The 60,948-nt window shown below is 44.5% G+C and overlaps 1 protein-coding gene, 1 long non-coding RNA gene and 4 pseudogenes across 5 annotated transcripts in view; 2 read left to right on the top strand and 4 right to left on the bottom strand.

The window, feature by feature from the left end:
* Positions 1–1,383: 1,383 nt before the first annotated feature.
* LOC123442670 lies at positions 1,384–4,425 on the bottom strand (annotated as a pseudogene).
* Positions 4,426–6,048: 1,623 nt separating this feature from the next.
* Positions 6,049–7,507, top strand: LOC123441398 (annotated as a pseudogene).
* Positions 7,508–14,243: 6,736 nt separating this feature from the next.
* LOC123442667 lies at positions 14,244–17,860 on the bottom strand (annotated as a pseudogene).
* A 2,173-nt stretch (positions 17,861–20,033) lies between these two features.
* LOC123442668 lies at positions 20,034–22,197 on the bottom strand. Its single transcript, XM_045118774.1, has 2 exons — positions 21,924–22,197; positions 20,034–20,445 (listed from the first exon to the last, which is right to left on the bottom strand). Exons 1-2 carry the CDS (start codon positions 22,040–22,042, stop codon positions 20,307–20,309), a joined length of 258 nt encoding a protein of 85 aa, XP_044974709.1. The 5' UTR covers positions 22,043–22,197; the 3' UTR covers positions 20,034–20,306.
* Positions 22,198–45,338: 23,141 nt separating this feature from the next.
* LOC123442666 lies at positions 45,339–53,319 on the top strand. 3 transcript variants are annotated; one of them, XR_006630513.1, is made up of 3 exons: positions 45,339–45,906; positions 52,729–52,822; positions 53,022–53,319. It is a non-coding gene; the product is annotated as an uncharacterized LOC123442666 (long non-coding RNA). The 3 variants fall into 3 exon arrangements; XR_006630514.1 differs by lacking the exon at positions 45,339–45,906 and adding an exon at positions 50,540–52,582; XR_006630512.1 differs by lacking the exon at positions 45,339–45,906 and having other exon boundaries at positions 50,535–52,822.
* Positions 53,320–58,392: 5,073 nt separating this feature from the next.
* LOC123442665 overlaps positions 58,393–60,948 on the bottom strand; it is an 8,155-nt pseudogene continuing 5,599 nt past the window's right edge. The window contains exons 13-18 of the transcript XR_006630511.1: positions 60,678–60,679; positions 60,435–60,461; positions 60,077–60,248; positions 59,769–60,002; positions 59,297–59,383; positions 58,393–59,085 (exon numbers count right to left, since the gene is read on the bottom strand). The product of XR_006630511.1 is annotated as an uncharacterized LOC123442665 (transcript). The remainder of the gene's footprint in view (positions 59,086–59,296; positions 59,384–59,768; positions 60,003–60,076; positions 60,249–60,434; positions 60,462–60,677; positions 60,680–60,948) is intronic.

Genomic DNA, 60,948 nt, shown 5'->3' with positions numbered 1-60,948 from the left:
GTCGTCCTAACGTCCACGGTTTCCTTCACCAGGTCACACTCACATACACAGGTTTGGCGATACAGGTTACACAATTTCCGTGTGGCAAACCGTCGGACCCCAATTCTATTCAAAGAACAAAATCATGCATGCCAAAACGAAAACCATCAGTCACAACCAAAGAAGGAAACCGTGTCTCACACAGATACTGTGCCGTAAAGAATGGAATCCATTGCTTACATCCAAAGATTAATGAAACCGTCTCACACAGATACAGCGAAGCTCTCTGTCTCTAGTTCAGGAAAGAAAAAGAAAAACGGAATTCGACACATCGCTGATTGCACTGGCCCAAAGAAAAACAGGACATTTCCTTCAAAAGCTCCCTACATCATCCAGGTACTTGCATTTCCTCAACTTAGTACGTCTCGCGCCCCTTTGCACGTTGAAGTGAACCGCGCCATGACTCGTCAGCATTAGGCTGCCACCAACTTGTCAAACATATAACGTGAATTAGGGAACAAAATCATAGTAATTAACAACTATCTAAGACAAGCACATAAGACCCAAGGCATCCACTACAAGTAATGTGTTCCTCGGTTAATCAAAGCAAATGGTCAAATAACAAACCTATAGCTGGGTGCACTGTGTCAGTCAGATACAATCATACAATACAGGGGAACTGTTTGTCTCAAAATTTCAGTGAAACCGAGATCAAGAACTCAATTATTGTTACTCCTAGAGGTGCAAAAGTCGAGTCTTTTTTTTTCTTATTTGTTTTCCTCGAAAAGGAGGCTGAAACCTCCAGTCTCTACATCATTATGGTGCACGTACAAAACTATTTTTATCAAGTTGATGCATGACAATGAGGACTAAATCATGAAGAAGAGGAGTGCAAAGCATAGCCATCTACACAGACCCATTACAAAATATGAATTTAGCACATGCGACCAAGTCAGAACCATTACAATTATGAATTTAACAATACTTAGTGTGTACTTGCACATACATGTAGATACATGTGGAACAAATAACAGGTTTACATACTGATGTTATCAACTCTTAGAACATAAGCAACAGTATAAGTTTCCAATGCTTGCTAGTTTAAAGATGGAACACATAAGCAACTTAGAGCAATATTATAGCACAATGACTCATGCGCCTGTGATCTGCTACCATGGGCACCCACTACAGCTCTTTTGCAATATACACAAGCACATTAGATTTAAGAAATATGGTTGCATTACATACAATTAACTAGAAAGGTTGCAATTTATATGTCCACTGAGTAAAAAAAAAAAGTGTTGTTTGAATATGAATTTCTCATATAAATTATGGCTCCAAGAATCAAAGGCATAAAACTTAATGTCCAACTAGTATATATGCAATGTTCATACCTTGTGCCATCTAACTGCTAAACATTGTGTAAACATCCAAGTCTTCGCCATGAAGCCGTTGGTGTTGCTTTTGAAGCCCATGCACCCAACAACGGGAGATCTCTTCCATATCCACGCCCAGCCACAATTGCCGCAAACTGTCTAACCCATCCACATGGCGTAAGTTCGGACAACCATTTACACGAAGCTCTGACACCTGAGGGAGATTAGAGAGTCTCTCCAGGCCTTCACATCTATTAATAATAAGGAGCTCAGAGAGCAGTGGGAGGTCATCCACAGCCTTCAAGTTGTTTGTTTCAATAAGTTCAAGGTGCTTTAATCCAGCAGTGTCCAATCCAAGCTGTAGCGGAAGAGCCCTCAACTTTGGGCAACCATCAAGTTTTAACTTCACCAAACGAGGCAGCAGTCGTACCCTTGCAGATGGGGCATTCACTTTCTGAATCTCAGCAGGTCCATCCTCTCCCCTTCCGTTAGCAGCAACTTCTATTTCTTCTTCAAAAAAAGACCACTCCTCCCAGTTGGGCATATCCCTGATGATCAACCATTCAAGTTTAGGGAAAGCAACCAACTGACTGCATACAAGATCGCCCTTTGTGCAACCAACGAATTCAGGACCAACCTTGGTAACTGCATATGATTCCTCGATCCTCAGATATTTCAAGTTGGGTAGCTGGCCAATAGGTGGAAGACCCACACATCGTAGATTTCTGAGGATAACGTGTACAAGTGAAGACAAACAGGTGCTACCAAACCAGCTGGGATAGCGCCGACCAAAGAATCCAACAATATACAAGGTTTCCAAGTTGACTGGAGGTATTAGCTGCTCAAACACCTTCTCAGTATTTCTAACATCTTCTGAATATGATGTCCACTCTAGTACTAGTGCTTTTAGATGCTTTTTGTCCATCAACATTGTATTTGTACTACAACATGCTGCTCTTTCCAATTTAACCAATGTAAGATACCTCAGCAGTGACGCGGATGACAACTCTTCCAACCCCCATCCATCTTGTACATCAGCATTATTACTTCCTTCTCCAACTGGAAATCCTCGCACATCAGTGAGGAACTTCAATTTTCCTATCCCTTTTGGAACCTGATTTATTTTTGTATCAAGAAGACTAAGACATCTTAAACTATATAACTGGGACATCGCTGAAGGAAGACTGTGCAGAACATCACAATAATTCAAGCTCAAAATTTGAAGGTTCTTCAGGGAGCCGATAGATTCCGGAAGACAGGATATGCCAGTATAATCAAAATCAAGTAGCCGTAGATGTATCAGTTTTCCTATATGATGTGGAATGCTCTGTACAAGTGAGTAATTTAGTACCAGAACACGAAGAAGCAGAAATTTCTTGAACAATGTATCCTCAATGCTCCGTGGACCAAGAACAGTAAAGAACGTCCTCACCTTGGCTTCCACCTTATTAATTCTAGGTAACACTAATTTATCTTTCTTACTCACAACAGTAACTCGTCGTAGTTTTGACATATTCACACCCCTTAATGTTTCAATATCTCCAATAAAACATTCTTCTTTTGATATGTTTAAAGCAAACTGTCTTAAGAGGTCATGCATTTTGCATTCAGCCTGGTCAAATGATTTGTTATCTGGTTGGAGGAGATTTCGATGGATGAGCTCATAGTAGTACTCTTCTGCTGTGTCTTCTAGTAGTTGGTCTTGTCGCTCCTCAACAAAGCCTTCGGCAATCCATAACCTGGTAATTACACGACGGAGAATGGCATAATCTTCAACATACAATGCACAATAAAGGAAGCATTGCTTCAAACGATAAGGTAACTCATTGTAGCTTAGATACAAAGCTCCTTCCATTTCATCAGAAAGCATGCTCTGTGAGCATGCATATTTGCTCAAAATCTTTTTCCACTCATTTTCCGTTTGATCTCTGCTTGCCAAAACACTAGCGGTAACCTTGATTGCAAGAGGGAGGCAACCACATTTACGGACAAACTCAATCCCTATGTTTCTTAAATTATGCACTTCTTTCTCTTCGTCAATATTCATGCTCTTCCAAAGTAGCTCCCATCCCACCTCTACTGACATAAGATCAACACGATGGATATATTGCGTACCTATTGTCATTGCAATTTGAACATCTCGTGTTGTTACCAATATTACTGCAGTTGTTGTTGCATGTAATGGAATTCTTAGTAAATCCGTCCATATATTGGACTGCCACACATCATCTAGAACGAGAAAGAAACTCTTGCCATTAATTGTTTCTGCAAGCTTACTCTGCAGCTCTCATATGGTTTCTCCTTGTTCATGATGGACACCAATATTGCGGAGAACTTCTTTGAGAAGAGTAACTTCATTGTAGTCTCGCGAAACGCAAATCCATGCATGTATCTTGAAGCTTCCTTTTATTTTTTGGTCATTGTATATTTTCTGAGCTAGTGTTGTCTTACCGACTCCTCCGGTTCCAACAATAGTGAGCTTGTAAGACTTTTTTTCCTTGTTTGCAAGCATCATGTCCACCAACTTCCTGCTAGAATGTATGATTTCCTTTCCCACAAGATTGGGCTCAATAAGGTTGGAGCTTCTTATCAGTTTAGATGTTGAATCACTTCCAGTAGATTGTGTACTACTGTCGAATGTTAAGAATATGTTGTCCTTGGAAATGTTCCCTATTTTCATGTTGAGTCTTCTAATCCGAACAGCAACATCACGACGTGAACCGATGTTACAGAAGCAAGAGAAAACTGAATGGCCATTACATGCAGCGTATTTATTTGATGACCATGAAGGATGGTTAGGCAGTAGCTTGCTTCCTTTGCATCTAGCCACGTCTAGGATTTCATCAACATCATATATAACATCCCTCAATTGGCCAAGCCAATTGTTTACTGCTAGCTCTTTTGCCCTCCTTTTCTCAGCATCATATATACAACACTGAATTAGTTCAACTCGTCGCAGCAGTTCTGCGAGCTCTTCTTCCACCCCTAAGATTAGTATGGCCTCATTGGTAATGATATCTTGCAACTTAAGGGCACTTGATCGAAGCAGAGCTTCTAGTATGGTCGCCATGGATGAGGCAAACTCAGTGCTAGAGATCCACCAAAGAACACCAGGGTCAGGGTGACTTGTTTGATTTGGGAATGGCAAAACCAAAGTCTGAAAATTAATACAACAGGTATCTTAACATGCTCTGATCTGAGACAAGTCTCGCTGAAGTTATATTAACACAAAGGATGTGAACAGATATCACTACTGAGTTGTTGTTAACATTTTGAAAAATATTAGCATAATGAAGCTATGCAATGTACATACAGATATAGTACCCTGACTAGGGCCAGGTATTGAGGTCTAAATTCCTGAGTTAGCACTCTGTAGTTTAATTTGTTTTCTGCTTCAGTGAAGTATATTAAATTGCTTTTCTCAGCTCAAGGATCTTAAATGGCAGCAGCTGCATAGAAGCATACATGAAGAACCACAGAAATAAAATGTTGCATTGAGTTACAATGTGTACAGATATTAATCTACAGCTATATATTTGTTTGTCTGATCCATTCTACCCTTGATTGGTTTCCCATATGCTAGACTAGGAATGATGACAATCTATTCCATTGTAGTAATATATATGAAAGTACGACAGCAATTTTTTACCTTACAAACCATTCCTCCAACAAGCGAAAAACTGTCAATGAATAGAATCAACGGTAATCGTGTGGAACGCACGGTTTGCCCCGATGGTCAGCCAATTGCTACTTTCAAGATCTGGCAAGGCTGAGCGCAAGCTAGAAGAAAAACAGAGAATAGAAGATCATCGGAGCACTCTTCTGGCCCATATGAATCGGTGGTGTAAACCGATCAGTGTGCTGCAAGGAAACCAATAGGTAATTAAGGAAGGAATAACAGGATTCGAATGGAACGAACAGAATCCACAAGTTTCCTGATGCCTTACCAGATCCAGTTAATAGCTGCTAGAGCCCCCCTCTGCTGGCTTAAGAAACTGTGGGCTAGATAGCAGAATCCACGGAGACGAAGGATGCCATTAGATGGGAAGGTGAGAAAGAGATTGGCGAGGTGCCCATTAGCTGCTTTGCCCATATGTCTGCGTATTGTCAACACTCACTGCTTAATTAACTTGCAAGTAGCATTGCCAAATGAATAGATTAAGGTAATCTGCAAAGAGATTCCACAAGGCCATGTCAAACGTGCAATGACAAGGACCTTCCAGATCCAGTCTCCTTCCATTATTAATTGACAGGGATTTTTTTTTCCTTTTCGCTTTCGCAACGAATTTTTGTCCAAAAAGACCACTAGCCGAATGTTATTGTTAAAAAAGACCACATGCGGTGTGAAATGCGAAAAAAGACCTCTATTTTTCGTGGCGGCAGGCACGCCAAGTGACGCGTGGCACCTGCCGCCACGGACCGAGGCGGCTGTGCCTCGCCGCCACCCGGCCAGGCGGCCAGCCGGGCAGGTGGCACCTGCCGCCACCACTCCAGGATTTCAGTAATGTTTTGAAAGGAAAGTTATGTTTTGGAAGGAATCGGTTGGTTTTACCTTTGGAAAGAAAAAAACCCGGATTTCTAGCAATCACATAAATAGAGACGATTCTTGTTGGCGTGCATCACGTTGAAGAACCGGCCGTCGTTTCTGCACGCGATCGATTTTCCCTCCGTCTCGATCGATCGAAAGCAAGCGATGGAAGTGACGCCGTCCTGCTCCGGTGGCCTGGCAGCGCTCGCCGCCAGCCTCGCAAGTCGCCTCGCCGTCACGGTGAAGAACCGATCGCCGTTTCTCTACGCGATTATCTCTCCGCCTCCAAAGCAAGAGATGGAAGCGACGGGGGACACGAGTCACACGACGACGCAGTCCTGCTCCGGTGGCCTGGCGGCGCTCGCCGCCAGCCTCGCAAGTCGCCTCGCCGACAACGACGACGCGGGCAGCAACCTGGTGCTATCGCCACTGTCCATCTACGCGGCGCTGGCGCTCCTGGCCGCCGGCGCCCGGGGCGCCACCCAGGACGAGATACTCGGCGTGCTCGGCGCGCCGTCTCGCGCCGCGCTCGACGAGTTCCTCTCCGGCGTGGCGGAGGACGCGCTCAAGGACCACTCCGACTCCGGCGGGCCGCGCGTCGCGTTCGCGTCCGGCGTGTGGACCGACCTCACGTGCCCGCTGAAGCCAGCCTACCGCCACGCCGCCATGAGCAAGCACAAGGCGGATGCCAGCACCGTCGACTTCCGCAACAGTCCGGAGGCGGCACGGCGTCAGATCAACGCGTGGGTCACGGAGGTCACCGGGAACCTGATCGGCTCCGTCCTCGGTCCGGGATCCATCACGGAGCTCACCCGCGTCGTGCTCGGCAACGCTATATACTTCAAGGGCTAGTGGGAGGATCCGTTCGACAAGGAGGCCACCGTCAACAAACCGTTCCACCGGCTCGACGGCCGCACCGTCGACGACGTGCCCTTCATGCGGAGCTGGAGTTCCCAGTTCATCGCCGTGCACCAAGGGTTCAAGGTGCTCAAACTTCGATACCAAATGGCTCAGGCACAAGGTAATCCATCACGTCCGACCAGCCTCGATCCTTTTAATCGTACGTAGGTAATCCATTGACATCTTTCTCACCTCAGTGACAGACCGGCATGCTGATTGTAACGAGCGTGCACAGTTTTGTATGTGCATCTTCCTCCCTGATGCCTTGGACGGCTTGCCGAGGCTAGTCGATATGATGGCATCCCAACCTGGCTTCCTGGACAAGTACCTACCAAAGAAGAGGATCCGCATTAGGCAGTTCAGGATGCCCAAGTTCAAGTTGTCCTTCCAAAGCAGCATTGTCACCATTCTTAAGAAGCTGGGGCTTCAGTTGTCGTTCAGTGATCAAGCCGATCTGTCTGACATGGTGGAGCGTGATGAATCTAGCTTGCCATTGGTCCTCAGCGACGTCATCCACAAGGCGGTCATCGAGGTAAACGAAGAGGGCACCATAGCTGTTGCCGTCACCATGATGGATGTCATAGGATGTAATACCACACGGCGGCCGCCACCTCCTCAAGTGGATTTCGTAGCCGACCATCCGTTTGCGTACTTCATAGTGGAGGAGGCGTCCGGCGCAGTTCTGTTTGCAGGGCATGTTCTCGACCCGTCTAACGAGGACTAGGTTATCTCAGCGACCCAACCTTTTGATTTTTGTTCTCGCGAATGATGATTTTGCTTTGACTTGGACGTGGATCCCGGTTGGCGTAATAATAATGATGTGGTTTGATGTTATTTTTCCTATATGATTATGTGAGTGTACTTTGGTGCCTTTTGTTTTATTTGATTCTGACGAAACGAACTGTGTGCGTGGTAGTAATTCAATGAAATTCAAACCGTTTAGTTCCATCATGTTACATACTTGTTTTCTATATAATACTCCTTGTGTCCCAAAATAAAGTTCGCAAATTTATAACTAAATTGGTATAAATTTTATACTAAATCAGCGACACTTATTTTGAGACGGAGGGAGTATAATATAATATATGGACAGAGCCCAGATAAACACATCAATTTGCATAGAAACTGCACCACACAAACAGAAGAGAACGACGTGGCTTCAGCTCTGATTACAGACACACACAGAGGAGAACCACCTCTCTTCGCTTCTGATTATCTAAAACAGTTAAGATAACGGCTTCACCTAGAACTTACTTGAGCGCATTTTTCATTATTTCCTTTAACCATTCGACGAAGCTCCAGAGCTCTGGCACAGGGTACCTCTTCCGGTTTCCGCCGCCGCACAACCACACAACATTGCACACATCGTTGTCATGGTGTTCAGTCTTCAGCTGTGTCAGTTTGACATCATCTTCATAGTCCGTCGCTCCCTGCAACAACCATCACACATATATATAGCCGCATTTCACACCTTGATCATGCATCGCATATTCGTATTGCACTAATTAAGTTCAGAACAAATAGTACTCTACCGAGGAGCATTGCATTGCTATGTTTTAAACCTTAATTTGCTTTGGCAAGACGATGGTATAACCGCATTTTCTACAGTGTCCTTGGATCTTGTTTCAGCTCCGCTACAGGGAACAGCGACCAGCCTTCATACTTGACGCTTCGCACACAGATGCCTAATACTACTACATAGTACCTGCTTCCAAATACAGTTGAGCCATTGAGCGCCTCTGCCATGGTCGCGTTTCCCCGTTCGTTCAGGTTCCCCAAAGCTCCTGCCTCGGTTGTTGGCTTTTGAACGTGCGTATGCAGCTGTACAGGCGTGTCTATGCGATTCTTGTTTCGATCGGCTATTTGACGAAACTTGCGTAACTAGCGACACAAATAAAACTGATCGATGGATTTGATGGCTAAAGGCCCATGTCGAGCCTTTGCTTTGTATTGTTTTTCGCTTTTCTGGTGTTACAATCAACACCCCTAGGGTGTGTTTTATACACGTCCACAAGGGACTATGGAAATAGACTAGGACTAGGAATCCTAATACTACTAGGACTCAGTTTGGCTTTCTTTCCTAATCCTACATGAGCAACATGATTAACATCTACATTCACCTCCTTAATCTTGTTGCTTGACTTCACTTCTTGCACTCCGACTTTCCTCCTCATCTCGATGAACTTCTGTCGACCGAGGGACTTGGTGAAAATATCGGCAAGTTGGTCTTTCGTGTTCACATGTTGAACCTCGATCAACCCTTCTTCAATGCACTCCCGGATATGGTGGAACCGGGTATCTATGTGCTTGCTCCTTTCGTGATGAACCGGATTTTTGCACAACGAGATTGCAGCTTGGTTATCGATCTTCAGTGACACCTTCTGCACCTCCCGCTTTGCAAGAATAGCTAGGAGTCTTCTCAGCCACACTGCTTGACAAGCCGCCGTGCTTGCCGCTATGTATTCTGCCTCGCATGAAGACAGTACCACCACCTTTTGCTTCTGAGAATTCCAGACCTTGGCCGTTGTGCTCTTTCGGTCATCAACATCACCTGCCATGTCACTATCTGAATATCCACGAAGGATCAATCCTTCCTTTCCCTTTCTGTATGTGCAACCAAGATTAATGGTGCCTTTCAAATAACGCAAGATTTGATTGACCACGCTCATGTGCTCGGTTGTCGGATTCTCCATGAAACGACTCACGATCCCGACTAAATAAGCCAAGTCAGGTCGGGTATGCACCAAGTATCTTAGGCTGCCCACGACGCTTCGATACATTGTGGTGTCCACCAGCGGATTTGAGCTACGCTTGCTCAACTTGTGACGTTGGTCCATTGGAACTTGTGTCTCGTAGCAATCTGGCATGCCACACTTTTCCAATAACTTGACCGCGTAGGCCGATTGACATAGGGAAATCTCTCCGGAGCTTTGCTTCACTTCGATGCCCAAGTAATAGCTGAGTAATCCCAGATCACTCATGCTAAACTTGTTCTTCATTTGCGCCTTGAAACGTTCAATTTCTTGTACGCTATCTCCGATGATAATCAGATCGTCGACATAAACTCCAACTAGCAGGTTTGAGCCTTTGGAGTTTTTTGTATAGACTGCGTGCTCGAGGGGACATCTCTTGAACCCGAGCGAGACCAGACTTCGGTCTAACTTTGAGTTCCAAGCTCTTGGCGCTTGCTTCAACCTGTAAAGTGCCTTCTTGAGCTTGTAAACTTTCCCTTCTTCGCCTTTCTTCTCGTAGCCGAGGGGTTGTTCCACGTACACTTCTTCTGTGAGATCGCCGTTGAGGAAAGCGGATTTAACATCCATATGATGAACCTTCCAATCCTCTTGTGCCGCCAAAGCTAGGAGCACTCTCACCGTCTTGATTCGAGCAACCGGTGCAAACACCTCATCATAGTCAACTCCTTGACGTTGTACGTAGCCCTTTGCAACGAATCTTGCTTTGTACTTCACAATGGCACCCTCTGTGTCCTTCTTTAACTTGTAAACCCACTTCAAACCTATCGCCTTTTGGTTTGGAGGTCGGGTTACCAAAGTCCACGTGTCATTGCTCTCAATCGCCTTCATCTCCTCATACATGGCGTGCGTCCAGCTAGGACTTTTGCTCGCCTCTACGAAGTTCGCCGGCTCCTCAACTCCGAAAATACATAGTCCGGAGTATTCGAGCGTAACTGCCTTTGTGTACTTGTAGACTTTCTTGAGGGTCTTGTAGCGACGAGGCCCTGAGGAATCCGTTGTGGCTTGTGAAGGAGGTGACACAAATTGTGTCGATGTTGATGCACTTGAGGAAGATGGCTGAGTCTCGGGCGTGTCATCGACATCCGCGTCGTCGGCGTAGTCGTCGTGATCATGATCATCATCTTGATTGTCATTGTCACTATGCGCCTCGTTGTCGATGTTGTCGTCGAGATCTCCACCCGTGCCGTGCGCTTCGTTGTCGCTATCTCCTTGCGACCTATACACATCATCGACGGTGTCGGCACCATGATGATCACTACCATTGTGGTCACCTTGGTTGGGCGTCTTGCCAACCACCTGGACATCCTCCCCTGCATCATCATCAGTTGGAAATTCAACTGCAAATATGTTACTGTTTGGAGCATCGTCGGCTGCGGCGCTCCAATTCCACGCTTGGTTTTCTTCAAACACGACGTCGCGTGAAATCCGTATACGCTTGGTTTGTGGATTGTAGAAACGGTATGCCTTGGTGCCAGAACTGCTCTCGTATCCGATGAACACCATCTTGGTGCTACGATCGGCAAGCTTTGTGAGGTGCGGCTCCGCCGTCTTCACATGTGCCACGCACCCGAATGTCCGTAGATGAGACACATTCGGCTTACGTCCGTAAATTGCTTCATACGGAGTCTTGCCGATCACCGCCTTCGTTGGAGCCCGGTTGAGAAGATAGACCGCCGTCGAGACAGCTTCTCCCCAAAAAGTCCCTGACAGGTTCTTGCTCTTGAGTAAACTCCTTGCCATGTCAACGACGGTTCGATTGCGCCTTTCAACGACCCCATTCTGCTGCGGCGTGTAAGGTGCCGTGAGGAACCTCTTTATGCCAATCTTCTCGCGGTAGTCGTTGAACTCATTCGACGTAAACTCTCCGCCGCGATCTGTCCGTAGAGCGCGAACCTTCAGCTTGTGTTCCATCTCTGTTGCAACCTTCAACTTCTTGAACGCTTCAAATGCCTCATCTTTAGATCGTAGGAGAATGACCCACATATATCTCGAGTAGTCGTCTACCACAAGGAAGAAATACTTCTTTCCAGCGTGAGTTGCCGGGGTGATAGGGCCACATAGATCACCATGGAGCAGCTCGAGTGCATCACTTGCACGATAGGTAGACTGAGCAGGGAATGGCCTGCGGTGATGTTTTCCAACCAAGCACCCGTCACATACTCGATCAACATGGTCGATAACTGGCATCCCGGATACCATCTCCATCTTTGACATCTTCTTCAAGGCGTAAAAGTTAACGTGTCCAAATCTAGCATGTCATAACCACGAATCATCATCACTCTTGGCGAGCCAACACTCCGGTTGAGATTGATCAAGGTTGAGGATATATAGCCTATTCCGTGTGCGATTAACACGAGCTAGCACGTTTCGGAGGTTGTCGAAGATCGTCATCACTCCGCTCTCGATATTCACCTTGCATCCATTCTCGTCAAGCTTTCCAATAGAGATGATGTTGTTGCGCAGCCGTGGGATGTAGTACACTCCAGTGAGTATGCGATGTTCGCCTGTGAGACCCTCAAAGAGGACAGATCCTTGCCCGCAAATCTCCACAGCTGAACCATCACCGAACTTGACCGAGCCTTCAACATCGTATTCCAGCTCGAGGAATTTATCCTTGCACCCCGTCATGTGGTTACTGGCACCCGTGTCGAGATACCACGACACGTTCTGATCACCGGATAACTTTGGTGTCACTTTTTCCTCATGAAGTAGCACCTTCCGACTTGGTTTCACAACCACCGTTTCAGCGAGATCACAAACTTCGGCCATCAGAAGACCTGGACCTTCGTCTTCCTGCTTTGCCAAATTTGACTTGATCTCCCGCTTGTTAGGCTTTGGACAATCCTTCGCAAAGTGACCCATCTTATTGCAGTTATAGCACTTGACCTCGGACAAGTCCAAGTTTCGTGGTTTCTGCTCTTTAGATTGGCCCGCCTTATCACGACCTTGTGGTTTGCCTTTTCATTTGCCTTTTCCGGTTTGTCCATCGCCCTTCGTGTTGCTTGAGCCTTCGCCACCGTCACACCTTCCTTTGCTACTTGGGGCCTCCCAATCTGCGCGCGAGTACATGAGTTGGTCACTACCTCCTCATTTGCCTTTCCGACAGCCACGAGCATTCTCTTCCCATGTCCGCAATCGTCCGATCGCCTCCGTTATGGTCATGTCGTCAATGTCGTAAAGCTGCTCGATGTGCCGATAATGTACGTGAATTTATCAGTGACTGAACTGAAAAACTTCTCCACGATCTCAGTCTCATCGAGCTTTGCACCAAGAGCACGGATCTCTCCCACCAAAGTAGTAAGACGCATGGCGTAGTCATTCACCGATTCAGTTTCCTCCATCTGCAACTTGTGAAATTGGCGCTTCACCACTTGTGCCCTTGCCTTGGTGACGCGATCTTCTCCGATCCTCATCTCCTTGAGTGTGTTCCACGCCTCTCTTGCCGTCTCGAACTCCGCCAATGTCATCAGCACGGAATCCGGCACAGACTGGGCTATGGCGGCCATGGCACCTTCGTCGCGCTCCTCGCCGACGTCGTCGTCCGTGATGGCCTCCCACACTCGAAGGGATCGAAGAATAATCTTCATCTTCACCGCCCACACGCCATAGTTGGCGTCGGTGAGCATCGGGTACTGGATGGGGATGTTGCGATGCGCCTGGACGTTGGCGTCGCTCGTTCCTCCACCACTGGTTGCTGACTTGACGCCCTTCTTCACCTTGTCGCCGTTCTTGTTCGCCTTGGCACCGCCCTTGCCGGACTTGACCGACTCAACGTCGATGTCCGTCATCGTAGATCGTAGAGGCTCTGATATCAATTGTTGGCTTTTGAACGTGCGTATGCAGCTGTACAGGCGTGCCTACGCGATTCTTGCTTCGGCCGGCTACTTGACGGAACTTGCGTAACTAGCGACACGAATAAAACTGTTCGATGAATTTGATGGCTAAAAGCCCGTGTCGAGCCTTTGCTTTGTATTGCTTTTCGCTTTTCTGGTGTTACAATCAACACCCCTAGGGTGTCTTTTATACACGTCCACAAGGGACTATGGAAATAGACTAGGACTAGGAATCCTAATACTACTAGGACTCGGTTTGGCTTTCTTTCCTAATCCTACCTGAGCAACATGATTAACATCTACATGGGCTGTGCTCCTGGAGCTACATTCACTGCATTGTGCCGTGCTCACTCTCTGAAGCTATGTCAGTTTGGCTTTGGCATTGTCGTCGTCATCCACCAATTCCTGCAACAACCTACATGCATATTGGTCATGATTTCCTTCTCACGCTTTAGTTTGGGGCTACAATATATATATAACACATGTTTATTATACAGTGACAAAAATGATCTTCCTTCATGACCAGGTCATTCACACAGGTTTGGCCATATATACAGGTTACACACGCAAAACCCCTCAGGCCTGAGTTCAGAAACAAAAACAGAACGAAATCCATCACTTCCATTCATCATTGAACAAAATCATGCCAAAACGAAATCCATTGGTTTAATTAAAAGAACAAAACCATGCCATGAAGGTTCAGTACAGCAAATGCCTCCAGCCCCAAGTTCAGGAATAAATAAATAAGTGAAACAATACCACACAGGCAGGAGATTCAGTACTGCAAAGCCCTCTGGCCCAAATTCAGAAATAAACAAAACATAACTCGATACAGTATTTCAATTCAGAAACAAACAAACGAAACTCGATACAGTATTTACAATTCAGAAATAAATAAAACATAATTCGATGCAGTATTTTCAATTCAAAAATAAACAAAATGAAACTCGATACAGTATTTTCAATTCAGAAATAAACAAAACGAAACTCGATACAGTATTTACAATTCAGAAATAAACAAAACGAAACTCGATACCGTATTTTCAATTCAGAAATAAACAAAACGAAACTTGATACATTATTTACAATTCACCAGCTCATTGCACATCCATCATGATACTTGCGCATCTTCGGCATTGGCAGGCTTCCAACGTCTTCATGATGATACAATGTCTGACGATTTGCCCATTGAAGCGAACCACGCCATCAGTGCTACGCTGCCAATAAAACAGACCGAAATGGTAAGTATATGTATGGCAATTGAAAAGCACTTAAAGTGGTTACACGTACATAAGACTGAAGCATCCACCATGTTAGACATGAGATATTGTAGGGATAGATATTGTGTGTTGTAACAACTTTATGTTTAACTTTCTATCTCTATCCCTCTCATGTATATCTCTAGTCCCCAACCGATCACCATATCAATATATATAACCTTCGGCCCTACTATTGGAGAGTCAAGGCGCATTACATCTTTCTACATGGTATACAGAGCAGGCCCTTCCACCTCATCTAGCTAAACTCCATCGACATGAGGGAGGTTGAAAATCCTCTCCAGGCCTTCACAATCCTTAATAACAAGGACCTCAGAGAGCTGTGGGCAGTCCTCCACGGCCTTCAAGTTGTTTAGTCCTATTAAACTAAGCTCCTTCAAACAGGCGGTGTCTTTTCCAAACTGTTGCGGGAGATCCCTTAGCTTCGGGCATCCATGGAGGAACAATTTCACCAAACGAGGCAAAAGTCGCAGCCTTGCAGGTGGGTCATCCTCTTTTCGAATATCAGCGGCTCCATCCTCTCCCCGTTCATCAGCAACAACTTCTTCCTCAAAAAAGGACCACTCCTCCCAGCTGGGCATATCCTTGAAGATCAAGCATTCAAGTTTAGGGAAAGCAACCAACTGATTACATACAGGATCACCCTTCTTACAACCAACAAATTCAGGCCCGACCTTGGTAACTGCATGTGCTCCATCAATCCTCAGATATTTCATGTTTGGTAGCTGCCAGACCGGTGGAAGATGCACACATGATCGTACATCTATGAGGTTCAAGTATATTAATGAATACAGATAGGTGGTACCAAACCAGGTGGGATATCGCTGACCAAAGAATCTAAAGATACCTAGGTCTTCTAGGTTAGGTGGAGGTATTAGTTGCTCAAAGACCTCCTCAGCATTGCTGACATCTTCTTCTGAATATGATCCCTCTCCAGGTCCAGTCCACTTTAGTCGCAGTGTTTTAAGATGTTTTTTGTCTGTGAGCACTGCATCTGTACTGCAATGAGCTGCTCTATCCAAATTAACAAGAAAAAGATGTCTCAACTGCGACAAAGAAGACAACTCTTCCAACATCCATCCATCTTGTACAACGGCATTATCACTTCCATCACCAATAGGATAACCTCTCAAATAAGTAAGGAACTTCAATTCGCCTATGCCTTTTGGAACCTGATTTATGTTTGTGCCAATAAGATCAAGACATCTTAAACTGCACAACAATGTCATTGCGAAAGGAAGATTGTGCAGGTCATTACACCATCTCAAGCTCAGTACTTGAAGGTTCTTTAGGGAGCCAATGGATTCCAGAAGACAAGATATGCCAGTATGATCTAGATTAAGTAGACGTAGATGTATCAATTTTCCTATATAGTCTGGGATGCTTTGTACAAGTGAGTAATTCAGTACCAAAACACGAAGAAGAAGAAATCTCTTGAACAATGTATCCCCGCTTCTCCATGGACCCTCAACAGTTAGGAAAGTCCTCACCTTAACCTCCACCTGATCCACTCTAGGTAACACCAACATATCCTTCTTAATTACAGCAGTAATACGTCTTAGTTTTGACATATTTCCATCCCTTAATGTTTCAACATCTCCAATAAAACATTCTTCTTTTGATATGTTCAGTGCAAGTTGTCTTAAGAGGTCATGCATTTTGCAGCGAGACATATCAAAATATGAGATATCTGGTTGGAGGAGATTCCGGTGGATTAGCTCGTGGTAGTACTCTTCTGTTATATCTTCTAGTAGTTGGGCTTGCTGCTCCTCAATGAAGCCTTCAGCAATCCATAACCTGCTTCAGACCGAACGATAGAATCTTCACCATACAAAGCACAATAAAGGAAACACTGCTTCAGACGATGTTACAACTCATCATAGCTTAGATACAGAGCTTCTTCTACTTCATTAGAGAGCATGCTTTGGGAACTAACATATTTATCCAAATACCTTTTCCAATCATTCTCTGTTAGATTTCTACTTGCCAATGCACTAGCGGTAACCTTGATTGCAAGAGGGAGGCGACCACATTTACGAACAATCTCAATCCCTGTGTTTCTCAAATTCTGCATTTCTTTCTCTTCCTCAATGTTCATGCTCTTCCAAAGTAGCTCCCATCCCACCTCTACTGACATGAGATCAACTCGATGGGTATGCTCTACACCTATTCTTCTTGTAATTTGATCATCTCGTGTGGTTACCAATATTACTCCGGCTGTTGTTTCATGTAATGCAGGTCTTAATAAATCCGTCCACACATTGGAATGCCACACATCATCTAGAACTAGAAAGAAACTCTTTCCTTCAGTTGTTTCTGCAAGCTTCCTCTGCAACTCTGCTATGGTTTCACCTTGCTCCTGATGCACACCAATATTCCGGAGAACCTCTTTAAGAAGAGTTATTTCGTTGTAGTCTTGTGAAACACTAATCCATGCGTGCAACTTGAAGCTTCCTTTTACTTTCTGATCATTGTATATTTTTTGAGCTAGTGTTGTCTTACCAACTCCTCCTGTTCCAACAATAGCGAGCTTGTAAGACTTACTTCCCTTGTGTGCAACAACTAAGTCCACCAGCTTCCTGCTAGCATATTTGATCTCCTTCCCCACAAGGTTGGGCTCGACAAGGTTGGAGCTTCTTATTAGTTTGGATGTTGGACCATTTCTAGTAGACTGTATACTAGTGTTGAATGTTAAGAATATCTTGTCATTTGCAATGTTCTCAATCTTTTTGTTGAGGCTTCTAATCCGAACAGCAACAACACGACGTGACCAGATGTTACAAAAACAAGAAGAAACTGAGAGGCCTTTGCATGCAACTGATTTGCTTGATGATGATGAAGAATTGTCAGGCAGTAGTTTGCTTCCTTTACTCCTAGCCACGTCCAGGATTTCATCAACATCATATATAACATCTCTAAGTTGACCAAGCCAATTGTTTACGGCTAGCTCTTTTGTCCTCCTTTTCTCAGCATCATATATGCAACATTTTATCAGCTCTACTCGTCGCAGGATTTCTCTGAGCTCTTCTTCCACCCCAAGGATTAGTATGACCTCATCTGTAATGATATTTTGCAACTTACTGGCACATGATCCAAGCAAAGATTCAACTACGGCAGCCATGTATTAGACAAACTCGGCAAGGAAGATCTGCCAAAAACACCACGGTGACTTGACTCTGAGAATGGCATAAACTGAAAGCTGAAAATGAATGCACAAGGTATCTTAGCATGCTTTCAAAAATAGATAAGGGTCTAAGGATACACTAGAAGATATCACTACTTCGTTTCTATTTACATTTAGAATAGATCTTGCATAATGAAAGCTGTATCCAACATACATAAAGGTCCAACACCTTGAATAGCGCCATGTATCGAGGACTGAATTCCAGAACTGCCACTGATTGTTTTAATTTGTTTTTTGTGCTTGCAAATTATACGTATTTTGGCATGTAAAAATAATTATTGGTTTGTCTTGCACAGTTAAGGGCGTCATCCAATGGCAGCTGCAGAGCAGTCTACATACCGATTGAATCACAAAAGATGTTGATCGAGTTATATTTCTATCTGTTGCAATAGATAGATGGGAAAATCTAATTAGCACCGCCGCACCCAATCATTCCCATATCTTCACGCCCAAGCATTAAAAAAATGCACCCGTCGCTTTCAAACTGCTCCACAACAGCATGGGCTCATACATGCATGCATGTGGGCTGAAAAAATGATTTATCTCACAGATTAATAATTTGATTGAAAATTCATCTTTACCATTAGGTTCATCTCGACGAGACCTTCAAAATAAGATCCCATGTTGACATGTTTTGTTGAATTTTCATCGTTCATAGTTGCCACATTTATGTCATCATAGTTGTCATCTTACGGGTGTGCAGTTGTCACAAAAATTATACATAGTTACCGGGGCAATAATTTTATATCTTTTAAGTATTGCAGTGTTATGTGGAGTTAAAAAATGGTTATTAAAGCACTAACAATAAGTACATAAATGCATGAACCAGCACAAACACAATGAATCAAGTTTTTAGTGGGGTATATCGACATTCATAAACTTGATAACCAAGTTAATTTAATATGAGAACTATGTGACAAATAATGTGACAAGTAAATAATAGTATTCTGGCAACTATCGACGAAAAAAAATATTGTCGAAACATATCAACATGGGATCTAGTTTCGAAGATCTCAATGCGAGAAAGCTAATGATGAAAACGGATCGTCAATTGGACTTATAGTTTAAGAGATAAAACTTTTTTAAAGTTTAACATTAGAGAAATCTTTGTTGATGTCATGCAGGTGTATTAGTTTGCATGTGCGTGAAGAAAACCACAAGCACCGGAAGACGCATGTGCTTCGCCGCTGTGTAGTGGCTCCCTAGATAGATTGATCATCTAGCCAAGTTTTCCTTTTTCTGATCTATCTTATCCATAACTAGCCGTATGTAAACTAATTTATACGATTGCAATAATGAAAATTAAGTAGAATTGCAAGTCATTATCTCACAAACTACTTTCCCAACAAGGAAGAACCGCCAATAACAAGAATCAATATATAGTGATCATGCATCTCGAAGAAGCACTTTGCTATATGATCAGTCCATCTCGCTACTTTTAAGATCACGCAAGGCTGGGTGCAAGCTAGAATAAAGATAGATAATTGAAGATTATCTATCTAGATAATACAAGATAATACAATACCTGCAAGGTGAAAACGGTCTTGGTGCTATACCTGCAATATCTAGATAATACAAGATTATCAAGTAAGGCCCACTGCTATAGATCCAGAAGTTCGAACATTGAGATCAAATATATACCTGCGTACGGGCTGGTAACTCCACGGGATCAAACAAAGAACAAAGCGGACAAAAGACAAGCTTCCTCTGGGTGCGAAGAGGAGCAAGAACAGAGCAGAACAAAATATTCAGGAAATTGGTGAAGGAGGCAAACTCGGCAGGTAACTTCTTTGGTTTGATTGGTGAATGGGGCAAACTCGGCAGGGAATTTCTTTGGTCTGAAGCAAGCATTAGTCACATATGGCTGATGATGAAGAAGGCTTTTGTGCTGGGTAGAAAAGAAAAGAGATGGAGATGCTCATCTTTGTTTACTTGGTGAATGAGGCTAACTAACGATCCCTTCCTTCAAATCATTGCAGCAAAAAGCAAAAGCACACAAGGTGTCTCACTTTTTCTTTGTTGGTGATTGAACCTGATGCCTTGCCTGAGCCAGTAGCAACACATACTGGAAGCCAAGCAACAGCAAAGCAATTGCTTTGAATTAAATAGATACCCAATAAACACTGGCTGCTACAGCCACCTCTTCTGCTTCAATTATTAATTCATGTGTCAGTATATTTAACCAAGCAACATTAACTCATCATTTTCAACAGCCAGCCATGAACTCCCAAGAGGACCACACAGCGGCACCCTATATTGACGATCAGCGAGAGAAACAAAGCGGAATCTGCACATGGCACAATTGCCAGTACAGAATTACGTCCCCTAAAGGAGATTTGTGATACAGCCTACGAACGACTATGTTGTATCCATCACAGTTAACCCAAGCAGTAAATGAGTTTCAACTTGGGGTTACTACAGATGTAACTAGAGAACATTTGCCAACAAAATTTCGAGATTAATTGCACTGGCTTTGCTAGTTATCGTCCTTAATTCTCTTGAGCAGCTTGGCAGCCCACCGGCGCAGCCTTTTATTCAGGGTGAAGCCAACCACGACACCAACCACAAAGCTGACGGCGCCGAACTTCGCGCAAGCTGACAGAGACACCATCCGGCTGCAATACCAAAGGATCATACGTCAGTTGCAAACTTGCAAGGGGCATAACTTCAGTCAGGGATTACAGATTTACAATACAACATGTGCACGTTTACATCACCAAAAATGTTACAGCTGGAGCCTGAATCTTATATTTAGGAACGGAGGGAGTAGATGCCAAATGTGGAAAACATGCATGTGCCATTCAGACTTCACTATATAGGCACAGAGTCTATTTGGCGGACGACTGCAGCTTTGGTTGGCAGATGCATATCCCAACCCTCCACATTGACTGTGTTCCATCCCCAGCATTCAATTGCATGTCTCAAAATTTCAAAGCATGCTATCTACTGGAACTTGCGATTGATTTTTCCAGTCTTTAAAGTTTAAACTGGGAGGTTCTGATAGAACTTCAGACTAGTGCAAATAAATACTTTCAATTTTAACTAAGAGGGGACAAACCTTTCAGCGAAAACTTGTATAAAAAATGAAACAGAAACCAAACTTTCACCTACACGTATCAAGCATCTTTCAATCAGCTACTGGCCAAATAAATAAATAAACAGGAACCATATATCAAAATTCCAATTAGGACAAAAAAAATCGACTGGGTCAGGTTTCTTCAGATTAGGGTGCTAATTTAACATAGGGATCGGTGTACTTCAAGCCCCTGCAGCCACTGCTGAAGGGTGGCAACCTCAGTTGGGGAGCGCCATAGACTGCAGTGGCAGCACGGCCTAAAGCAGGAGGATGAGCATGGGAGAGTGAGGCAGAGAGGCCCGGGGATTTGCTCAAGCAGGAGGCACAGGGGAAGTCAGAGGATACAGTTTTACAAGTGGGATACGGAAAATTCAGCAATAATCATGTACTCCCTCTGTTCCTTAATATAATTCTTTTTAGAGATATCACTAGGAGACTACATACAGTTGCAATTTTCCAAAATCAACGTAGATAAGCATGTACGCTGGCAACCAAACTTCTGATGTTTAGAAGTTCCACAAATACTACATGTACAGCATACATATTACATTGCCCAGCCTAATTCTTCTTCTCAGGTTTACGGCTTGGCATCAGTTAAGACACAGAACCATATATAGAGCACCATATGGAACAAGTTATGTCGTAGAAAATACGGACATAAAAGTAAACATAAGTCGAATAATTGGGCTGTCCTACCATACACATGACGACATAACTGAGGCTCTCCCCAGCCAAACATTCTCTACAGACCAAATCCGACTCGTTTACTCAAGCTTCCAGCTCTGATGTGTTGCAGGGACTTCCTACATCTGCGTCAGCTACTACTACCACAGTGTACTACAGTAGAGCATGCTTGATAACCCCCCCCCCCCCCCCCAAACTACAGGCAGCATACCGCGAAATCCGCCCCCAAATCGAAGCAATCTACCGGGCGAGCGAGCCAAAGCAGGGCGCGTCGATCGAATCTCGAACCAGAGGAGGAGGACGGGGACGGGGAGGGGGGGAGCTCGGACGTACCCTGCCTCCCTGGGCACGAGGAGCTGGTCGGAGAAGGCGGAGCGCGAGGAGGAGGAGGAGTTGGCGGCGTCCTGCGCCGCGGCCTGCAGCCTCCCCACCGCCGACGAAGCAGAAGGCATCTCCGCGGGTGCCGACTCCTCTGCTCTCTGGCCTCGCCGGGGTTCGAGCTAGCTAGGGTTTAGCGGCGGAGCCTGTCGAGGGAGCCAAGGAATTTTCTTCTCCCCCTTTTCTCGGATGGGGTGGTAATTAGAGTGGTGGATATCTTTTTTCCTCTGTCTTTTCTTTTCTTGTAGGAGAAGAAGAAGAAACGACGGGTCGGAGAAGGAAGGAAAGACGAGGTCGATTCGGGTATGGGCCGGGCCGGGCCGATGCTCGGTTTGGCAATAGGCCTTGTCCATTTTCTCTGTGATTCTTTTTTTTCTTTTTTTTTTTGAGGAACCAGCGGGAGTTCTGCCTTTTCATATGGAACAAGAAGAATTGGCCAGTTAATAAGGAAAACTGGCCGAAAACCGATGCAAGAACGACCCACACATCGACCTCGAGGTCGTGTATCTAACGAGCCATCAACTCCTTTGCCCGAGCAACCGAAATCGACACCCTACAACCCTTTCCGAAGGGGCTCCACTCAACGACGCCTCCAAGGAGGGTAACGACGTCCAAAGAAGCCGTCACCTCCGGCATCAACCGTGGTCATGCTAGGCTTTCGCCCAAAGCTCACCAAACCCATTGCCGCCGCAGCCCGCCGACGTCCCTCGCAAGAATCCGTGGTGCACAAGAGAGCCTACCGCCGCCAACCACCAGTCACACACAGCCAGCAAAAACCACCGCGACACCTCACGTCGTCGTAGCCGCCCCGCTCCAGCCACGACATGTCGCGCCGCCGCGCTGCCATCCTCCACACCTCTGCACGAGACCAACCCGGCTAGATCCGTGCTTGCCACCCGCCTTCGCCCAGCCGACGCCCGCCTCAGGCAGAGCCAAACCATACGGGAGGGAAGCCCCCCTCGAACCGCAGCCTCCGCCTGAAACACCTCCGGTGACGCTTCGCGCCCGAGCTGCCCCGAGCCTGCAACCGCATCCCACCAGAAAACTACGGCCTCCACACCCCACCAGCACGCCACCAGCTGCCCGCGGGCGCCAGCGCGCAGCCCGGTCGTCCCGTGCATGAATCCATGCGTCAGAGCCCAGATCCGGCGAGGCCGCAGAGGTCACCGACGACCAATCTCCTCCGCGCTGCCATAGGCCTCTCAGCCGCGCCGACTGCGCCGCACAGGCCCTCTCCGCGCCCTTGACGAGCACCACACCAGATCCGGGGTGCACACGCACCCACCGCGCCCCTCGCGACCGAACCGCATCCCGCGCCAAGCCTTGGTGCGCCCACGCTTTGCCGCCCCTGCAGCCGTCGGACCCTTGCTCGTGGCAACTTCGTTGCACCGCCGCCATCGGGCGAAACCCCCTCGCGCCAGATCCGCGTCATCTGCCCCACCGCACGTCGCCAGGCCGCCTGCCGTTGTCGAAGTCGCGCCTCCCGTTGTCGAAGCCGCGCCCCCTCCCCCCACGCCGGCACCAGACCCCGGCCGACGCGGCCACTCCAAGAGCCCACCGATGCGCCACCCCTCCCCTCGCCGGCAGCACCGTGTCGGAGCCGCGCCAACCAAGCCCGCCGCGCAGACTCGCCAGATGCGCCCAAGTGCCCCGCAGAAAGATGCCCCGCCGCCACCCTCACCGGAGTCTGACCGGGCTTCGTCGACGGCCTCCTCAGGCGGCAGCAAGGCAAAGGGAACGAGGAGGGAGGGAAGGTGGCCGCACCAGAGGTTTTCCCCTTGTGCCGCCAGAGAGAGGCGATGCGGGGGTCGGGTCTCCTTTTTTTAGCTCTCTGTCTTGGATGCATCAGATAGACGGAGCGTCTGATGCATCAGGCGACACGGGGGTCGGGTGTGTGATTCATTTTTGCAGCCAAAATTTAGCAGTTAAGAATTCGAATTGTTTAGGGTTTGAATCCTTCATCAAAAAGAAATAAAATCAAACATCAATATAGACGGAGCTTCGCTCAGCGATATCTGATTGCGCGTGCATCCAGTACAACAAACACGTGAGCCAGGGGAACGTGTCAGGCCCACATTGGCTGGCACGCCAAACTCCCCCAAGCCCAAGGACATGTGCTAAAAAATAATAATTTCTCTACTAAGCTGATGTCAGATTTTAAAGCATGCATATAACACACGCAATGATAAACTATATTATGTCGAGCATGATAATTTTCTTCGGCAAGCATCCCACATTGATGCTTAAAATCTGGCGTCATATTTTTAACATTTTTTTAATTAGTCAATTGATGGTTAGAGCACCATCTCACATAGCTCAATAGGGTGATATAGGGAGATTCGAAAGTGAGGCAACGTAAGTGTATGCTCGCGCACGGTCATTGAAGGGGAAATCCCGTCACTACGGTGGGTCGGTGAACTATATCACAATCCTTATGTAATGGATCATGCTCCTTTGAATCGAAATCATCTTTCTATAACTCGAGGCTCGTAGATTAGTTATACTGGATGACAAGCACGTCCTTGCTATTAGTGTTTGATGTGTTTGGGAAGGAGAGTTCATCACAATTGGACAGGAGATCGAGCTTCCATTTCATCAAATTGTTCATTGTTTTTCTAGTATCTCGATAACTTTTCTAGCCGCATGGCTTTTCTCCTCTCTTGGACAATCTGAATTCCCATCTCTCTCGCCTTCTTCTTGGTAGCCACGGTGGAACACACCAAATATTGGTTCCTAGGTGTATTTTAATTTTATTTGTTGGATTTTTATTTTTATTTTATTACCAAACAGTTGTCCTTCCTCGTGCCTTCCTTTTTGTCGTTGCATGTGCGACGTGTAATTTTTGTTATGGTTAACTATGCGTGGCAAACTTTAAAAAAGAGAACAAAAGACGGTATTCAATTTTAATTTTATGGTAGAATAATAAATTCTCTACCAAACAGTTGTCCTTTCTCGCCTTCTCCTTGGTACAGACGGTGGACCACACCAAATATTGGTTCCTAGGTGTATTTTAATTTTATTTGTTGGATTTTTATTTTTATTTTATTACCAAACAGTTGTCCTTCCTCGTGCCTTCCTTTTTGTCGTTGCATGTGCGACGTGTAATTTTTGTTATGGTTAACTATGCGTGGCAAACTTTAAAAAAGAGAACAAAAGACGGTATTCAATTAGCATAATTGAGAAGTTTTATGTAAACTCAAGGAGAAACAAGGCATACATATTGCAAGTGTCATTTGATGAAGCTGGGGTGGAGGACAAAGTGAAGCCAGGCGATAGTCGAGAGGACCAATAAGGCATTCCGGTAGCAACACATGACTGAACTAATAAGTTGACAAAAAGCAAGTTGTTTGATTGGATTTCGACAATAAGCATGAAAGCCAGGGCCAAAACCACAAGCAAGCACCCGTTGGCCCTTGGAATTTTTACTGAAAAAGGTTTTTCCAGCTTTGTATTACAAAGCAACCAACACTGGTTACAGAGCAAACACTATAACGAGCAGCACAACAAGCCAAAAGAAACAATGCCAACACCGGCAGCTCGACAAAAGCGTGGATGAACCGCAACCGTTGCGCCCTCCATAGCTCCGATCCTCCGCATACCAAGCAGCACCTCCAACAAAGGATGCGATAATGCTGCTGCCCGAACATGTCCTAGGGTTTTCCCCGGTACGCGGAGGGGAGTGGGGTATGGAGACCACCGACATCCTTCATGAAGGAATGATGGCACCTGCGAAGAGGTGGAGGAGTGGGGGAGAGCTGAAAGAGGGAGGCCCACACGCGGTGGTTTTACCGAATTAAGACTTGTGGTGGCAAAAACATTGATACTCTCTTTGTAGTGATCTAAACGATCTAATCTTTCCCTAATAATAAAGTAGCTACTGCTTCTGCCATACGTCATAGTTTTTACCCCTAAAATTGTCCTAAATTACCCACCATGCCATCCACAAGTTAAAAAAAGATTCATATTTTCTTTCCTGTAAAAATCGCCGTGAGGTTACGTTTTATAATTTTGGACAAGAAATTGTTACTAACACATGCATAGCGTAGTGGCTGAAGCCCCATTCTATTTGAGGGCTGACCCGGGTTCGAACCCTGGTTCCTACGGCAGCATGCACATCTTCCTTCTAGTATGTTTTTATGTCCGACCGATGTTTTTATCTTTATTTTTATGCCTTTTCTTTTCTCATTAAATTTTTTATTTTTCCTATCTTTAAATTATTTTGTAATTCTCCAAAAATCCAAATTTTCAAAGTTGTGAGTTCTAAAAAAGTGTTCATCAAATCATACAATGTTAGTTATTTAGAAAATTCGGACATTGTAAAAAAACATGAATTTAAAAAATGTTTACGATTTCTAATAATGTTCATTATTTCAAAAATGAATTGTAGATAGACAAATGTTCAGTATTCAAAAAATATTCAAAAATTTGGAAGATTTTAGGAAAATGAAAAAGAAATAAATAGAAAAGTAAATAGAAAAACTAAGAGAAAATGTGAAACCGAAAAGAAAACATAAGAGCATCTCCAACAGGCGCCGAACGCGCCGCGCGCAAAAAACCTGTTTGCCGCGCGCCTATCGGTTGGTTTGGCGCGGCGAGCAGCGCTGGCTCCAGCAGCCGCGCTAAAATGCAGCGCGTGCAAAAATGCAAAAATACAGCCGGCGCGCGCGGTTCGTAGGAGGAGGAGAGGAGAGAGTTTCGCGCGAACGCTCGAGTCTGCCGCGCGCGGAAGCGGGCGCCCTAAATACACCGCACGCGATTGCGTTTCGGCCAGCACGCTGAACTGCATATGCCGCGCGGGCCGTTTTTGCGCGCCCGCTGGAGCCACCCGCCGCGTTGCGCGCGCTAAAACGGCCGGATTTGCGGCGCGACGCTAGTTTAGCGCGGCTGTTGGAGATGCTCTAAAAACGTAAGATAATCTATACCTACTAATATAAGAAATAGATATTCTTAGTCTGTCATGCTATTTCATGGAAAACTCCTTAATGTTTTTGACATTAAACCCGCAGTACATATTAAATGTTTTTTAAAATACTCTTATCTTCTAAACCGTAACTCTAAATTTAACATGTTATATATGGATTTTGAGTAGAAAAATATGTAGAATCTGAATATGTTGTTATTTTACCTGTTAACAATTTTAAAAATATTATGTAGGATGCAATATTAATCAATAATTCATTACCCGCCTTTCTTTCATATCGGTATTAATTTGGATTGTGGATGAACATCTCACGGAATTAAAGATCACTAGTACAAATGCCCTTGCATCGGGCAAGAAAAAAATACAGAACCTCGTTGTTATATTATTATGTGGCATTAATTGTAATAAATATGTATAATAATGTTAAATGTTTTCTTTTAAAATATTAGGTACTGCTTACATAAAAATGGATGAATTTTTTATAATAGTTATAATTTTTATTAAAATTTAAAATTTCTTGTAAAAGTTAAATTTTTAAACATTTTTTTTCAAAAGGATCTTTTTATTGTGGGGTAATAATGTTTTGTTTTTTGATGGGCAATGGCATTTTTGTGTAGAACATATTTCCATAAATATTTTTTGAATAATATTTTCTTATTGTTTTTTGCACAACTTGCTTCATGTGCCATTATGCATCATTTTTATATGATTTTTAAATAATTATTGATGATAAGGTTAAATGTTAAATTATTTTAAAAAATTGATGTATGCATAAAATTGTAATACTCTATAGGAAGTATTGTTTTTATGAATTTTCTTTTTGTTTGAAAAGGAACCTTTTTAAATAAAAAAATTCTTTAACATTTTATGAATTTTGGGCTTGACCCAAACGACTTGCAGTACAATAACAATTGACGCTATTAAAAAAAAGACATTATCGTTTGGTACATAAATTGCAGCATCATCACTCCCGTCCCCATTTCATTTTTGTCTCTCCCGTTCCCATTTCATTTTTCGCATTGGCTACCTGCTTCCTCTGCATCGAGGCTACACCAAACCCGCACGGCCCGAGCGAAAAAGCATCACCACACCAGAAGCATTGGCTCGGCTGTCTCTTTGCCCACGAAGTCACCGCCTTTGGGGACTACTACAACAGATAGGCATTTGAAGGACCAAACCACCTACTGAGGACTTTGACACCCAGCCCTTAAGAAGCAAATTTGCACACTACGGATATTAGCATATTCCAATGTGAATTGTAGTTTTCTCTTGGCATGATATTAGGCGATTGAACGACCTCCTCATCAGCCAACATGGATTGCATCATCGTTGGGAGTTGGGAAGTAGTGGAACTTCGACATGGATGGAGAATCAAAATAGACTGGTTGGAGCACTTTAGAATTGCTGAAAAATTATATTTTTAAATTGGGAGTAAACTGTGGTCCTATTTAATTTTACTGCGCATCTAAAACAAAAGTTGCTCCTCTCACCGGTCCTGAATGACTGTTATATTATTTCACTCATGGGTAGATAATGTGCGATCAGATAACAAACTGAAGGTGGTTTTCCATTCTCATGGGGTACATACTAAGCACTGGATTGACCAGTTGTCAAACAATTGCTCGAGTCTGCTTATAAAAGGGTTCAGCTTAACTAAGGGCATTGCCGTATGAACCAGAGTTACCTGTCCCAGTCAAGCCCTTCCCAATTATGAAACCCTCTGTGTAAGCAGCAGGGTTGTTTTTGAAGGGTGTTTGAGGCATTACATACATGTGGTGTAGCCATTGTTGACGATATTGGATGGCTCATGGCTCGACGGATATTTTTCTACCTCCGGTGATTCTTCTACCTCTGGCAAACTTGTCGCTTCTGCCTACGTCGAACTTGATGGCCACGTGATGCTTATCTCGTTCAACTCTAGGATTTGATGAATTTTTTCTGGTCCAAGTACGCAACCTATGGAGACGAATATTTTTCTGGTTCAAGTACGCAACCTGATGGAGATTTGAGCTCAGAATCGTTGCTTCTTATAGGAGAGAAGGCCAATCCTCGTCCGGCAGCACCGAGTTGTAGCAGGACACGATCACAAACAGAGTCCAAATCAGACACGGGAGCCTGCAACCATCGCTGACAACGGCCTCCTTCACCCTCTGCCCTGACCACCACAAGCAGCAAGAAGCACAAGTCCCGGAGCCATTGCGCCATGGCAGGACCTCGAGCTCCTTGCCCGCTTCCATGTAACCTTCATGACCTCGCCAAGCCCTGATCTAGCTGGCCACCGACCGACACATCGCTGCTTGTCATCAACCCACCACCGCAAGCAAAGCTTCTCGGGCCCGCCCCCCCGTTGTTGGAATTATGCCCTAGAGGCAATAATAAATGTATAGTTATTATTATAATTCCTGTATCAAGATAATAGTTTATTATCCATGCTATAATTGTATTGAATGAAGACTCATTTACATGTGTGGATACATAGACGAAACACCGTCCCTAGCATGCCTCTAGTTGGCTAGCCAGTTGATCGATGATAGTCAGTGTCTTCTGATTATGAACAAGGTGTTGTTGCTTGATAACTGGATCACGTCATTGGGAGAATCACGTGATGGACTAGACCCAAACTAATAGACGTAGCATGTTGATCGTGTCATTTTGTTGCTACTGTTTTCTGCGTGTCAAGTATTTATTCCTATGACCATGAGATCATATAACTCACTGACACCGGAGGAATGCTTTGTGTGTATCAAACGTCGCAACGTAACTGGGTGACTATAAAGATGCTCTACAGGTATCTCCGAAGGTGTTAGTTGAGTTAGTATGGATCAAGACTGGGATTTGTCACTCCGTATGACGGAGAGGTATCTCGGGGCCCACTCGGTAATACAACATCACACACAAGCCTTGCAAGCAATGTAACTTAGTGTAAGTTGCTGGATCTTGTATTACGGAACGAGTAAAGAGACTTGCCGGTAAACGAGATTGAAATAGGTATGCGGATACTGACGATCGAATCTCGGGCAAGTAACATACCGAAGGACAAAGGGAATGACATACGGGATTATACGAATCCTTGGCACTGAGGTTCAAACGATAAGATCTTCGTAGAATATGTAGGATCCAATATGGGCATCCAGGTCCCGCTATTGGATATTGACCGAGGAGTCTCTCGGGTCATGTCTACATAGTTCTCAAACCCGCAGGGTCTGCACACTTAAGGTTCGACGTTGTTTTATGCGTATTTGAGTTATATGGTTGGTTACCGAATGTTGTTCAGAGTCCCGGATGAGATCACGGACGTCACGAGGGTTTCCGGAATGGTCCGGAAACGAAGATTGATATATAGGATGACCTCATTTGATTACCGGAAGGTTTTCGGAGTTACCGGGAATGTACCGGGAATGACGAATGGGTTCCGGGAGTTCACCGGGGGGGGGGGGGCAACCCACCCCGGGGAAGCCCATAGGCTTTGGGGAGACACACCAACCCTTAGTGGGCTGGTGGGACAGCCCCAAGGGGGCCTATGCGCCAAGAATAAAGAATCAAAGGAAAAGAAAAAAAAAGGGAGGAAGTGGGAAGGGAGAGGGACTCCTCCCACCAAACCAAGTCCAACTCGGTTTGGGGGGGGGAGTCCTCCCCCCCCCCTTGGCTGGGCCGACCCCTTGAGGGTCCCTTGGACCCCAAGGCAAGGTCCCCCTCCCTCCTCCTATATATATGGAGCAATTAGGGCTGATTTGAGACGACTTTCTCACGGCTGCCCGACCACATACCTCCATAGTTTTTCCTCTAGATCGCGTTTCTGCGGAGCTCGGGCGGAGCCCTGCTGAGACAAGATCATCACCAACCTCCGGAGCGCCGTCACGCTGCCGGAGAACTCTTCTACCTCTCCGTCTCTCTTGCTGGATCAAGAAGGCCGAGATCATCGTCGAGCTATACGTGTGCTGAACGCGGAGGTGCCGTCCGTTCGGTACTAGATCGTGGGACTGATCGCAGGATTGTTCGCGGGGCGGATCGAGGGACGTGAGGACGTTCCACTACATCAACCGCGTTCTCTAACGCTTCTGCTGTACGATCTACAAGGGTACGTAGATCACTCATCCCCTCTCGTAGATGGACATCACCATGATAGGTCTTCGTGCGCGTAGGAAATTTTTTGTTTCCCATGCGACGTTCCCCACAGTGGCATCATGAGCTAGGTTCATGCGTAGATGTCTTATCGAGTAGAACACAAAAGTTTTTGTGGGCGGTGATGTGCGTTTTGCTGCCCTCCTTAGTCTTTTCTTGATTCTGCGGTATTGTAGGATTGAAGCGGCTTGGACCGACATTACTCGTACGCTTACGAGAGACTGGTTTCATCGTTACGAGTAACCCCCTTTGCTCAAAGATGACTGGCAAGTGACGGTTTCTCCAACTTTAGTTGGACCGGATTTGACCGAGGAGGTCCTTGGATGAGGTTAAATAACAACTCATATATCTCCGTTGTGGTGTTTGCGTAAGTAAGATGCGATCCTACTAGATACCCTTGGTCACCACGTAAAACATGCAACAACAAAATTAGAGGACGTCTAACTTGTTTTTGCAGGGTATGATTGTGATGTGATATGGCCAATGATGTGATGTGATATATTGGATGTATGAGATGATCATGTTGTAATAGAAATATCGACTTGCACGTCGATGGTACGGCAACCGGCAGGAGCCATAGGGTTGTCTTTATACTAACGTTTGTGCTTGCAGATGTGTTTACTATTTTGCTAGGATGTAGCTTTAGTAGTAATAGCATAAGTAGCACGACAACCCCGATGGCAACACGTTGATGGATGATCATGGTGTGGCGCCGGTGACAAGAAGATCGTGCCGGTGCTTTGGTGATGGAGATCAAGAAGCACGTGATGATGGCCATATCATGTCACTTATGAATTGCATGTGATGTTAATCCTTTTATGCACCTTATTTTGCTTAGAACGACGGTAGCATTATGAGGTGATCTCTCACTAAAATTTCAAGACGAAATTGTGTTCTCCCCGACTGTGCACCGTTGCTACAGTTCGTCGTTTCGAGACACCACGTGATGATCGGGTGTGATAGACTCAACGTTCACATACAACGGGTGCAAAACAGTTGCGCACGCGGAACACTCGGGTTAAGCTTGACGAGCCTAGCATGTGCAGACATGGCCTCGGAACACATGAGACCGAAAGGTCGATCATGAATCATATAGTTGATATGATTAGCATAGGGATGCTTACCACTGAAACTATACTCAACTCACGTGATGATCCGACTTGGGATAGTGTAAGTGGATCATGAACCACTCAAATGACTAGAGAGATGTACTTTTTGAGTGGGAGTTTAGCATATAATTTGATTAAGTTAAACTCTAATTATCTTGAACATAGTCTAAGTCCACTTTGAATATATTTGTGTTGTAGATCATGGCTCACGCGAGTGTCATCCTGAATTTTAATACGTTCCTAGAGAAAGCTAAGTTGAAAGATGATGGAAGCAACTTTGTAGACTGGGCTCGTAATCTTAAGCTAATCTTACAAGCTGGGAAGAAGGATTATGTCCTTAATGCTGCGCTAGGAGATGAACCACCCGCTACGGCTGATCAGGATTTTAAGAATGCTTGGTTAGCACGTAAGGAGGACTACTCAATAGTTCAATGTGCAGTCTTGTATGGCTTAGAACCGGGACTTCAACGTCGCTTTGAGCGTCATGGAGCATTTGAGATGTTCCACGAGTTGAAGTTTATCTTTCAGAAGAACGCCCGGATCGAGAGGTATGAGACCTCCGATAAATTCTATGCTTGCAAGATAGAGGAAAACTCGTCTGTCAGTGAACATGTGCTCAAAATGTCTGGGTACTCAAACCGTCTAGCTGAACTAGGGATTGAACTCCCGCAAGAAGCTATCACTGACAGAATCCTTCAATCACTGCCGCCAAGCTATAAAGGCTTTGTGTTGAACTACAACATGCAAGGGATGAACAAGTCTCCCGGCGAGTTGTTTGCGATGCTGAAAGTCGCAGAGTCTGAACTCCGTAAAGAGCATCAAGTGTTGATGGTGAGCAAGACCACTAGTTTCAAGAGAAACGGCAAAGGCAAGAAGGGAAATTCGAAGAAGAACGGCAAGCCTGTTGCCAATCCGCCGAAGAAACCCAAGGCTGGACCTAAGCCTGAAACAGAGTGCTTCTATTGCAAGGGTATGGGTCACTGGAAGCGCAATTGCTCCAAGTATCTGGCAGATAAGAAGGCGGGCAAAGAAAAATCAGGTATATTTGATATACATGTTATTGATGTGTACTTAACCGGCTCTCGTAGTAGTGCCTGGGTATTCGATACCGGTTCTGTTGCTCACATTTGCAACTCGAAACAGGAACTCCGGAATATACGAAGGCTGGCGAAAGACGAAGTGACGATGCGCGTAGGAAATGGTTCCAAGGTTGATGCAATCGCCGTCGGCACAGTGTCACTTCAGCTACCATCGGGATTAGTGATGAACTTAAATCATTGTTATTTAGTGCCTGCGTTGAGCATGAACATTATATCTGGATCTTGTTTATTGCGAGACGGTTACTCTTTTAAGTCTGAGAATAATGGTTGTTCTATTTCTATGAGTAACATCTTTTATGGTCATGCACCGAATGTGAGAGGATTTTTCATATTGAATCTTGATAGCGATACGCATGTACATAACATTGAGACCAAAAGAGTTAGAGTAAACAATGATAGCGCCATATTTTTGTGGCACTGCCGCTTGGGTCATATTGGTGTAAAGCGCATGAAGAAACTCCATGCTGATGGACTTTTGGAGTCACTTGACTTTGATTCACTTGACACGTGCGAACCATGCCTCATGGGCAAGATGACTAAGACTCCGTTCTCCGGAACAATGGAGCGTGCAAGTGACTTGTTGGAAATCATACATACCGATGTGTGTGGTCCAATGAGCGTAGAGGCACGCGGCGGATATCGTTATTTCCTCACCTTCACTGACGATTTAAGTAGATATGGTTATGTCTACTTGATGAAGCACAAGTCTGAAACATTTGAAAAGTTCAAGCAATTTCAGAGTGAAGTGGAAAATCATCGTAACAAGAAGATCAAGTTCCTACGGTCTGATCGTGGGGGTGAATATCTGAGTTTCGAGTTTGGTGCTCACTTAAGAAAATGTGGAATTGTTTCGCAGTTAACACCGCCTGGAACACCACAGCGTAATGGTGTGTCCGAACGTCGTAATCGTACTTTGTTAGAGATGGTGCGATCTATGATGTCTCTTACTGATTTGCCGTTATCTTTTTGGGGTTATGCATTAGAAACAGCTGCATTCACTTTAAATAGGGCACCATCAAAATCCGTTGAGACGACACCATACGAACTGTGGTATGGCAAAAGGCCAAAGTTGTCGTTTCTTAAAGTTTGGGGATGTGATGCTTATGTCAAAAAGCTTCAGCCTGAAAAGCTGGAACCCAAAGCGGAAAAATGCGTCTTCATAGGTTACCCAAAAGAGACAGTTGGGTACACCTTCTATCTCAAATCCGAAGGCGAAGTGTTTGTTGCTAAGAACGGAACTTTTCTCGAGAAGGAGTTTCTCTCGAGAGAATTGAGTGGGAGGAAGATAGAACTTGACGAGGTTGTCAAACCTCTCATCCCTCTGGATGGTGGCGCGGGGCAAGGGGAAACCTCTGTCATTGCGACGCTGGTTGAGGAGGAAGTTAATGATGATGATCATGAAACTCCAGTTCAAGTTTCTGTTGAACCACGCAGGTCGACGAGATCACGTGCTGCTCCAGAGTGGTATGGTAATCCCGTCTTATCAATCATGTTGTTAGACAACAATGAACCTGCGAATTATGAAGAAGCAATGGTGGGCCCAGATTCCAACAAATGGCTAGAAGCCATGAAATCCGAGATAGGATCCATGTATGAGAACAAAGTGTGGACTTTGGAGATACTTCCTGAGGGCCGCAAGGCTATTCAGAACAAATGGATCTTTAAGAAGAAGACGGACGCTGACGGTAATGTGACCGTTTATAAAGCTCGACTTGTGGCAAAGGGTTTTTCACAAGTTCCAGGAGTTGACTACGATGAGACCTTCTCACCCGTAGCGATGCTTAAGTCCGTCAGAATCATGTTAGCAATAGCTGCATTTTTCGATTATGAAATCTGGCAGATGGATGTCAAAACGGCGTTCCTTAACGGTTTCCTTAAGGAAGAGTTGTGTATGATGCAACCCGAAGGTTTTGTCGATCCTAAAAATGCTGACAAAGTGTGCAAGCTCCAGCGATCCATTTATGGACTGGTGCAAGCATCTCGGAGTTGGAACAAACGCTTTGATGAGGTGATCAAAGCATTTGGGTTTGTACAAGTGGTTGGAGAATCTTGTATTTACAAGAAAGTGAGTGGGAGCTCTGTGGCGTTTCTAATATTATATGTGGATGACATATTACTGATTGGAAACAACGTAGAGCTTTTGGAGAGCATAAAAGGTTACTTGAATAAAAGTTTCTCTATGAAGGACCTAGGAGAAGCTGCTTACATTCTAGGCATTAAGATCTATAGGGATAGATCAAAACGCTTGATAGGACTTTCACAAAGCACATACCTTGATAAAGTTTTGAAAAGGTTCAAAATGGAACAGTCCAAGAAAGGGTTCTTGCCAGTTTTACAAGGTACGAGATTGAGTAAGACTCAGTGCCCAGCAACTGATGAAGATAGAGAGCATATGCGCTCCGTCCCCTATGCTTCAGCCATATGTTCTATCATGTATGCGATGCTGTGCACTAGACCGGATGTTAGCCTGGCCATAAGTATGGCAGGTAGGTTCCAGAGTAATCCAGGAGTGGATCACTGGACAGCGGTCAAGAATATCCTGAAGTACCTGAAAAGGACTAAGGAGATGTTTCTCGTGTATGGAGGTGACGAAGAGCTCGCCGTAAAAGGTTACGTCGATGCAAGCTTTGACACAGATCCGGACGACTCTAAGTCGCAAACCGGATACGTATTTATTCTTAATGGGGGTGCAGTAAGCTGGTGCAGTTCCAAGCAAAGCGTCGTAGCAGATTCTACATGTGAAGCAGAGTACATGGCTGCCTCGGAGGCGGCTAAGGAGGGTGTCTGGATGAAGCAGTTCATGACGGATCTTGGAGTGGTGCCAAGTGCACTGGATCCAATAAACTTGTTCTGTGACAACACTAGTGCCATTGCCTTAGCAAAGGAACCAAGGTTTCACAAGAAGACCAGACACATCAAACGACGCTTCAACCTCATCCGCGACTACGTCGAGGAGGAGGACGTAAATATATGCAAAGTGCACACGGATCTGAATGTAGCAGACCCGCTGACTAAACATCTTCCACGGCCAAAACATGATCGACACCAGAACTGTATGGGTGTTAGATTTATTACAATGTAATTCACATGGTGATGTGAGGGCTAGATTATTGACTCTAGTGCAAGTGGGAGACTGTTGGAATTATGCCCTAGAGGCAATAATAAATGTATAGTTATTATTATAATTCCTGTATCAAGATAATAGTTTATTATCCATGCTATAATTGTATTGAATGAAGACTCATTTACATGTGTGGATACATAGACGAAACACCGTCCCTAGCATGCCTCTAGTTGGCTAGCCAGTTGATCGATGATAGTCAGTGTCTTCTGATTATGAACAAGGTGTTGTTGCTTGATAACTGGATCACGTCATTGGGAGAATCACGTGATGGACTAGACCCAAACTAATAGACGTAGCATGTTGATCGTGTCATTTTGTTGCTACTGTTTTCTGCGTGTCAAGTATTTATTCCTATGACCATGAGATCATATAACTCACTGACACCGGAGGAATGCTTTGTGTGTATCAAACGTCGCAACGTAACTGGGTGACTATAAAGATGCTCTACAGGTATCTCCGAAGGTGTTAGTTGAGTTAGTATGGATCAAGACTGGGATTTGTCACTCCGTATGACGGAGAGGTATCTCGGGGCCCACTCGGTAATACAACATCACACACAAGCCTTGCAAGCAATGTAACTTAGTGTAAGTTGCTGGATCTTGTATTACGGAACGAGTAAAGAGACTTGCCGGTAAACGAGATTGAAATAGGTATGCGGATACTGACGATCGAATCTCGGGCAAGTAACATACCGAAGGACAAAGGGAATGACATACGGGATTATACGAATCCTTGGCACTGAGGTTCAAACGATAAGATCTTCGTAGAATATGTAGGATCCAATATGGGCATCCAGGTCCCGCTATTGGATATTGACCGAGGAGTCTCTCGGGTCATGTCTACATAGTTCTCGAACCCGCAGGGTCTGCACACTTAAGGTTCGACGTTGTTTTATGCGTATTTGAGTTATATGGTTGGTTACCGAATGTTGTTCGGAGTCCCGGATGAGATCACGGACGTCACGAGGGTTTCCGGAATGGTCCGGAAACGAAGATTGATATATAGGATGACCTCATTTGATTACCGGAAGGTTTTCGGAGTTACCGGGAATGTACCGGGAATGACGAATGGGTTCCGGGAGTTCACCGGGGGGGGGGGGGGGCAACCCACCCCGGGGAAGCCCATAGGCTTTGGGGAGACACACCAGCCCTTAGTGGGCTGGTGGGACAGCCCCAAGGGGGCCTATGCGCCAAGAATAAAGAATCAAAGGAAAAGAAAAAAAAAGAGGGAGGAAGTGGGAAGGGAGAGGGACTCCTCCCACCAAACCAAGTCCAACTCGGTTTGGGGGGGGAGTCCTCCCCCCCTTGGCTGGGCCGACCCCTTGAGGGTCCCTTGGACCCCAAGGCAAGGTCCCCCTCCCTCCTCCTATATATATGGAGCAATTAGGGCTGATTTGAGACGACTTTCTCACGGCTGCCCGACCACATACCTCCATAGTTTTTCCTCTAGATCGCGTTTCTGCGGAGCTCGGGCGGAGCCCTGCCGAGACAAGATCATCACCAACCTCCGGAGCGCCGTCACGCTGCCGAAGAACTCTTCTACCTCTCCGTCTCTCTTGCTGGATCAAGAAGGCCGAGATCATCGTCGAGCTGTACGTGTGCTGAACGCGGAGGTGCCGTCCGTTCGGTACTAGATCGTGGGACTGATCGCGGGATTGTTCGCGGGGCGGATCGAGGGGCGTGAGGACGTTCCACTACATCAACCGCGTTCTCTAACGCTTCTGCTGTACGATCTACAAGGGTACGTAGATCACTCATCCCCTCTCGTAGATGGACATCACCATGATAGGTCTTCGTGCGCGTAGGAAAATTTTTGTTTCCCATGCGACGTTCCCCACACCCGTTCCCTCCGTGCTCTCTCCAGCCACACACGCGCCCATGCTCCAGCCACACACCCACGGCGCTGCGTACTTTCTATTCCCTCCTCCTGTCCTTCACTCTACATGCATCCCCAGGGACCATGGCGCCGGATCGAGCTAGCAAGGATGCGCGCGGTAAGGATCCCCCTCCCGCCCATGATTCCCCCCTTGGCGACCTCACACCTCTATGCACCGACGATACACTACGCCTCCTGGAGTGCGCCGGGGCCGGCGAGGGGCGTGGTTGAGACGGTGTGGGGAAGGGGGGCCACGCGATCCAGCCGGTGGCGGTGTGTCTGTCGAGTGCACGTCGTGCGCTCCCGACTCTGCTCTGCTCTAACGCCCGACCTTGTGTATCTGTCGAGTGCACGCCGCCATGCATCACCAACACCTGCAGCCCCGAGCATGGTCGCCGTTGCATCGAGCAGCACCGAGGAAGGAGACCTGCAGCCCCGAGCATGGTCGCCGTTGCATCGAGCAGCACCGAGGAAGGAGACCCGCTTCCTCTGAATCGAGGCGAAGCTGCCAGGCCAGCTCGCGTCCTCCATCCTCCCGCGCCGCCGAACCGTAGCCATCTCCACAGAGGAAGGGGATGAACACGCCCCTCACCCTGCAGAGTCTGGATACAGTAAACACAATCGTAGCATCATCAGCTAGATTTGATCCAGCATATAATAAGCGAAGCATCCACAATCAATCAGCTTTGAAATGCACAGAACTACTCTTCAACAATGTTGGAAATAATGGAATACTCTGCAAAAAAAAAAGTGATAAGAATAAACACAATATGATATCCATAGCTCAGGATAGTTCACATGTGTAAATAAAAATAACTGACCCACCTGCATGTCGACAGAGGCTGAATTCATCAAAAATTTGCTTATACCCTGTTTGGTTGCATAGAATTGAGCATGGAATTAAGGAATCTAGAATTGGGCCCCTAATTCTTTTGTTTGGTTGTACTAGAAATTTGCATCTGGAAACCCAGGCCCAATTCCGAGCAGACCCGCCCCGCGTGCGAACCGTTTCCGAGCTCTGGAGGTGGGAATCTCGCGGAATCTGGCGGTGCGAACCGTTTCTCCCCCGACCTGCTGCCCAACTTCTCCTCGCCGCCTCCCTCGCGAGCACAGACGAGGCGCCGCCTCCCTCGCGAGCACAGACGAGGCGGGAGTCCTCGCCGGCGGCCCGAGCAGGTGAGCCTCCATCTCCAGCCCTTCCTCCTCTTCCCCGCCCACCTTCTCCTCGCCGCCTCCCTCGCGAGCACAGACGAGGCGCCGCCTCCCTCGCGAGCACAGACGAGGCGGGAGTCCTCGCCGGCGGCCCGAGCAGGTGAGCCTCCATCTCCAGCCCTTCCTCCTCTTCCCCGCCCACCTTCTCCTCGCCGCCTCCCTCGCCCATCTCGCCCCTACCCCTGGCCGCCCGGGAACCCTAGATCGAGGATTGACGGGGGGATGGTGACCGACGGCAGCCATGGATGCTGCGGCGTGGTCCACATCCCTTCCCCCCTCGCTGACCCGCGGCCACCCCGCGCTCTGGCCCCGCCGACGCCGCACGGCCGCACCGCGCCCCTGCACCGCACCCCTGCTCTGTTTTATTGTTTTGGGCTTGTGCATGTATGCCTATTTTGTGCTATTGCTAGTTCATTAGTAGTGAATATGAGAACGAAAATGCAATAGAAATCTGAGAATAAAATTGCGTATTGGCTAGTTATACCCTGCTAGTTCATTTATGCATGTATGCCTATTTTGTGCTATTGCTAGTTCATTAGTAGGTGAATATGAGAACGAAAATGCAACAGAAATCTGAGAATAAAATTGGGTATCTGAGAAATCTGAGAATAAAATCTGAGAACAGGTTCTGTTTGATGAATGTTTGATTTAAAATGTATGTGCTATGCTTGCTTATATGCTTGTTCATCATGTAGCATCATCATGTCTAATCAAGAGTTGGTCGATTATGTTACCGAAGAGAACAGAAGAAGAAAAAGAAAAAGGCTAGTGTTGACAAAGATGTTTTTTGAGGTGTCTATGCTTGCTTTAGCTTATGTTAGTACTCAAAGGGCACCGAGGGATCTAGGAGCCTTCACTGAGTTCGAGGAGAAGGTTGCATATAGGAAGTATGTATTGAAAAAAACATATAATGGGTCGGAGACAAGATGCTATGATGAGCTACGGTTAACCAAAAGAAATTTTCATAATCTTTGTGCTATGTTGCGTGAGAAGTGTGGTCTAAAAGATAGCAAGTTTGTCACAGTAGAAGAAAATATTGCTATGTTCTTACAAGTTGTTGGGCATGGAACTAAAATGAGAATGATTAGGTTTGAGCGGTCTTTGGAGACCACTAGTAGGCACTTCAAAAATGTGTTAGCTGCCATCCTATCTCTAACTGGAGAGTTCATCAAGCTCCCTGAGCCTTCTGCCACTCCTCCGGATGATTACAAATGGAAGTGGTTTCTCAATGCACTTGGAGCTCTAGATGGGTGTCATATTCCTGTGTTTGTTCGGGCGGCTGACAAAGGGAGGTATAGGAACAGAAAACAAGAAATCACCACTAACATGTTAGGTGTGGTTGATTGGAACATGAAATTCCTCTATGTTCTACCTGGTTGGGAGGGCTCGGTATCCGACTCGCGCGCGTTGAAAGATGCTATGAGAATTGACCGCCAAGATGCATTTGTTGTACCACAGGGTACCACTCTTTCTCTTGGCTTTCTTTTTCTCATATGTAATTCATAACTAACTTATTTGCTTGACATATAGGTAAGTACTACCTAGTTGATGCTGGGTACACAAATGGACCGGGATTTCTATCTCCGTTCCGATCCACTAGGTACCACTTGAAAGAGTGGGTTGCAAGTAATCAACGCCCCCAAACTGAGAAGGAGTTGTACAATTTGCGGCATGCTCGTGCTAGAAACGTAGTGGAGAGATGTTTTGGGTTGTTGAAGAAAAAATGGGCCATCCTCCGTTCTTGTTCTTTCTTTGGCATACATGACCAGGTAATACATGTTGTGTGTTAACAATTAAATAATTAATATGTAATAACAAATGCTAACTATGAACAAAATATTTGCAGATTCGAATTATTAATGCGTGTTGTGTGTTACACAACTATGCAAGGGATACACAACATATGAGGGATGATCTATTGCTGCAGGAGGTCGACGCTGAACTAGCAGCTATGGTTCCTGAACCTGTAGATGATGCAGCTGTCATTAGAAGTGTGCAACAAAGCGATGCATGGAACATGTTTAGGCAGGACTTTGCTGACGAGATGTTTGCTGAGTACCTTGTGACGCATGCTGAACTAGCAATGGAGTAGATAAGTACGCTAGTTGATGGTACACTTTTGTGTGATCCTACCTCTTTTGCCTGATATAATAGCTTCTTGTCGTGGTGTCTTTTGTACATGCATCATCTATGAATTAATATATACATATGTTTTTACTATCTACAACTTGCTCTTTGTCCTTATTTTTCTATGTATGTCACTCGTAGAATCATGGCTGGAGCAAAAGGTAAGAAACCCAGTAGGGATTACCTTGTGTGGACTCCTGAGATGGACACTGCATTATTGGCCATGCTTGTTGAGCATCACAACAGGGGTGACCATGCTCAAAATGGTTGGAAGCCGCATGTGTACAATGCTTGCATAAAGCATGTGAAGGAGACATGTGACGTTGTCATCAACAAGGACAAGATAATAGCAAGAATTAAGACATTTGACAGACAGTATGATATCATTAGCAAGATGCTTGCTCAGAGTGGCTTTGGATGGGATTGGGACAATAACATGGTGATGGTTGAAAGTGATGAAGTGTGGCTTCGATATGTGGAGGTACGGAACTCTTCAATTTTATGACATTGCTTTCTTTCGCAACTTGAACATCATCTCTAATATATGTGTCTTATGTAGGCAAACAAGGATGCAGCTTACTACAGGAACAAGGAAGTGAAGAATTGGCAAGCTATATCTACTATATATTCAAAAGACCATGCGACAGGTGCAGGTGCAAAGACAGGAGCTGAGTGTGCTCAACCACAATCCTCATCAGTTGCTCAGGTTGGGGATGATGATGAAGAAACTCCTGAGCCGCCCAAGAAGAGGGCACGCGCTGCTGATGCTATCCTTAGCATGGTGGGAGAGCTGAGATGCACCTTTGACGAGGCTTTGAAGACAACAGATGCACAAAAGGTGACTCCTCCATCTGAAATCCTTGCTGCACTAAAGGAGATACCTGGTTTGGAGGGTGATGATCTGCTGAGAGCTTATGGGAAGCTCACAGCCAATGAGCGCACCTTTGAGTCACTCATGGCACTACCCCGGGACTTGAGGAAGCCGTGGCTCTTGACCTTGCCTCGATGATTGCTACCCTTGCGGTTGTTCTTATGAACTATTATTTATGTACTTTGTAAGACTTAAACTACCCCCTTTCTGCTACTTGTAAGACATAAACTACGTACTTTGTCCTATTTGTAAGACAAAAACTACCCGCTTGTGCTATGTGTTGGAGACATATTTATCATCCATGTTATATTGTTCAAAGTCCAAAAAAATTCAATTCCACATGATGTATCCAAACAAGATTTGGAATTCCATTTCAGCCTTGATTCTAGGGACGAATACCATGTGCATCCAAACAGCAAAACTGGAATTCCATTGAAATCGTTGATTTGGAATTCCATTGCCAATTCAATTCCGCGGCGAATTCTGCGCAACCAAACAGGGCATTATGGTATTGAACTGAGTATGCGAACTATCCAGCTGGGTTAATGATGTTTCTGCGGCAAAAATAGCAATAATGGAAGGTATCCTCTGCCATGGTTTGGATATCCCATTCTGTAGATATGTCAAAAGAAGCTGGAGCTGCTATTTGTCCTTGCTTTTCTGAGAAACCTGCACATGTCACAGGTGTACAACATAATATAAAATGGACATCCCAAATAAAATTACGGGCACAAAATTTGTTCTGCAGATTCAGCATCAAATTGCTCTCAGAATGTTGATAAGGATAATCTTTCACACCAGTTCGAATGCACCAAGAAAATGTAAAGTACTGCTGGAACATGGACATATTGATGCAAGAACATGATTTTGTTTATAGAAGTTAGAAGTTATAGATTATGAAATTCATATTATCCATGTTCTGGAAACCCAACCCAAATTTTCTACCGATGCTATAGCTGGCAACTAAACAAATACTCCCTCTGTATCAAAATATAAGATACTTACAATCAATAAACAAGTCACCTAATAAAATATAAGGATCTCAAAAATAGCAGAGCATTACCTCAAGTGAGTTTTTGAATGCATTTAGAGATTCGTAACCCAGCTTTCGCAATTCTTCATCACGAGATGATATGCAACCAACCGTAATGGCAAGCAGGCCAACTCGAGAGAATTCAGCAGGTTCAATATAACCCATGAGAAGAGTATGAATCGAGAAACGCAAGATAAACATAGGATCATAAATCCGAACCATATCCATGCTTCGAGATGTTGTCTGTCAAACAATGTTAAGAGTGGTTTAGGAACATGACGTACCATGTGAGCCGGATGCAAGACTGTCATGACACAGAGCTTGGAATCAATTGGTATGTTTTCTCGAAATAGCACCCTTCGCCTACTATTACTTTATGTGTTCTCTCTTTTGTCAATTTCTGATATATGTTGACGCCGCAGCAGGTGACTGCATCAATTGTTCTCCCATGGAGTCGTCTCCATGTTCAGCAAAATTTTCATTAACAGTGTGAAATTGTCTAGATACTGGAATGGTTCCATTATCCACTTTCGGGGTAATTAAATCAGTGTTTGCATTATCAAATACCCGATGTTGCTCTGCAAAAGGATTTTATCAACACAAAGAAGTTTTTTGAGATGAAAATAGAAAGTAATGAGAAAAGAAGAAAGTTTGTATGACATTTAATGGACAGATGAGTGCAGAAATCTTACCATGAATATCTGAATCGTCATTTGTGTTTGCATCATTGTCATCTGCAGCACCACTCGGGAGGACATTAAGCACTGGAGAAGCGAAGGGGCTCGCGCTGCGACGAATAATGCCATTGTTCATCATCTCACAGATTTGCTTCTCGATCTCTGTTTTCTGGTGGGGTGCATATCTATATGGCCGGACATTGACTGGCACTGCACCTGGCACCAACGGAATTTGGTGGTCACACGCACGGCGAGGGGGTAATTCCTTTGGCTCCCGGAACAAATCTGTTGGCAGTTTTCTCCTCCCCCAAGTCATCCCGCTGGAACCAGGGCTATAGGCGGGGACGAACGCATCGGGGTGCTCTTCCAGGTGGCGACGAGGAGGCTCAGGGTGACCAAGATGGAAGGAGGGACGTCGTGGGTTGTGAGCGGGCGGTAGAGGGACTGGAGCGGGAATCTGGCCGGAGGGGAGGGAGCGAGGACCGTGGGAAGCTCGATGGCGTGCTGCGCGGTGCCGGAGGTCGGGTAGTGGCGGCGGCGACTTTGTGGGCGAGAGGGAGAGGAGGCGATCCCGAACGAAACGTTTTTTCCTGACTCCCACTTAAAGAAGGGACCTCGGGTTTAATTACGAGAAAATAAATAAGGGGGTCTTTTTATAAAAATGCCTCGGTGGGTTTTCCGACGGAAACAATAGCCTCTTTATTATTAGGTAAAGATTTGACTGTTTATTCGTACGTATTAAATATACATGCAAGCCGTATTATAATAGAAGACATGTGAAATCTTGAACTACTTTTTAGGCTAAGATCATCTTTGTTTGGGTCATAACTACAAATACTCAAATTATGAATCACCTTTTATACATTAAAAGTATGTGATATTTTTTTCCTGTTGCAACGCACGGACCCTTTTGCTAATATTAGTCTACAAAGAGAGTGTTTGTATAGATGATTGCCAATCTTTTTAGCATGTTAATGACAACCTTTTTTTGTTGTTGCAAACTCTGGTCAATTTTTTTAGTCAATCTTGGTCAGCTCATGGACAAGCAAAACCTCAGCCAAGATCTGAAGGAAACTTAGCACAAGCCAATTTTTTCTTTTTTTGTTTTGCTTTGTTTGCTCTTTTTTTTTTAAAAAAAAAAACTTCGCACAAGCCAAACAGACCCCTACTCTGCGGGAAAAAAAATAAAAAATCTCGGGACGCCTTGCTCTGCGGAAGAGAACTTCGGCTCCCTTCGCCGTCGCGCGGACCTGGAGACTCGAGACGGCGGCGCACGCCGGCACGCGTACGCCGTCGTTGCCACCAGGCGTAACTAGGATGCCTTCGTAGTACAACTTGGTCGTTGGTGTCCAAGCGACAGGCAAAGTTTTGTGCGTCCAAGAACGCCTCCAAGATCGGCGTCAAGTCGTTCGGCGACGACGGCTGGGAGACAAGAACTTGACGCAGGGCGCCGGCTTTGAGCCTTGGACGAAGGCGACGGGCTCGAACCTGTGTCGGAGGGTCGTCGGACCGCGGCAACCCTCACTTTCATACGCCGGAGTAGGAGGATGCTCTGCAGGTGTTCGACAAAATGCAAGTGCGGCGCTCTCACTTTCCTTTGCACGCAGTGATGCCGTGGATGCTGGCAGTGGTGTTCGCAAACAATAGAAGCCAAAGCTCGACACCGCAACCAGCCTAGGAAAGCCAAGAGGACAGGGTGCACTGTCATCGGTTAGCCTGGAATCGTGCAAAAGAAATCCCTCCTTCAGGATTCCAGCCTTTCAGCAGGTACTATCATCAAGCTAGTTATTCTTTCATTCCTTTCTTGATTTGTTTCTTTGCTTTCCACTGTTAGCTGTGCCTTTCTTTTGTGGTGAAAGAGATACCGGTAACTGCTGTCGGTTTGTTGGACAATCGATATGAAAGTTTTAAGATATTAGTGCATTGGAGGTAATCATCTGTAGTTAAAGAAAAGAAAAATGCAATTCCAAGGAGATCCTAGAAAGAAAGAAGGCTTTGTTGAAACAAATTCAAGATACTAGGCTGCATTCAGTTATGCCAAAATGTAGCTGTTATTACCAAGTGTACAAATCCAAAGGCATTTGGGAGACAAGACAACACCTCACAAGCAGCCACTTTGGTGGATTAAATTGCCGAACCTCTGTCTTTTGTTGTGAAACGGCAAATATCTTCAGTCGTAATCACCCTCATCGACAGATTCACTTGGCTTCCATGTGGATAATGCGTAGAGTATCCTTCCCTTCCATCCCAACACCAGGCATTGGTCTTCTTCGTCAACGAAAAAATCCTTGTGATAAATCTGTCTCACCATATATTGTATCCCTTTAACAATGGTTGGATTCAGTGGAAGCTGCTCAAACCTGGCCCTGATGCTTCGTACATTCCATTTCTTATAACTCTCTGGCCTCTCAATCCTTTCTGATCCTTCACATGCAATGGCATTAAGAATTGCATATTTGTATATATCCCTCTCTAGGACCGTTCTTGTCTCGTTATCTCGTGGAGTAGTTTTCTCAAGCATATCAAACATTGAAGTGTAGTGGTACATGACTTCTTTAAACCGTGATAAAAAGAAGGGGGTGTTGTAAGATCCGTTAACAACTCCGTGTATGAAAACTTCCGGCTTCATCATCCTTATGGTATTGAGCACCCTATTCCTGGCGCTATTGATGGACATTGTCTCATCACCAACATTCTTCATTCGGAGTATGCAATTGACTACGAGCACTTCATCTTTGTCAATGTTCAATTCTTCGATGGAGATGGATTCCCATTTTGATGAAATCTGTCGGTATTCAAGAGGTACTTGGAATATGTTGGCATATTCAGTTAACCGTAGCCGTGTGTTCTTATTCATTTCATCTGGCCGGAAACCTGGCATGGGCAGCTCTATTCCTGTAATACGAAGCTTAGGCGGCCCACCTTCTCTGTCTGCAAATTGTTTCAATAATGAAGGCCACTGAAAACCATAGAAAATGCCAAAATCAATAATGTGCACTCGTGGTTTTCCCTTTGAGACATCAAGGATTGTCTTGTTTGAGAGATAATATGATGACCTCAAGTAAGGACAAACTGTGAAACACAGATGGAATAGCTTTAGAATATGTGCTGCATTTGTTGGTGTTGTGATGACCTTCTGGTTTATCTGACTCCCACTTCCAGACAATCTTATCTCCAGGCAATCTGCCAGGTAAAAGGCTAGCCTCTGGGTATCATCCCCACTTGGTGAGCAATGTTGTCTTATGCTTTTAAGTATGTCACTTGCTAAGGTACGGTTGTTCACAGATACTGCTTCTGCGCAATGGATAAGGAGGCTTCTGAGATCTACCACCTCTTTCTTCTTTCGTGTTTTACCTCTCGTCATTCTTCTAGCTGGTTTTCTTCCTTGGTCTTTCTGTGGATACTTGGTGGATTTGTCAGCCATGTCTTGCTGCAAAATAATATCTTCGTCCACGGGCTTATTATGCTCGGAGCAAAGTAGAACCTTGTCGAACGCCTCATTTCGGATCGGCTCATCGGGGAAAATAGCAATCTGCTTGTTCCTCCTTCCTTCTAACAAATCAAGCTCTTCTGTGCCCCGGAAAACTTTTCGGCCTCGTACTTCAAAGGATGCATCCTTGATTGTGTCTTTATCAATCATATGAAGTGATTGATTATCTCGGCCAGGCTTTTTGGCAATTGAAAGGCCACTGATATTCAAACCAATTTCCATTCTTTCAGCACCCAGAGGGAATTGTTTTGCCTCTCCAACAATGGCGGATAAAGTCCATGGAGCCTGGAAAGCTTGTGAGTCTACATTGGAGTGATAATTATGTGAGCTGACATTTACAGAGCAATTACTGCACAACTGCCCAGTAATCCTGCTGACACTTCCATTGAGATTCTTCAGGCGATGGCATGCACAAAGTGGTAGCAATTCTGGCAAAACTGGATACTTTTGTCCAAGAAGTTCATAGAAGGGCTCCTCCATGGTTCTAATGGCAGTCTCGCCATGAGGTGGTCTGACCTTGTCATCGGTGTCTTGCATCAACATTTGTTCTATGTGGCTGAGAGTTATATCTGAGTCGGTCTTTTGGTGCTCCGCCACACTGATTAGGCGCCAACCAGCTGATGTTTCATCGCAGCTGACACTGAAGAGTTGGGGACTGTAGACCTTATAAGAAGAGGATGTGCTCCATGGAACGTGACCAACCTTGTTGGAAACAATTGACAGCGGAGGATAGCAGCTCACAGGGATTGGTGGATATGAAAATAATTCTGAATCATTGTACTTGGCAGTGCTTGACTCGATGAAGTCCTGAGAACAATAGGCGCCACAGCCAGCCGTGTTTGCCATGATGCCGTGAAAATCAGCAGAGCTGGACTTGTCACCGCTACCCATGACTGACTGTATCATACGTCCATTCATACTATCTTTTCAGCATGTCGGATTAAACTTTGCACCAGATTCCCCTGATCAATTGCATTTTGAACAGTTGACACAGTGAGTGAAGAGCAAAACAAAAGGAGGAAGTTGGAATACACAAAATACTCCTCCAGTACATCAAGCTAGCGGATCTTAATATCAAAGGCATTGACATCTTTAGTGGGATTTATTACGGTGATGGCAAATTTTTAGAAGTTGAACAAGATGGGCATACAGGCTACCGTGTTAGAAATAACAGTATCTTCAGTTCATGTTTATGGAAAAATCATTAGCAGACAACACACCTACTTATTTTATCTCGGGCAATGGAAACTGAGCAGCAATAATGAGAAGAACGGGTCTTACAGAACAAATTAAGTCATCGTACTACTAGAATACTCTTAATTAGCACACTGTCAAATTGTCAATCCGGTAAATTCTTAGAGAAAAACATTTGCTGCACGCTAAATCAAGGCATTTGGTGTACACCTGATTGAACAGAAGAGAGAAGGGACTCACCATCAGGACTCACCACCAGGTGAACTCGCGGGACTCGTTGCCCCCTGAGATTGTAGACTCAAATTAACAGCAAGCCGAGGGGCAACTAGGCCTGTCGGCGGAAAGAATGTGCAGCCCAAAACTGGCTAAGCTGAGGGATGGCTAAGCTGTACTGTCTCAGTTGTGCCGAGGGAAGAAAGAAGCGGCATGTCTGTTTTATCTTTTATTATGTGAGCCGCTGGTGAGTTCGCCGAGGTATGGGAGTTGATAGTAGTGATGGAATTCATCGCTTTGATGACCTGTACGGATGCCGGAGGCAAAAAAGAACAAACGAGATTTGCAGATAGGCCAGCAGGCGGCATTTCGGAGGCTAGTAAACCGTGTCTAACTCCAATTAGGAGTGAAGGAAGGAGATTTGTTTAGTGCAGTTGTGGAAGCTGGAGGCTTGGATCCTCAGCCAGGTATCTGTCTCTTTGGGCCCTCTTGGCTCCAAGGATGCTAAAAATAGTTTTGTACGCGGCTCCTATGCATGTAATTTCATGGCCTGTTGTCGTACGTGTGGAACTGGTTGCTTGGTGGCAGCGTCGTTCGGTCCGCTGTCGTCTGAGGGTTGTCACCAGCCTCGTCGCGCTCGACCGGACTTCGTCACCCTTCCACTCGCTTCCGTGCTGCAGATCACAGCTTGATTTTGAAGGAGAAGCAGGCCACATGTGTGACAGAGAAGAGTGCTTGACGTGCACTGTTGCTTGCTCGTGGTCATTGATAGATTTTCTTTTATCGTGCTTACATTAATTGTTGCTCGGTGGAATCAAACATATCACGTCCAGGGCCGACCCTATGTTTTGAAGGGCCCTAGGGCAAAGCCCGTGACATGGGCCCTTAATAAAAAAATGTAATCCATTGGAAAAAACGCGCATGAATACTGTCAAAAAAAAGCACGTACGTAAAGTCTTAGATTATAAAATATGTATAAAGAAAGAACCTAGTGCAAGTATATCATGTCCAAAGATTGTAACATTTTCCAAATATTGATGCTTAAGTTAACATGTTACAATACAAATAGTTGGTACGAAATAAAGACAAATATTGATTAGCATTGTATCTAATAGTTTTTTTTTAATATTTAATATGTAAAATAACAACATATTCAAACTCTACACATTTTTCTAATTAAGTTTCATATATAACATGTTTAAGCTGAATTTACGGTTTAAAAGATATTGTTATTTGTAAATACATATTTATTCTGAATGGACTTTGAGGTTATTAACGCATATGTAAGGGGTGTACATAAAAAGTTTAAAAAATGATTCTCTCTGAATATAATTTGGACCATGGGTTATTTAGCACGAAAGTAAGGGGGTTTTTTGTGTAAAATATAAAAAAACGGTTCGGTCTCACTTAAAAACGTATCGCAGGTTAATTAGAGGAAACTGCAGGGGTGTTTTTGCAAAAATGCCGCAACGGACGCCAGAAGCAGTGTGTGCTTTATTATTAGAGGAGATATATATATGACCGTTTGGGGCACCTAGGTGTCCAGGCATCTTGCTTAGATGTCGTTCGTTTGCATCGTGATTTTGTTCAGATGATGGATATATAACTTATTGGATTTCATCCATTAACAAAAAAAACTTTCCATACCTGTTTGCATGGCTCTGACACGTGTTAATTGTGTTAATAAATTACCTTTCATAGATGGTTGCATGGCGTGTCTTATATGGAAACATCCAAATCTGATTATTTAATGTGCGTTATCAATTGTCCATTCATGAGATCAAGTAATAAAGAGTTTCCAAACTATTTCTGTGTGAAATATAGTAAGAAATTTGTAGCACTGCGTACATTGAGATTTTTTTAACTGAGTATATACTTATAAGAATTTTATCTGGATATTTCTCTACAACTACATATCTCAGCGTGAAATATACGAGTGCATACCTCAATAATTCGTAGGTATGTTTCCTAATTGTTTTTATATATTTTCCTACACCTACATACCCCGGCGTGAAAAATATGAATACATACCGCAATAATACGTAGGTATTATACCTAATTGTTTTTAGGTACATAGTTCAAAAATAAGTGGGTATGCGAGATTGAAATATATGTAATTCCCCAATATTACTCTATAGCTACATACCTATTCTCTACAACTACATACCCAAGCAAAAAACATATGACTACATACCCCAATAATATATAGGTATTATTCCTATTTTTTCTTGCATATTTTACTATAACTACATACCCCGACGTGAAATATATGAGTATACCCTAATAATATGTAGGTATATATATACCTAATTATTTTGTGAAGTACATAGTCACAAATAAGTGGGTATGATACCCAATTATTTGATGGATATACATCCACGTAAATGTGTGTCACCATACATATTCTTTTTTGGTATATATTCACAAATACGTGATCTAAAACTTTTATATGGAAAGGAATGAGAGGGAAAAGCACTAAAAGGAAATGCTTGATCTATGAAACTACATCATTTTAGTTTTTAGAACACAGTATGTGTAATTTTTATAGAACACAATATGTGTATTTTATTTTAGTATATTATTTACGGGTATTTTACCAATATCATTTACGGGTATGTGTTTAAGTCATATACGTGTATTTTATTTTTGGTATACCATTTACGGGTATGTCTTCAAAAAGAGTATATTATGTTAGGGTATGTCATCATTTATGGGTACATACTTGATAAATTATGTGAAATTCATAGTATCCAATACATTTACGGATATGCAAAAGTAAGAGTACTCTATAAATTGTTAGGTATGTGTATGCGCATCATACTTTTTATATGTACATACCTTGGTGTACAATTTATGAGTATATACCCAATAATACATAGGTATTATACATATAGTCACAAAGAAGGTATCATACCAAAAAAAATTCACTATATAGCTGTACATACATGGTGTACAACATATGCATGAAAATGTATGAGAGAAGGAAAGCAATAAAAGGAGATGTACTAATTCATGGAATTTAAAACACTTGATTCTATCTCATACATGGAAAGTCTTGCATGCAAATATTAGGAAACAAATCAAAATTTATAGAAACTGCACTGACGGGATGGACCCGATCGAGGTGCACAGGCACCTAGGTGCCTGGACACCTAGATATAGGTAAAATGTTTGGGGCACCTAGAGGGTCAGCCGCTGGATCAATCTATGATCTCAACAATGCATATGGGGTTATCGATTGCTACACCCGTTAACATCATTCATTAGCCATTCTTTAATGTTGCATGCCTCCCAATTAAGGTTATTGATTGCTATCACCTATGTTCTTTTTAATTCGATTCTTTCCAAATAAGAAAGATGCCAACTAATTTAATTGTTACCAGAAAATGGCCACGTACTTGACATAATTTGTCTGAGCAATTAACTATATACCATCAAAGCACTCCATCACGCATTTGTATACCTACGTGATTCATTTTTCTCTCGCCTGTCTTCTACACGAGCATACCCCGGTGATCGTCCCTCCATCATTCATCTTCGTCACAAGTAAGTGCAGATACAATCATGGCTATCAGCACACTTGACGTGCCATGGTTGCCATTGTTGCCGCCGTCGTCGCCGATGGCACTCGTAGGTTGGGTTTTTTCTCCATTACATCAATAGTAATTTACCTATTTCTTTTCGAACTGCAGGTATCTTCATTGCTTTTTCATACTTTTGCATTTCCATGCACATGACCATGAAAACTACCAGCGCAAGTTTTTATCATATTCATGGATCCACGAGGTATGTATGTGGTTGTTCAGTTTGGTCCTACTGATTGTTTTTTTGTGAAGCCCAATACTTGTAGCTTAGTTTGAAAACCACAAAATTTCTCTCATCTACATATCTCAGCCACGTGCTTGTTAATTTAGATCTATGATCAATTCGGATACAATATGCATCCTTTTTATACTGAGTTGTTTTTTTGTGTGTTTTTTTTTAGATGGATAAGTACGAAGAATGTTCTATAGCACATTGAGCCACCACATTTACTAAAAGATGTTGTGGTTACAACGAAGGCTTTGTGTGACAACATGAAGGACTCAAACAACATGCAAGAGAAGGACATGGAGATATATGTGATTTAATAAATTTTGTTTCTCTTCGTGGATATTGTATGTGTACTTGCAAATACACTAGCAAATATCTTCTTGTTTCTTGTAAATTGGAATGTAATACGCTCGTGTATATGAATGGCCCAATTAAAAAGATACATGAGAATAAAATAGTATGGTCATTTACTGTTGGAACTTTAATTATTGGTAGAAGCTGTGATACACGTATTTACAAGCTTAACAAAAAAACATGCATATGGAGACATATGGTCTTGTGAGTATGTACACATTGAACCCAAATTTATCAGCCTGATTATGTCACGATACCTTGCAATTTAATTGGTATAGATACCTATGTCGATGGCCTTTCTATGCCGACGCCGAGGCATCTACGCTGATGTATTATACGTCGACGGGAATATGCCGACGGCAGCCGTCGGCATAGCTCTATGCCGACGGCATCTGGCTGTAGGCATAGTTGAAAATACTAGTAGTGACTTAGAGAAACAAAAAGACAAAATCGGATGTAAACAGTGTCAAATACTCCCTCCGTCCAAATTAAGTGACTCAACTTTATACTAATTTTAGTGCAAAGTTAGTATAAAGTTGAGTCACTTAATTTAGGACGGAAGGAATACTATTCACCCTAAAGGTGACATTATTTGCAGTCGAATTTGTCTTTTTGAATATCTAGCTATAGATCAAGTTATGAGCTGAGTTTTATCTACATAGGTCCAAGGCCATATTTTTTATTTCCTCCGTTCAAGTTTATTGGGCCCCACCTATTTCGGGACAAAATTCGATGCCCCTATAACTAACAATATATGATTGATATGTTATAAATAATATAGCATTAGATTGGTATTCGAATAAGGATTTCCACCATGTAATTTGTGTGACATAATTTATGTTTTCTTAGGTAATTTTATGGCCAAACTTTGACACTAAACGTGAGTAGGCCTAATAAACCCGAACGGAGGAAAAAGAAGATTAGTGCCTAGCTCCAGCTCCATTAATGATAAACAAAATTGCGATAATTTTTTGAAACCAAATTAGTCCAATCCTTACACAACATACTGAAACGTCGAACTAATATGAGTTCTTTGCCTCGTAGTGGCAAAGCAGAGATGATCACCTGCAGCAGACACTAGAGAAAGAAGACAGACCGGGCCAAAGCCCAAACAGGAAAGAAAAAAGCTGCGAGGGAGAAAAACGGGCCGGGACAAGGGAGAATCCACATCAGATGATTGAGACCATAAAGAAAATCAGCTAGCTGAGCTCGAGGCACTCCCATATATATATCCCGAAAGAGTTATATTCCCTCTGTCCTAAAATAACTGTCTCAGCTTTGTATTAAAGCTAGTACAAAGTTGTACTTCCTCTTTTCCGGTTTATAGGGCTCAAATCTGAAATCTCATCAACCAAGATGAATTGTGAGTGGATGACACTAGTTTAAACTAGCCAATGAAATATTTCTCACATATGTAATTTTCAAGGCAATAAATGTAGCATCATTTCTTTCATTGGACTTGCATGATGGATATAGAAAACGATGCATGCATAGCCATTCATCTCCTTTCTCTAAACTCTATGAATTGAATATGACGTGAGACTCAAAACACTTTAACTCACTTAGATTCAAAATAAGCCTAATAAAATAGAAATCTGAAAATTTTGAGATGAGTTCTATAAACCGAAAAGAAGGGAGTACTAAGCTTTATTTTGAGAGAGGGTATTTAAGAACGAAGGGAAGTATACAAAACTTAAAAACCGAGCTAGCGAGATGTTTCGAGTACTACTTTACTGGGTCGACCAAGTGACGTCCACCCTGACCTTGCCGTCGGCGCCGGCGATCTCCGCGGTGTCGGTCCCGGCGAGGCGCGGGGCGAAGACCACGGAGCCACGCGCGAGTTCCTGGTCGGGGTTCTGCCACGAGGCGCTGGCGTCCAGCAGCTCCGCCGAGACTTGAAGCTCGGACCCAAGCGGCGCCGAGACGAGCGCCGCCGTCGACTGCAGCGGTATGGCCGCGTCGACTCTGGGCACGCGGGCCAGTTGGCCTTTCGCCCTGTGGAACAGGCTGTGCTCCTCCACCCACCGGTCGCCGGAAGCCGATCTGGTTTTCGCGGTGACGGAGCCGTAGACGTGGACGACGGGAGGCGAGCCGGCGTCGCAGTCGTCGTCGACGTCACATTCACGCGCCGTGTCCACCACCACCACCTCCACTGCGGCGGCCACCACGGCGCCACGCGGGTGCGCGTTACAGGCTTGCGATGGCGTGGTGGTTCTCCTCCACGCACTGGCAAGCGCCGTCCCGAGCGCTCTGTCCGCTCCCGCTGTACTGGCCCGTGAGCTCGACGTCGCCGACGGCCGTGTTCTCGGCGCCCGAGATGGCCGGAGGTGCTGTGTACTAGGCGATGGTAGCCTTGCTGCCCCCAGGCCGGCGCACCGCCTGAATGCGGCCGTCGACGTCGTCCTGGTAGTCCAGCTCCGAGGAACCCAAGCCATCGGGTTGCCGGCCGAGGTCTTGAACTTGGCCGTCGATATTGCACCCTAGCCAGCTAGCTAGCAGCTACTCGATCCTGACATGAAAACAAAACCAAGCAGTACGTACATAAAGGATGAGAAGAGAAAGAGTCGATGCAAAGCTAGACAGAGACAGACACACAAATAAATCTAGTGCGTGCATGCGTGTGTGTAGAGCACGAACTGCCAAGGCAAACTTACTCTTACTCTAGAGCAGCGGGATACGGAATCAAACTTTAGCCAGATGCCAGCCTCCTCCTTTATACTCCTTTATACTCCCTCCGTATCAAAATAAATGACTCAAAAATGGCTCAACTTTATACTAAAGTTAATGTAAATTTGAGTTATTTTTAAATTATTTATTTTGAAACGGATGGAGTACAAGTCTACACCGACCCATCGCTCTATGCTCTCGTGGCTTTTATCATGAAATAGAAGTAGAGGATAATGCAGTGTGTGTACCAAGGTGACCACCTTGTGGCTCTGGTTGCACTGAGACATTTCTTTTTTTGGGTGGAAGGAGACAGCGATGCTTTATGATCTGTGTCTTTTCCTTCTTTTTGATTCTATACGATGTGTCTAACTGATGAGGAAACATATCAGGTTATATATTTATAAAAACCTCTCATATGTGTAAAAATGAAGGATAAGATTCAACAGTTTACTAGTACTGGCAATAACAGGGTTCTGATATGTATGGCGGGGGAGAGTAGCATATGATCCGCTCTTAGGTGAGATCAATGAGATCAATCTTTCTGAAGATACAAAAAATGTTCAAAATTTCTGAAAATATTTGGAGACACACGTTCATGTTTGATGTACAATATCAAAAAAATTCCGCTCCTAATTCGAGCTACAATTAGAGAAAAAAAAAATCGGATGTGAATAGTGTCAAATACTATTCATCCAAAGCTGATATTATTTACAGTCGAATTTGTCTTTTTCAAATCTCTAGCTATAGGTCAAGTTAGAAGCTGAGTTTTTTTTAGTGTTGTAGACTTAGCCCGCTAGTATGTTGCAAATTATTTTTGGAATTTTTCTAATTGTCTAAATATGAAATTTTGAGGTTGATTCTACGATCTCACCTGAAGGGCATATCCTATAGTAGCCTCCCCCGATATATGGCAAGAGAAGGAACTTCATGATTTGTGTGCCAGTTGGAGGCTCTTTGTTCATTACTTCAGCTATATGTGTAAGTTTCCTATTTTTTAAAATGGGTAAGCCAATTTTTTGACCGCAAGATTAGTGATGTCTTCTTTTTCACTGTTTTTTTAGTTTTTATCTTGACCTTATTTTGGTTCAATCGATTTTCTTATTAGGCTTAAAGCCCATAAACTGATGTTTTTTTCTTTATGTTTTTCTTTCCTTTTACTTTTTCAGCAGTCCTTCTTTTTTTCTGTTTGGCTATTTTCTATACAATATATAATATGTTTATTTTTTTGCATATTACATAAGTTGAAATTTTATTGCAAAGCTGTGTGCATGTTTTTTTAAATATTCTTTTTTGCTTCTTATAGGGTAATACGAAGATCACTAATTCAATTATTGTTTTTTTTTGGTTTGTAGCTCTATCTTTTTCTCTTTTAATTGTAATGTCAGTGCCACTAATTAATTCTTATTATAAAAACATATTTTTCATAAAATTTCACTATTATATGATTATTCATTCATATCATAAAATTTTGATTTATGTGTAAATTGTTTGCAAATTTTGTCATTAATTAATTATATTTTATTTTTCTTGAAGTGTCATACCAGTGCCACTAAATCATTCGTGCATTGAAAATATATTTTTAATTATGTCTTAGCAGGTATTGGGTCAATTTATGTTATATTTCAGACCAAGCCCAAGTATTTGACGGGCCCCTATTTTATGATTGTGAAGGGCCGAATAGTCCTCTAAAAAATCGACGAACACATTAGTGCGAGACAATTTTGATTTACCTGCACTTAGAAAGATCGACTTGTCCAAATTATTTATTTAGGTAATTTGTCCCTTGCCTATCCCTTAGTTCATAATGCAAAGTTGGTGGGCCTTCGATGACACACTTTTGTATTTGACAAATTGCCTGAAATTAGGAGTGGGGGTGGGTTCTGTCGCTCCTCTACATAGGTCGAAGGCGGGCAGAGTTGAATTATCGTCATACTTTGTACTCCATCCGTCTCAAAATAAGTGTCGGTGACTTAGTATAAATTTTGTACTGGTTTAGTTATAAATTTGCGATACTTATTTTTGGACGGAGGAAGTATTTCCTTCTTTCAAGTTTATTGGCCCCCACGTATTTTGGGACAAAATTTGATCATACCTATAACTAACAATATATGATTTATATGTTATAAATATTATACCATTAGATTTGCATTCGAATAAGGATTTCCACCATATAAATTGTGTGGCATAATTTATGTTTTCTTAGTTAATTGTATGGCCAAACTTTGACACTAAATGTGAGTAGGCCTAATAAATTCAAATGGATGGTAGAATATTAGGACCTAGCTCCGGTTTCATTAATGATAGAATATTAGGACCGCTATAACTAACAATATATGATTTATATGTTATAAGTACTATACCATTATATTTGTACTGGAATGAGGATTTCCACCATATAATTTTTTTGACATAATTTATTTTTTCTCAGTTAATTTTATGACCAAACTTTGACACTAAATGTGAGTAGGCCTAATAAACCCGAACGGAGGGACAAGAAGATTAGTGCCTAGCTCCGGCTCCACTAATCGTAAACAAACTTGCGATAATTTTTTGAAACCAAATTAGTTCAATCCTTACACAACATACTGAAACGTCAAACTAATCTGAGTTCTTTGCCTCGTAGTCGCAAAGCAGAGATGAGCACCTGCAGCGGACACTAGAGAAAGAAGACAGACACACATATATAATCAGCTGATAGTTTACTCTCCAACGCTAGCTCTCCCCATTAACCAGGATCATGCAGATGCAGGCCATATGGCGACCTCGGAGTACCCATCCTCGGTGGCGCACGCCCTGAACATCCCCGTCGTGTTGTACGCCATGGTCACCTCCCCGGCGGCCGACACGGCCACCAGCCCCACGGAGCCGCGGGGCACGCCGGCCACGACGCGCGCGGCGGCCTCCTCCAGCGGGAGGCCCCGGTGCTCCATCACCGCCACCACGTCGCGCGCCACGGTGTGCCTGATGATGTCCTCGCCCTTGCCGGTGGTGGACACGGCGCAGAGGGCGTTGGCGTAGGTGCCGGCGCCGATGACCGGGGTGTCGCCGATCCTGCCGGCCATCTTGTTCACCAGCCCACCCGTGGACGTCGCCGACGCCAGGCTGCCCGACGCGTCGACGGCCACGCAGCCCACCGTGCCGGTCCGGCTGTTGTCGTCGTCGTTGTCGTTGGGAGCGCAGATTGGCTGCGTGTAGTTGTACTGTGTGTAGTCGATCTGTGAAGAAAGCAACAGGAAGGTTGCGAGAATCAACAACTGGCTGAACAAAAACAAACCTGGTTAATTCTGTTTTGATATGATTTTTCTGTTGAAAAATGTTAAAGTGGATATGGTAACTTTTGTTTGTTTCAACTTTCAAGTGGGGAAGGATATGATATCAAAATGAACAAGAAAGCAGTGTGACAGATACAGACAGTAATATACATACCTGCACCCTGTTGGCCTCTTTGGCGTTTCTGAGCCTGTCGATGTTTTCCTCTGTAATAAAGTGGTTTTGGTCTCTAACCTCCACACCCTGAGAACACATACAGAAAAGGTTTTCACTATCAGTTTCAGAAACAGTTGGGCAACAACTGGAATCATCAAATTCATTGAGTTTCAGTAATTTTGATTAATTATCATTCCGTCCAAGGGGTTGAAACATTCGCTGGTATTTAACCAGATGGTTTAGAACTTGTGAATTCTTGTGCACTACTTTGGCCGTCAGGTAAATATTGCAGTGTCTACTGAATTTCATCAGTTTAGTCTCCACACCCTGAGAAATTTGAGATGAATGAACTATATATGACAAACTCTTTTTTGATAAACAGTTTGTTTGATTATGAAATACTAGTATTCCTCACTCATCACTGATTAAAAGCAAGATTGAGATTTATTAGTGACGGATAGCAGCTTGGCACCTGGTCCCTGGCGAAGGCCTCTGCGCCGTCGAAGGCGAGGTAGATGTGGGGCGTCTTGTCCATGACGAGCCTGGCGAGCGAGATGGGGTTGACGACGGTGGAGAGGCCCGAGACGGCGCCGCAGCGCATGCCGGCGCCGTCCATGACGGAGGCCTCCATCTCCACCGTGCCGTCGGTCGTGAGCACCGACCCCTTGCCGGCGTTGAAGTGCGGGCAGTCCTCCAGCTCCCTCACCTGCCCCCGGACGGAGATGGTCTTATGACAAAAGATGGAGAGAGAGGAAGAAGGAGACGGGATGCGTAACGTACGACGAGCTCGACGACGTCGAGGGCGGAGCGGCCGGCCCGGAGCGCGGCGGCGCCGAGGTCGAGGCAGCGGCGGAGCGTGGCGAGGCGGGGCTCCCTGCGCTCCGGCGGCAGCGTCCGCGGGATGTCCCCGGCGCCGCCGTGCAGCGCGATCGCCCACCCCATGGAGGACCAACTGCTCCCGTGGTGGTGGCGCCGTTGCTGTTAGAAGGCCAGTGGTCAATGAACGTCATATACGCCGCGGCTGGCGCAGGTACGTCACGTGGTGGTCCGGCGCAACAAACATGCTGCCCGTCGATCCGGGAAAGGGCTGCCGGCTGCGGCAGCGCTGGATGGCGTCGTCAGTCGTCACGCTGGGCACATGGGTCGGTGGGCGCCACCAACCATTCTTTTTTTTTTTTTTTTGAATGTTGGTAGGAGATCTACCAAATCAATTGACCACCAACCATTCTTGTTACAAGTTGCAATCGGGCGAAGCTGCTGCATGACTAGATTTTGTAAGACGTCTCCCTTCATGCTTGCCAAGTAACTTTTCTCTTCATTGCTTGATGGGATCATTCTTTTTGTGGATTATAGGGATGACATGTGGTAACTCTGATCAAACTCCTGACTGAAACAAATCTGCCATTATCTTTGGCACAAGAAGATTCTACCACATATCAGAGAGGCTATCGAAAAGGAAGAATATCATTCGGAAACCAACATTCGATGGAAACCGATGTAAACCACGAGAAAAATATATTTTCCATTTTCGAGCTATAGATGAAAGCACTACCAATCTGGGAACCCTCTTGGCTCTTGCCCTCTCAGCAGAAGGACTTGGCCACAGCTTGAAATTTTATCATTGACAAGTTCAAAGCCAAACTCCCAAGCTT

This window comes from Hordeum vulgare, chromosome 3H (genome assembly GCF_904849725.1).
Source record: "Hordeum vulgare subsp. vulgare chromosome 3H, MorexV3_pseudomolecules_assembly, whole genome shotgun sequence".
NCBI lineage: Eukaryota > Viridiplantae > Streptophyta > Magnoliopsida > Poales > Poaceae > Hordeum > Hordeum vulgare.
The sequence above is the reverse complement of the archived record's forward strand: the minus strand, read 5'-3'. Positions and strand labels throughout refer to the sequence as shown.

Coding starts and splice junctions, on each gene's coding strand:
- LOC123442668 (XM_045118774.1), bottom strand. CDS start 22,042: ATGCCTTCTGCTTCGTCGGCGGTGGGGAGGCTGCAGGCCGCGGCGCAG. Junction 20,446..21,923: donor CTCGTGCCCAGGGAGGCAGG/GTACGTCCGAGC, acceptor TTGGTATTGCAG/CCGGATGGTGTCTCTGTCAG.